The following is a 69,718-nucleotide window of genomic DNA, read 5'->3' as shown; positions in this document are numbered from 1 at the left end:
GACTATTTATATGCATAGAATGTTCTAGAGTAAGTGATAGCTCATGGATATTCCTTACCTCTTTTGTAACTACCCGAATAGGCGTAGAACTAGCCGGAGTACAAAGGAAACTACATGATTGTGTTGTATTAGGACTTCAACTGTACTCGGCTAGGACTTTCCATGTAACTCTGTCCCCCGGATATATAAGGGCGGGCAGGGACCCCCTCAAAACACATCAACACCTAAGGCAATACAAATAATCACACAGGACGTAGGGTATTACGCAACTCGCAGCCCGAACCTGTCTAAATCTTTGTGTTCCTTGCACCATCGAGTTCAAGAGCAGTCGATCCCTACCTACAAACTTTACTTCTAAGGGTATCTCTGAGCAGTCTTGGCTGTAAACACCGACAGCTGGCGCGCCAGGTAGGGGACTCGGAGAGTTCATCGGCGAGTTCGATGGCCACTTTCGCTCTCAGCACCATGGCGCTTCCTCAAGGCGCCACCTTCGTCTTTGGCTCATGGGTCTACGTCGCCAACAGTTCGGGCGGCTTTGACAGCCACCTAACCAACCCTGCTACGCTAAAGGCAACCTCGTCGGAAAGCCCCAATAAACTCGCCGGATCGGATGATCATGGCGTCATGCTGCTTCCCGACCTCGCCAAGAAGATCGAGATGAAACTCGAAGACACCTCGGGTTCTACTCGGACTCAGATTGATAAACCGAATTCTATTCGGATTGAGACTCCTCTTGCCCAACCCATCTACGGGTTGCACAATGCATCATCTATTTACCGACAGATGATCAAATCCATCTATGAAAATAGCTTGGACGAACTACTTTGCGTCGAGAACTCCTCAGTCACCGCTAGTCGGGAGGCACCCGTTTTCGATGTATACCCAGATCCAGATGAATCGTTTCATGATAGCCTGGATTTTATCACTAATGCGTTGGCAAAGATTCAGCTCAAGTCCTGCCGGGATCACACACTCGCAGAACTACTCGATAATCTCCGAGAAATTGCCAGCATTGATGATCTCCCGTTCCAACACGGTACTCCCCTCACACCTGAGCGGGAAACTGGGTCTGGGTGAACCGAACTAGCTGATTATGAATCAGACTTGGAGAGTTACTCTCCAGAACGTCTGGTCTCCGTGATCAACCAGCAAGGAGGAGGTGCTCCCAGCCATCATGACCTTAATGAAACCACAGATCAGATTTCAGAGGGCAATCTGACCAAGACACTCCGCAAGATGAGGATGAAGCTACTCGCACAGCTCGCAGGGCAAGAAACCAACGCAAAGGAGAATGCAGGGCCCAAGCTGCCGAGCGCGCTCGCCTTCCCCCACGCAATCTCTACCATGAATTCAACAATGTCGCGGACCCAATCTTCAATACTCCCATCGCCACGATGATAGAAGCAACTCTGTGCCTCATGCAAATGCCACAAAACCCACAGATGGAGCGCATCATACACCTCACACGACATGCTGTCGAGCAACTCGAGAGGCAAAATCCCCTGTCCTCAATTCATGGCACTCGATCTAAGGCGACTGCAATAGTAATACCTCAAGCAAGCCGTACCCCGGGAGGCCATCATCGTTAATTGCAACAGCAAAACCAAAGAAACCAAGAGATTCAGGAAGTCGCAAGCAATCATCGCCCCAGGGGTGGCCAACCACCAGCAAACTAAGCTCCTGGGCCTCAACCAATCTGCAACTACAATCGTGGTCAAAACCCCAAAGAAGTAGCCGATTCCATAATGGACGCACGGGGCATCATCAACGCAAGACACAGAGCACATCTTACAAATAATTCCGATCAATTCCCAGCCCTCAGCAGCGTTTTCGACAACATCGAGTACCCGAAGGACTTCAAACCCACAAATGTCCAGAAGTACGACGGTAAGCAAGACCCTGCTCAATGGTTACGTTTATACTCGACCGCTGTTAGTGTTGCAGGAGGAGACACCAACACCAAGGTCCTCTACTCCCCGATGGCCCTGGAGCCCGCACCTCTCACGTGGCTTGAGAGCTTGACGCACGAGTCCATACACTCGTGGGAGGATCTCAAGGTCTTCATCGACAACTTCCAAGGGTCTCTACACCGAGTAGCTACTCGACATGCTCTGTCTATGTGCAAACAAGAGCAAGGCGAAACCATCAGATCCTACGCCAAGCGCTTCTTCGACACGAGAGCCACCATCCCCAACATCGCGGACGACGACGTCATCGACTACTTCCAGAGTGGCATTACTGTCCAATCTCTCTACCGTGACTTTGGGCGTGACCGCCCAAAAATAGTAGTAGAGCTATGCAACATGATGCAGCGTTGGGCAGACGAAGAGGAGCAAGAGCGCAGCCGTTTCCCACGCCGTAACAATGACAACAATGGGAAGCACCACAACGATCGTGGAGGGCCCAGCATCCAGCGGGATTCAGCGTGCAAGCGCAAGCCAGACGATACCGTCAGCACCATGGATCGCACTCCGCGTGGTAAGAAGAATGAAAAGCCGCAGGATCAGTTCGATAAGATCCTCCACAACAAGAGGTGCCCAATCCACCCTAAGAGCAACCACTCGATGTGGGAATGCACAATCATACGAAAGTCTTTCCAGACTACGCCGCCAGACGCTCCTAAGAAGAAGCAGAACAAGGATGACGAGGACGACAAAAAAAGACCCTGACGGTTTTCAACAGCAACAAAACGTGACCAACGTCATATTCGGAGGAGATCCCAGCTTTTCCAAGCGAGCTCAGATGCTATTACTTAGGGAGATTCTCTCAGTCGAGCCTGCAATCCAGAGGCCATTAAAATACAGCGATGTCCCTATCACCTTCTCCAGGGAGGATCAATGGACCAGCTTCTCTGAACCAGGAAAGTTCCTGCTGGTACTCGATCCAGTCGTCCAAGGATCCAAACTCACACGAGTACTTATCGACGGTGGAAGTGGGCTCAACCTGATCTTTGCAAGCACACTAGCAAAAATGGGCCTCAACTACATGAGTTTGCTAACACCAAGCAAAGCTCCCTTCTACGGCATCGTTCCTGGAAACTCTTCTACACCAGTCAGCTCGGTCACTCTCCTAGTCACATTTGGTACAGAACAAAACTTCCGGACGGAGTACATCAAGTTCGAAGTAGCCGACTTCGAATCTTCCTACCATGCCATACTGGGAAGACCGGTGTTAGCCAAGTTCATGGCAATGCCACACTACGTATATCTAGTCCTCAAGATGCCGGGCAACAGAGGAGTCCTTTCCCTGCGAGGGGACCTCCTCAAGTCCTTCGAGTGCGACAAGGAAGCACTAGATCACGCTTCTACTATTCGAGTTCCTAGCTCCGTCAGCGAAATACTTGCTGCTGCCAAGGAACTCTCACTCAACAAGGATTCGATGCCTTCAAAGAAGCCAAGCCAGTCATCATTAAAACCTACTGGTGATGTTGGCACCAAGACTATCCGACTACAAGAAGAAGATGACTCCTAAACCGCCATCATCGGAGCTGGCTTGGGCGACAAATAGGAACTCGAGCTCGTCAACTTCCTTAGGGCCAACCGAGACGTATTCGCATGGATACCAGTGGATATACTAGGGGTGCCCAAAGAGTTGATCGAGCATGCACTAAAAGTCGATCCCAAAGCCACACCAAAGAAGTAACGGCTACACCATTTTTCCCCGGGCAAGCGAGAAGCCATCAAGAAGGAGCTGGCAAAACTACTCGCAGCAGGGTTCATCAAAAAAGTCTATCATCCTGAATGGTTGGCCAACCCTGTACTCGTCCAGAAGAAGAACAACAACGAGTGGAGGATGTGTGTCGACTACACTGATCTGAACAAGCATTGCCCAAAGGATCCTTTCGGGATACCTCGCATTGATCAAGTAATCGACTCCACCGCTGGATGTGTCCTACTATCCTTCCTCGACTGTTATTCAGCCTATCACCAGATCGCTCTAAAAGAAGAAGACCAAATCAAGACGGCATTCATCACCCCTTACGGGGCATATGCTTACAAGACCATGTCTTTTGGGTTGAAAAACGATGGTGCCACTTACTAGCGCACGATATAGTTGTGCTTCGCTGATCAGCTACATCACAATGTTGAAGCCTATGTTGACGATGTCATTGTCAAAACCAAGTCCCAGGATCAATTCATAGCTGTCTTGGAAGAAACCTTCTACAACCTCCAAAAGTTTCGCTGGAAACTCAACCCAACCTAGTGTGTCTTTGGCGTACCCTCTGGAAAACTACTCGGATTCATCGTCAGCCACCGAGGAATCGAGGCTAACCTAGAGAAGATCAATGCCATCATACCCATGGATGCTCCAGCTACTATAAAGGACGTCCAGAAGCTTACAGGCTGCATGGCAGCCTTGAATCGCTTCTTATTTTCAGGCTTGTTGAACGGGGTCTACCCTTCTTCAAGCTCCTCAAGCGACAAGACAAATTTGAGTGGACTACAGAAGACGCGGAAGCACTCGAGAACCTCAAGTATCACCTCCAGTCGCCGCCAATTCTTACAGCTCCACTACCAGGTGAAGAGCTACTCCTCTATATCATTGTGACTACTCATGTAGTAAGCACAGCGATAGTAGTCGAACGCCCGGAGGAAGACCATGCTTACGGCATCCAGAGACTAGTCTACTTCATCAATGAAGTACTCTCTGAATCAAAGGTTAGATATCCATCAATTCAGAAAGTTCTGTATGGAATTCTAATCACCTACAGGAAGCTTCGACACTACTTCGACGAGTACAAGATCTAAGTCATCACTGACTTCCCGTTGGCGGACATACTCCACAACCAGGATGCCACTGGAAGAATTTCATAGTGGGTAGTTGAACTGGGAGCCTTGGAAATCAACTTCAAACCAAGAACAGCAATTAAGTCGCAAGCACTAGTTGACTTCTTAGCTGAATGGCGGGAAATCAAATCCCAGCACCTCACAACATCCCAGAGCATTGGGTAATGTACTTTGATGGCTCACTCAAGCTCGACGGAGGCGGCATGGGAGTTCTATTTATCTCTCCCAAAGGAGAGCAATTGAAGTATGTGTTCCAGATCCTGTTTAAGGTTTCCAACAATGAAGCAGAATACGAGTCACTGTTACACGGGCTTCGCCTAGCAGTCTCTCTTGGGATCAAGCGACTACTTGTCTATGGCAACTCTCCACTCATCGTTCAGTAAGTCAATAAAGAGTGGGACATCAATAAGGACACAATGGACGCATACGTTAAAGAAATCAGAAAACTCGAGAACAAGTTCTCATGATTGGAAATCCACCACGTAGATCGTGACAATAATGTGGGAGCCGATGTCCTGTCCAAACTTGGATCTACTCGAGCAGCTGTTCCACCCGGAGTCTTTGTTCATGAACTATATCATCCATCAGTCAAGCTACATAGTCAGCAAACTACTGACGTGGAGGCCCCGACCACAGTTAGAGAAGTGCTGATGATCGTAGAAGACTGGCAGATTCAGTTCATCGACTTCATCAAGGAGTTCAAGCTTCCATCACACGTCGATGCCAAGAGTGCTGAAGCAGCGCGCATCATTAGGCGAAGCAAAGGTTTTGTTCTCGTTGGCGATAACCTGTACAAGCGCTCCGCCTCTGGCATCCTCATGAAATGTGCCACCCTTGAAGAAGGCAAGGACATCCTAAGGGAAATACATGAAGGAGTTTGTGGCAATCATGCTGCATCAAGGACACTAGTCGGCAAGGCCTACAGGTCAGGTTTCTTCTAGCCAACTGCCATCTCAGATGCAGAAGACCTCATCAAAAGATGTCCTGGCTGCTAACTCTTCGGCAAGAAGACTCATGTGCCAGCACACAACTTGATCACAATCTCTCTGTCATGGCCGTTCGCCTGTTGGAGTCTGGACATGATCGGACCTTTAACCATAGCTCCAGGAGGACTCAATCATGTGCTGGTAGCAGTCGACAAGTTTACCAAGTGGATCGAGTACAAGCCCATTGTCAAGATCTTGTCAGATAGAGCAGTGAATTTCATCTCCGACATCATACATCGGTTCGGATTTTCTCACACTATTATCACTGATCTGGGTTCTAACTTCACATCGCAGTCTTTTTGGGATTTCTGTGACAATTCCTTCATAGAGGTCAAATATGCTTCAGTGGCTCATCCCCGAGCAAATGTTCAACTTGAACGCATCAATGGCTTAGTACTCGATGGCTTGAAAAAGAGACTGTACGATGCCAATACCAAAAAGGGCGGCAAGTGGATTCAAGAACTACCCCATGTGGTATGGGGGCTGCGAACACAGCCCAGCAAGGCAACTAGACAATCTCCTTTCTTCCAAACCTATAGATCGGAGACTATACTATCCACAGATATCATGTGGAAATCTCCAAAAGTAGAAGCCTATCAAGAAGGAGAAGCAAATGAACCTCGACAACTTGAGTTGGATTCAGTCGAAGAAGCCAGGATCAATGCTCTGACCCAATCGGCTAGATATCTTCAAGGAGTCAGACGATATCATGATCGCAATGTTCAGCAAATATCTTTCAATATAGGAGATCTAGTCATATGAAGGATCCATGATGAAACAGGACTGCACAAGTTAAATTCTAGATGGGTGGGACCTTTTATTGTGTCTAAAGTTATAAGACCTGGATTATACAGAATTACCGATGCCGACGGTAATGAGGTACCCAATTCCTAGAATATCGAGCACTTGCACAGATTTTATCCTTGATCCAAGTTGTATGGTGATGTCAGTTGGTCTCTTTAATAAATCAAGGGTTTCTATCAACTTTTTGACTACATTAAAGGCAGTTGTCAACCTAGCAGCATCACATTGGACTATTCTCTAATAGGTTTTTCCAACCAGGGTAATCTCTACAGATTCATACCGACCTGGATAACCTAATATGGATAGCTTACATAGTTTTTCCATTGGGGTAACCTATCAAGGTTCATCCGAACAGGATAACTATACAAGCCACATCCTTGTCCTCAGCATAAGGACACAACCTACTGGCTTGCTCGAGAAGGTCTTTGGATACCTTTACTAGTTTGTCCAACTTGGGTAACTCGACGGGGTTCGTCCTAACAGGTCAACTATAAAGAACTCCAGCCTTGCGTTAAAGGCACAACTACTCGCTTGCTCGAGTATGTTTTGGATACTATCAAAATTTGTCCAACTTGGGTAATCCGACGGAGTTCATCCTAACTGGTCAATCTTAATAGTTACTCCAGTCTACATGTTAGACACTCTACTCGCTCGCCCGAATAGATTATGGATATCTCTATACAGTTTTTTTCTATCTAGATAATCCGACGAGATTCATCCTAACTGATCAACTACGGATATTACTCCATGTAAGCACTTACTTGCCCACTCGAGTAGTTTGTGTTTCGACGACTTATCCTACTGTATTAGATCATGCTTCTGAAGACATGCCAACAGGATAAAAACAATACATACAAAGACAAGTTCTTACAAAAGATCACAAGAGCTGTTACAAGCAGATTACTCTGCCAAGTTCTTCAAGATCTCCTCGACAATTACTTCTGATTCTTTACACTAGCCCTGGAAATCCTCATCAGAGCAATCAACGGCTATTCCCTTTGCTATGTGGGCTAAGTTATGCTGAGGCCAGTAAGACTTAACAATCCCAATCATATGGGTCAGATAGTTCTTGGAGGTGACCGTCATGATGTCGAAGAACTTTTTGGGAGCCTCTTCTAAACACTCCACTAAAGACTTACTACTCGACGACCCTCCTTCAGAATCCACCATGTCTACAATGACTTGTGCTGCAGCTGCTAGTCAAGCTTGATCACTTGAAGAACCTGATAAAGGAACCTTTCAGTGAATATGCAACTATTGACAAGATACTGTCAAGAGAAGATTTAGGTACTTACAAGCTTGGGCAGTCTGCAATTGTTCTTGGAGCTTGGATTTTTCTTCCTCAAGGCTCTTGATCTGCTGTTTCATCTTATAAAGCTCTCGCGTATGTTCACGGTTAGCTTCATAAAGCTTGTTCCGTGCAGCAAGAGCTTCATCAAGACGCTTGGCAATCTCAGCATTCTTCTGAGTCAAGGTGTTCCAATTATCTATGGTCTGATACAAAGCCTGGGATTTCAGAAAAGACCGATTGGTAACATCCTACAAGTACAATAGATGATGCGTCAGATTTCATGAATTACTCAATATCAACAAACATAGCAGCATAAGTCTTACCTCGGTATATTTGAAGCTCCATTGCATATAATCTGCAAGCTTCTTCACATTTTCTATAGACAGCAGCAGATCATGAAAGAGCTCCTTTCCCAACTCCTCCTGGGCAGATTGAGGAAGAGACTGAAAGGGTACTACTCGAACGGCATGATTCCTTGATCCTTCAGCATCACCACCACCAATTCCAGCAGCAGTGGCAGCTTCCCCAGTAGCTGCAGATGGGGTAGGCTTGGTTGTTTCGGGAGTCGACTCCTTTGATGTTCCAGATATGCCTGCATCTTGATAAACAGTTATGAATGTCTTGGACTTGATCAACCCAATTATTGGTGACTCGGGGGGGCTGATCGAGTAGTTGCCTCTGGATCGCTTTGCATCCAGTTATGAATGTCTTGGACTTGATCTTCCTCGTGTGCACGAAGATATTGGATCCTAGACAAGCGAGATTCAGAACAAGGAAGCTGAGGCCAATTGGATCTAATAAGAAAGAGTCAGATTCTTACTGGCCACTGTCGAGGCGGTGTGTTTTCCTCTGCAACAAAGATCCAAGAGCTGCTTTACGCTTCTTACTGCCACCAAAATGGGGGGCATGTTCTGAAGACGGAGGCATGCAGTACCATGTCTTATAATTCTTTTGCAAAAAGAGGATTCATCAGAATATCAAAAGGCTTACCTACAAGTACTCAAAAATGCTTTCTAACTCTTACCCAGGTCTTTTCGGGTGGATTGACTACCGAAAAGAGTGATGGCAACACCAAAGCGTTGTCGAAGTGGTCAAGTACTTTGTAGCATCGTTTGACTACCTCAGCATGAGACATTGCCTCTGGAGTAAGCCTGGTGGGATCTTCTACACCTTCATATCTGAAGGCAGGGTGCTTCCGACGCTGCAGGGGTTGGATTCGACGACTCACAAAGGAAAATACCACATGGTCGCCAGTGATTCCATTGTTCTTCAACGTTGCAATGGCATCAAGAAGGCATTTTACTTGGCCGCCACCAGGTCCAGTGCTCGACCAGCATGGACGGACTTGTGGGGTGCCAAGAATTCTCTCTGGAAGTGGTGATTCAAAGTTTCCGACATGAAACTAGAAACTTTTTCATTCGACTCCTTTACCCGCTGGCTTGTAAGATAAGTACTCGTCTCGGGTCTCAGGACGGAGTATCAACTCACATCCCCCGACGACGGCAGGCTTGGTAGCATTTGAAATGGGTACAAGGATAAAGAAATGTTAAAAAAAGGTGGAAATGGGAAAGGATGCCAAGGAATGCTTCGCGAAAATGGGTGAATATAGCAAGATGTAAGATAGATTGTGGGGTCAAATGATGCAATTGGATCCCCCAGAAGTGAAGAAGATCATGAAAAAATTCAGAAACAGGCACTGCAAGGCCACGTTCCACGAAATCACGGAACACAATGGTTTCAAGTGTACCTTCGAAAGGATAATGATCCCCTTCACCTGCACACCATTGGATCACAAGTTGACTCTGGAGAAGACCCATAGTCTCCAGTTCTTGTATAGCAGCTTCGGACATTTTGCTTTTGTGCTAGCCTGTGGAGAGATTAGCATCCTCTTCATCATCGACCTTGGATTTGTTCTTCTTGGGAGCCATCTCAGTGTCACGAGCTATGATCTTAAAGCTCGGGGGCTATGAGAGGGGCTGGTGGATGGAGAACTGAGAAGGCAAGCGATTGGGAAATTTGGATCTAACAATGATGGCGGCCAGGAGTCAAAAGGGGTAAAACTCTAAAAGTCACCGAATTGGTTTATAAGGTTTTGAATGGCAATTCTATGAATACCTGGAAGATCGACGGTTGTTCATTTTTCTGAGCATTTTGTGGCATATATTTTTCATCACGAGTTTTAGATTCTTAAATTTAAATGGAGAAATTTAAATTCAAGACTCGAGGGCTGCAGAATACATGAATCAGAGATTTATTTTTCAAATTTTTTTGTAAAATAATGAAGTAAAAAGACTGAAGTGACCCTCAGCCTGATTCTACGATTCAACCTAAGGCTTGGGGGCTACTCCATATGGAGCGCGAGTACTTCACCATATATGATCAAGATTTCGAGGCTTGAGCACCTCAAAGCCTCGAAGCAACCGGAAGTACTTGGTGGACTACTCGATGTATCTGAAGGAAGGCCCAGTAGCAACCTGAAGGATGTTCTGACTACTTGAAGTACTTGAAGACGCACATCCAAGTACTCGATGCCTGCAGGACTCGACTATGAAGAGCTCGGGGGCTTGTCAGACCCGGGGCAGCGGGACTAGTTATAGGCATAGAATGTTCTAGAGTAAGGGATAGCTCATGGATGTACCTTACCTCTCTTGTAACTAACCGAATAGTCGTAGAACTAGCCGCAGTACAAAGGAAACTACCCGATTGTGTTGTAGTAGGACTTCAACTGTACTCGGCTAGGACTTTCCATGTAACCATGTCCCCCCGGATATATAAGGGCGGGCAGGGACCCCCTCAAAACACATCAACACCGAAGGCAATACAAACAACAATAGAGGACATAGGGTATTACACAACTCGCAGCCCGATCCTGTCTAAATCTTTGTGTTCCTTGCACCATCGAGTTCCAGAGCAGTCGATCCCTACCTACAAACCTTACTGCTAAAGGTATCCCTGAGCAGTCTTGGCGGTAAGCACCGACAATGGCCGAGCGGACTAAAGTGGCAGATTGCTAATTAGTTGTACATATTTTTTGATACTGAGGGTTCGAATAATCCCTCTCTTTCCGCCGCGGCAAGCGGTGGCGCGGGGAACACGGGTGCAGCAAGCTGGTCAGAGCAGCTTCGGTGATTTTTTTAATTATTTTATTCAATTAGTAGGGGACGGGGCGCGGCGTGACCCGCCCCTGAAAATTCATTTCTAAGGGCGGGTCACTGTAACATCCCGGATTTTTTCGGAACGTATAAAGTCAAAAAATGTGAATTTTGAAAAAATTTCGTGATAGTGCTATAATAAATCCATTTAAGTAGGATTTCTGCCTTCTAAAAACTCTTAATAATTAAAAATTATAAATTAAATTGAGGATTATTATTTGTTAGTGTGAATGAATTTGGAGTTAATTGGATTTAATTCGCTCTACCCTGTTTATTCGAAATTCCAATCGGGTTTAGTTTCGTTGCTCGAAATTGTGTGGAAAGCAAATTCGAAGTGTGCCCTTCGAAATTGTTTTCAAATGCTAACTACCCAGTGTGGGATTTAATTTCAATTGAACCATTCAAATTAAATCCTAACTCTAACTCTTACTCTAACCCTAACCCGAATCCGACCTAGACCAAACCCTAGTCCAGCCTGCAACCCGTGACCTGTAATCGGACCTAGACTCTAACTAGAACCTGCAGTTCAAACCCGGTTAAGCCCAAAACCAACAGACCTAAAACCCGGCCTGGCAGCAAACGAGCCCGACCCACTAAGGCTGACTTGGCCTGCTACCTGCACCAACCCTGCTTCTGGCCTGTTCCAGCGCTGTTTTTTCTTTTTTTATATTTAAAAAAATAAAATTTCAAAAATATATGTCCGTTTCGAAAAATTTCGAAAATATACCCCGGTCGCCCGCCCCAGGGGCGACAGGACCTTAATGTAATTTTTTTCTTCTAATTTGCAAAGAGGTCCCTGGCCGGGGGCGCGTGGGGGCCTGTCGCCCCCCCCCCAACGGGCGACTGGGGGCCCCACCCACGGGCGACACGGGGGGCCTGTCGCCCCCCCTCGGGCGACCGGCTCTGCCCCCCTATATAAGCCATTGACCCCCATTCCCTCCTCATTTGAGCCCAAAAATTCCACCAAAAATCCAGAAAAAAGAGAGGGGTGAGGAGAAGGGAAGCGGCGAAGCCCTGCCGGATTGCGCACTTGTGATCTGCAGGTAAGTACATTTAACTTATGTATTTTTCCATTGGTATTGTAGAGTAATTTAATTTAATTAGTGCTATAGTAGAACCATTTAAGTAGGAGTTTAATGATACTTTAGTTACGTAGTAGTAAATTAGTTTAGAAAAATAGTACTACGCGTTTATTATTACAATTGCTGTACTATTAGAGACGTGTTTATAAATTAATTACGATTTAGAATAGAATTTCGCATATGCAGTATAGAATTTGAGTGTCATCACGTAGTTATGAATACTTATATGTTATATGTTGTAGTTGAAATCCATACTTAGTTTTTACGGATTATTGAATAAGGTAATGAAGTAAAGAGTATAACTCGATAAGTATTCTGTGATATACAGATATGTCGAGAAGATGCAGTTTCAAGTATTTTTTGGTGACTACAATGTTTTGTATGGGCCAAATGGAGTACACCTTTCTGCCTTTAAGTGCACATCTAGCGCCATAGATAAACCTCTGGAGAGGAGTTTTGGTTCCATATATAAGTAGCTGCAGCGTGGGTTCCGTGTTGATCCAGAGACACATGTGATGACTATCCAGTCTCTTGTTAATTGGGAGGTAGAAAGTGATTTATGGGAATTGATGATGATACACAGCACTGATGACTGGCAGAAGTACATGCAAGAAGCTCTAGAGCGTGGGTGGCCTCTGGCCATTCTTGTTCAAACCCGGGAGAAGACACAAAATAAAATCCAACATGGTGCAGATCAAGCAACTCTGAGTATTCAAAGATAGACCAACTATGTTGAGCAAGGTGAGTCAGAAGAGATAGAGAACCAAAACATCAGACCACAGGGCCTTGCTGATGAGGGAGAGAGGATACATAGCATTATGGACGAAATGGAGGCAGAAGACCAAACCACAATGGAGATGGAAGAATATGAGGGCTGAGTGGAAGGAGCATGGTTTTAGCAACCATGTCGTATAAGACGTACGAAATCAGGAGTGGGACTACAGAGGGAATGAGGTAGTGCAAGGTGCAACATATCAAAACATTGAAGCCGTAAAAGATGCTATGAGACTATGGGCAATATCATTGAAACGAGAATTTAGAGTCGTAAAGTCTGGCAGTAAAGAATATGAGGTGAATTGTGTGAATGATGGATGTCCATGGCGAGTACATGCATTCAAGGGAAAATGGAAGTCGAACTGGAAATGTTCCATTGTGACAGAGCACACTTGTTTCCTGTCAGAAGTTCAGCCCTTACATCGCAATATATCATGCGACTTTGTTGCAAAGCAAATATATGGGTTGATTATGGACAACCTAAATTATGAGCCAAAAATGATTGTTCGACACATTGAGCAGACTTACCAGTACACCATTAGTTATTTGAAGGTATGGCAGGCTAAACAAAGGGTGTTCGAGATGCGGTTCAGCACATACGAGGCATCATATGATAACCTACCTCGTATGTTATCCCAGGTTGCTGTTAGAAATCCTGGAAGCTTTTATGACACATACCTCGTACCAGCCGTGACTAGGGGGCAAAGCATTCTGCAACGAGCCTTCTTTTGCCTAGGTGCCTATGTTAGGGTATTTCAGTGTTGTCTTCCGGTGATCTGCATTGATGGCACATTTCTGACTGGAAGGTATAAAGGTCAGATACTCACCGCAATTGGGGTAGATTGCAACAACCAAATAGTTCCGCTCGCATTTGCATTTGTTGAGAATGAGAACTTAGACAGTTGGTATTGGTTCCTTGAACGAGTGAAGGTTCATGTTGTTGCTGCACGTCCAGATGTGTGCCTTATTAGTGATAGGCATGCAGGTCTGCTACAATCAATACTGAAATTGCAACGTGGAACTGCGACAACGCCTCAATTGTGGCCCGATGTCCAAAACAGGTGGTGCATTAGGCATATGGGTGCAAACTTCTATGACCACTTCAAGAACAAGGATCTTAAGAACATGTTTAAGAGGTTGTGCACCCAAAATCAATAGAGAAAATTCAATGCATTATGGCAGATGCTTGATCAGTTGACTGCAGAGCAAGTGAAGGTAAGGGCATCAGGAACAAGCACGAGTCAGGCTGCAGAGGCTAGGGATTCAATTGAGAAGCCATTTTCACACTGGATTCGAGGTGCACCTAAGGAGAAATGGTCATTCCTTTATGATACCAACGGAATACGGTATGGTATTCAGACAACGAACCATGCAGAGTGTTTCAATATGGTTATGCGTTCTTGTCGTGCCTTTCCTCTTGTGTGAATTGTTGAGTTCATCATGTATGAGTGCATGAAGTATTTCAGAGAGCGTTACATGGCTGCAAGCATAAACATCAGCAACCCCCAAATTCAGTTTTGCACAAGAGTGACACAATATATGCAACAGAGGATTGAAAAGGCCAAACTGCACCGCGTCATATCGACAGGTACAATGGAGCATAGATTTGAGGTTCTACGCAAGGATAGAACTAGTTGTGGTATCCGTAGAGATAGGGTGGTACAGGAGAGTTTGATTACAGTAGAGGGCAAAGCCTTCTGCTCCTACATGAAGCCTACGTTATTGCATTTGCCATGCTCGCATCTCATTGTGGCATGTGCAGAGTCTGGGTTGCAGCCAGGAGTATTTGTTTCACCTTACTTCAGTAAGGAAGCAGCTGTATCCACCTGGGGACATGAGGTATACGGGATTGGAATAGTGGGACCTGGTACAAAACACTCTCTCTCAATACACTCACTAATTTATCACGCAACATATGTTGGTTTATGTTTATATGTTACGCAGGGTTTATTTCGAGTACGTTCATTCCAGATAACGAGGGCGTCACCTTAGACGAACTTGACAGCTTGACTCCAGACTCTCCTGGCACGCACGGCGACCCCGATGTCTTGGGGTATTCATAGCTAGGAGGAACACCACTTGGGATCTCACCGTAGCCCTCTTTGCGTCCTGAGCGACAGGTCGGGTCTCCGGATCGTCACACCTACTCCGAGGGCCATGTCCGTGCCCAGCAGAGGGCTAAGAGGGTTCGACGCCCTAGGGGTGGTTAGATATATCCGATGTTTGTATCTCTGATGTTTATTTGTAATGAGATAGCTGTGGACTGCTTATTTGTACACTTCAACGTTCGCCTCTGATCACTCTCGTATTTTCCATTACATACGATAGATGATATGTTTATGCTTCGATGCTCCATTACGACTAAGTACGATTCAAACTCGACATTATGTACATGTCCAGTGAATGCAAGTTAGGTACGAGACATACATACAAGCATAATACAACATTAATAATACTAAATGTGAATACATCTTAAACCGATGAACATCATATGTTATAGATCATGGCATGAAATCATCTAGGTCGTCATCCCAGTTGACAGATGGTGGTGCTGCAGGTGGTGTAGTATGGCTCGACGAACCTCTTGCATTTCCCTTTCTCTTTTCTGGATCTACGTTCATGTACAGGGGGAGGAACATCATGTGCTGGAGGCTATGGTTTGGGGGGCATGAAGTCATCCATGTCGTCATCCCAGTTAACACAAGTTTAAGCTACAGGTGGTGCAACATGACTTGACGAACCTCTTGCCTTTCCCTTTGTCTCTTTGCTGGTTCTAGGTTCATGTAAAGGGGGAGGAACATCATGTGTTGGAGGCCATGGTTTGGGGGGCATGAAGTCATCCATGTCGTCATCCCAGTTAACACAAGTTGGTGCTTGAGGTGCTGCAACATGACTCGACGAACCTCCGGTCATCTGTTCTTGCGCAGGCTAAAAAACTATCACCCGAAGATCTTATCCACCTCTTTCGTCTAGTTTGCGGCATAAGTCCACCGAAGATACATACCAATTTACAGAAATTTGGTATCGATTTGTTAATCAACTCCGTGTCCTCGGTGTAATCCTAGCATATAATTAAACAACAATGTTACTATTTCATGAATATGGATTCCAAATGACGGACGGGATTAGAACTGAATAAGAGTTACCTTAATGTGCATCTCATACACCTCTGGCCGCATCCATATCTTACAAGAACTTTGTAAGAATCCAATGATATTAGGATGATTTGCTAGTTCACATACTCTCATGTATATCTTCCGACGTTCTAGCAGGTGTCCCTTTACATCTTGCGTTGCAATACCTCGAAATAATGTGAAATCTTTAAACTCTACTACTTTGGACAACACCATCTCTATCGTACCATCCGCTAATGGATTCAATTTCTTACTGATAACAAGATGGGTCATGATATCAAGTATTATACTAGATTTTTCTTCGGTCCACGAAAATCCTCCACAATTGGAGGCAGCCATTGCCTTATGCTGCAATATCAATAAGGTACTGTCATAATTCTATTCTAATTCATAATTAATTTAAAAACAAGTCTGTAATAGTACTGAAATTGTAATACTAAACGAGTGTTCTAAAGCACCAAATCTAATTCAGCTAATCCGCTAATTAAATTAAATTATTATACAATATCAATGGATTCATACGGAAATTACCGGTAGATCACAAGTGCGCAATTCAGCAGAGCTTCACCGCTTTTCTTCTCCTCACCCCTCTCTTTTTTTCTGAATTTTTGGTGCAATTTTTGGGCTCAAATGAGAAGGGAATGGAGGCATGGAGGCTAGGGCTTATATAGGGTGGGAGACCCCCTTGTCGCCCGTGGGGGGGGGGCGCGACAGGACCCCCTCCCTCCACACACCCCCGGCCAAGGACCTCTTTGCAAATTCAAAAAAAATTACATTAAGGTCCTGTCGCCCATTGCTTGGGCGACAGGACCCCTGTCACCTCTGGGGAGGGCGACCGGGGGCCATTTTCGAAATTTTTAAAAACGGACACATATTTTTGAAATTTTTATTTTTTTTAATATAAAAAAGAAAAATACGCCAGTTCCAGCCTCAGTGGCCCAATCCGCGACGAGCCAGCCCGCCAAAAACCCCGTCCGGCCGCAAGGCCCATTTTCCGCGCGGACGGCCCGCTTCCCACCTTGCCGGTCCGGCAACACGCAGCCCGCCAGCGTGCGCCGGCCTGACAACGCGCGCAGGCCACCAACCCCTTCTTATGCCGCTGCCAGCCTGGGCCGGCCTTGACAGGCGCCCATGTTCACCTTTCTTTCGCGCTCCGCCTTGCTGCTCTGCCCGCAGGCGCTGCTTTTGCCCAGGGCCGCCCGCTTCGCGCGCCTCCCCCGCTCCACGCCAAACCGTGGAAGGCTCCGCCTGCGATCTGATCTTTTGCCCCGCTCTCCTTTTCCGCTTTACTCCGGGCAAGCCCGCTCCTTTTTGCCCGCTCCCGCGCCCGCGCCTCTCCTCCGCCTGCCGCCGCGCCGGCCCTGCTCTGCCTCCGCTCGAGTGACGCATGCGGCCGCACCAGCCTTGTCAGCCACCGCGAGACGCTCCCGCCTTGAGCGCTCCACGACAGAGCCGCGATGCCGCCCTGTTTGATGCGCGCCGCGTGTCCATGCCCTGCGCTCGCCCCATCGCCGCCCTCGGCGTTCGCGCCCAACTGCGCCACCAAACCCTAGCGAATGCCGCCTATAAGACCCTGCGCGGCCGCCTCAAACCCTAGAGCCACCCGGGGCTTCATTCCCCTTTCCGCCGCCGCCACCAGTGAGCTAGAAGAAGAGGGGGACAAGGAGCGCCGTGAGGAGGAGGGTTAGATGCCGTCGCGGGGAGCACCGTCGTCGAGCCGGCGCCCACGATCGGCTACACCGGCGTACCTGCGCAACCTGCACGGCATCGCCTCGTCCCAGCGCCGCCTCGCCATGGCCGCGCCTCTGTCTTCCACAAGCTCGCAGGTAAGACACCGCCTTTGCCACCCTCTAGCTTAGACCTTGTCGTCGTCGTGTACGCCGCCGCAGCCCCAGGATGCTGGGTGCCCGCGTGCCGAACCCCCTCGCACGCGCGCACAGCCATGCCCCGGGACCAAGGTCGATCCTTTGCCATGCCTCGACTCCCCGCGGCGACCATGTTCGCCGCTGCAACGTCGCGGCCCGACGTAACCAAACGCCACAGCCCTAGCCAGGGCGACGCCCCTCATCCTCGCTGAGACCCTGGCCTCGCCCGTCGCCGTTCCACTGTCCCCGATGCACTGCCCTGCTCGCCGTCCCCCTTGCTGGCCCTTGTAAAAGATTATGGGAACGTGGTTGCCTATCTTGGCTCACCACGACTTCGTGTTATATATAGGCAAAGCCAATCATGAATACATCAGTTGTTACAGGTTGTTGTGTACCGGATGGATATCCTCAAGCTATCTCTAACAAACCTAGTTGGATACTCAAGATATCTCCGTGTACAACAACCAACGGATATTACATGATCACAGTCGTGTTACACAAGGAAAGGTTACAAGACTTATATCTCTAATACCTTCCCTCAATCTAAACCTTGGTGATACTCTAGGTTTAGGTTGCGCCTGAAATCTTCAAACTGTCGAGCAGGTAAAGCCTTGGTAAAACCATCAGCCAGCTGATCTTTGGAGGACACAAACCAAATCTGCAACTGCTTGTTTGCAACTCGTTCACGAACAAAATGAAAGTCAATCTCAACGTGTTTTGCTCTAGCATGAAACACAGGGTTAGCAGCAAGATATGTGGCACCAATATTATCACACCATAGACAAGGAACTTGAATGTTTGATACTCCAAGTTCTGCTAGTAATGACTGAACCCAAATCAGTTCAGCTGTAGCATTTGCCATGGACTTATATTCTGCCTCAGTGCTTGATCTGGACACAGTTGGTTGCTTGCGAGCACTCCAAGAAATGAGATTCGATCCAAAGAATATCGCAAATCCCCTAGTAGACCTTCTATCATCAACATCTCCAGCCCACTCCAATGTACCAGTTGTTGTCGACTCCATAGCTTGTAGTTGCAGGACCCGCAACCTTGGCTGAAGGCTGATAGTCCTCATCAAAACGATACCAGCATTCAGGAGCTTCATGGTTATACTTCTTACAGATCTGACATTGGACCTTGGAGGTACGGTTGCCCTGCTGTTTAGGCGCACCTCCGTTGCCCCGGCCACCGCCAGAGCGACCTCCTTGACCGTGACCACATGAACTGCATCCATGTCCTCCACTGCCTCACGATGCAGCATTGACAGAGGACTGGTATTGTCCGCCATCATGACCAGTTTCTCTAAGCATCGCCAGACGAGTTTCATAGGACAACAATTGAGCATAAAGATCACTCATAGAGACAGGATCAGCATGACCAAGAATGGAAGACACGACAGGATTATAATCAAAATCTAAACCATTCAAGATGTAACCAACCATCTCATCTTCATCAACAACTTTACCAGCCACGGCGATCTCATCTCCAATGGTCTTCATCTTGTCGAGGTAGTTTGCCATTGATGTAGATCCTTTCTTGAGGTTGGAGAGTTGGAGTCGCAGGTTCGTGACGCGTGAGCGTGAACGCGCCGAGAACATGCCCTCAAGTGCCGCCCAAACCTCGGCCGCAGTGGAGAGGGTGGCATCCTACCCCAGCACTTCTTTGCTAAGGGAGTTCAGCAGGTGCCCCAGGTGTTGCTGGTCTTTTGCCAGCCAGGCGTTGTAAGCCATATTGGCTACGATCTGTTTCTTGCTGTCCTTCTCGATCTTGACGACCTTCGAAGGAGCCGCCGTGGTACCATCCAGGATACCCATGAGTTGGGTGCCATGGATGGAAGGAAGGAACTGTGCTTTCCAAAGCACAAAGTTCTCCCGTGTAAGCTTTTCAGCAACGGGAGGACCAAGAGGGAGAGGCGCCGCAGATGATGTCGATGCCATGGCAGGGAAGGTGATATTAGATGTGTTTTAGGAAGAGGAGGCTCTGATTACCATGTAAAAGATTATGGGAACATGGTTGCCCATCTTGGCTCACTACGACTTCGTGTTATATATAGGCAAAGCCAATCATGAATACATCGGTTGTTACAGGTTGTTGTGTACCGGATGGATATCCTCAAGCTATCTCTAACAAACCTAGTTGGATACTCAAGATATCTCCGTGTACAACAACCAACGGATCCTACACGATCACAGTCGTGTTACACAAGGAAAGGTTACAAGACTTATATCTCTAATAGCCCTGACCACTGCGCCACGACTTCACCATGCGCGGTCACCGCCCGGCGGGAACGCGACGTCGCGTTCCTGTAGCACCCCCACCCTCGCGGCCTTTTTTCGACCACCGCGCGTGCTGGCTGCCTATGCCCTGGCGGCCACAAGGACGAGGCTTTAAGCCTTGCTCGTTGTGCTAGCTCCGTGTCCCGCCTCACCTCCGACCTCGCCGTTGCCCGAGACATGCCATGATGGCCTCACAATGCACGCACACGCCGCCCCACCGTGGTCATGCCTAAGAAAGCCGTCGCACGTCCGAGCCTCGAGGCTGAGCTTTCGCTCATGCCCCGCCTCTGCTCTGCCGCCGGGCCTTGGCCTGTCTACCGCCGGACCTCCGCCGCGCCATGGAATAGAGGGAAGGGGGGAGAAAGAAGAAGAGAAGAAGGAGAGGGGAGAGGAAATCGAAGACGCCACCAGGAGAGGAGAAGCCTCACCGCTGCCACCGCGTCGCCGGATGGTCGCCATCGCCTCGCTGGGCCACCGCCGTGACGTCCGCCGTCACGCCACCCTCTGCTTCTGCTCATCTGCATTGTCGCCAAGCTGCCACGCTGGAGGACCCTCATCGCCGTGGTCGAAGACCAAACCCTAGGCCTCACCGTACCAACCCACCTTTGCCCTGGCCTGGTCTCGCCGTCGCTCACCGCCGGGAACCCTCGGCGACCCGCCGCCCGGTTGCCGCACGCACACACGGCCACACAACCACCAACCGCGCAAGATCGCCACAGCTACAGCGGAACTTGTCGAGCTGCTGACCCACAGGCCCCGCCTGCCAGTGGCAGAGGGAGCTCCGATGCCCGGGGTCCAGTGGGTACTGAGAATGGAGGAGAGGGAAGCGAGGATTGGGCCAATATCGGCCCAGGGAACCCGAGCCGGCCTTTTTAGCCCAAACCAAGCCAAGCCGGGGACCCGAGTCGAGTACTCGAGCTGGCCTGCTGATGCGAGTTAGGTTGCCGAGCCAGCCTATGAGCCACACCCGAGTGGAGTCGAGCCATGTTGGGCCAACCGAGCCGGCCCGACCCCTCCGAGCCCAATAAACCAGCCGAGCCATCTTCCTCTTCTTTTTAACACCCGGCTGACGCATGGGCCCCAGCTATCAGTGACGCCGAGTTACTGACTAGTGGGCCCCACCTAACCTAAGGACTACCCCTGTTGACCGGGTCAACGGTCAATGTGTTGACTTGGTCAACGCTAACGTCAGCAGGGCCCACTGCTGACGTCAGTAGACCGGACCCCGCTGATGATGTCACGCTACGTCATGCTGACATCAGCATGACACGTGGCACGCCTAGAGGCTGCCACATGGCATGCCCAGAGGCTGCCACGTGGCACGCTGTGTGATTTCCTTTTTCCAAAATTTATTTAATATTTTTAGAAATAGATTTAGGCTTCAAAAATTCATAATAGATTAACCGAACCGTCGAAAAATATGAAACCGGATTCATAATTTTTCTAAAATCATGATCTATGCATAATTTTTTGCACTTTTGTGCACTTTAGGTTTATACGTATCTACGATTAGGTCCCGACGGGGAAAAGTTGATCTACGCCTCGGACAACCAGAAGACTCTGGAGGACCTTGTAGGTATGCCGTCCCCCTTGCTGGCCCTTGTAAAAGATTATGGGAACATGGTTGCCTATCTTGGCTCACCACGACTTCGTGTTATATATAGGCAAAGCCAATCATGAATACATCGGTTGTTACAGGTTGTTGTGTACCGGATGGATATCCTCAAGCTATCTCTAACAAACCTAGTTGGATACTCAAGATATCTCCGTGTACAACAACCAATGGATCCTACACGATCACAGCCGTGTTACACAAGGAAAGGTTACAAGACTTATATCTCTAATAGCCCTGACCACTGCGCCACGGCTTCGCCATGCGCGGTCACCGCCCGGCGGGAACGCGACATCGCGTTCCCGTACCACCCCCGCCCTCGCGGCCTTTTTCCGACCACCCCCGTGGCACGCTGTGTGATTTCCTTTTTCCAAAATTTATTTAATATTTTTAGAAATAGATTTAGACTTCAAAAATTCATAATAGATTAACCGAACCGTCGAAAAATTTGAAACCAGATTCATAGTTTTTCTAAAATCATGATCTACGCATTAGAGTAGGTTTTAGTGTGATTTGGATCTTATTTGATTACTTTTGTGCACTTTTGCACTTTAGTCTCTATGTTTATATGTATCTACGATTAGGTCCCGACGGGGAAAAGTTGATCTACGCCTCGGACAACCAGAAGACTCTGGAGGACCTTGTCGACACCCTGAAGATCTAGGGAGACTACCTAGACGACCAGAAGCCCAGGAGGACCCGAGAAGACTATGAAGAATCGACAGGTTCACGCCCTTCTACGATCTAACCACCTAGTAGGCATTGCTTGCTAGATTTGCTAGGGCTTTACTTTATGTCTAAGATGAACCTGCATAGCCTATTTATTTATCGTATTCCTTGTGCTCCTAGTAACCACCGTGCTGAATAGTGGAGATACCTTGCTATGCTAGCTAAGAGAGTGCTGCGTGAGTTTTCGAACCGATAGTCCTGGCGAGAGCGGAGATCCACCATGTGAGGGGTTTGGTGACTAGGATCTTAGCGGGAGCGAGTGAATTAACCTGATTCTCGGATCAGGGGCTGGGGACTGTGTGTTGGGCACAATCCTACGGACCACCAGTGGCGGGTGCAGGATCCCTTCGGGGAGGTGTTCCTTTGGGAACCACAACGGAGTTTGGCGGGCAATACCTGTAATGGGTGTCGATCATGGACTGTGTTGACGGATACGCACTTGGACAGAGATACTCGCCTTAGAAACTTAAGGACTGAGTTAGTGGACCTGGAGACGGAACTATGTTAAACGTACACACCACTTATCCATTATGAGGATGGACCCGGTCCGAGCTAGCTACGCGCAGCACCATAACTACAGGAGAATAGGGTATCAGTGTTAGGGGGAGAGGGGCGACCCTATGGCTCCCGATTAGCAGGATTCGACAGAATCCGACTGTAGAAGGCTTCACAGTCCCGGGCGAACTCTCGTGGGAGGACGCAACCCAGACCGGGAAAGCAGGATGGTGGCCATAGCCGTTAGTTATGTTATAGTAGGTCGGTGCCCCCAGAGTTGGTCGGGTCGCTCCTGGCTAACCTCGAGGCGAGTGGGTACGGGTGTACAAGCTCTGCTGAGTTAATAAAACTATACGTATAGCCGCGTACATGGTCAAGTACACTTCTTTATCCGGCTTCACTTTCATAGAGTAGTTTTTCCTAGAGAGATTTCTACCTCCCTCTAGTCTCTTTTAACTGCTTGGATGGCAGTTGAGGTGCGAGGAGTGGGAGTTCTCACACCGCCTGAGCGGGATAGGCTTAGTCGGAAGAAGTAGACCGAGAGTCCGGGATGCCAGAATGGCCCGCGTCGAGGAGTTGGTTGCATAATATATTTATATACTTGCCTGCTGCTTGCATAGGAAACCTCAGCCTAGTCCTTGGCTATAATCTTTTATCCTGATGCATCCACCAAAAAGCTACATTGGAGAAAGTCTGTTAGATGTAGGATCCGGACAGAGGATACCACCGAAACAACGAGGGAAGAAGTAAAGGAAGGCCCGTTCTACACTCCGAGCTGCCTGTGGAGAGGAGTCGAGAAGATGGGGATGCCCAGAAGATTAGCTATCATTTTTGCTGTTCTGATTGTTTCCTTTTAGCCCAAGGAGCTTTACTCAGACATTCGTATTACAATCCTCGAGATTATATAATAAATAAACCCACGTAATGAATTTACTGATGAGTATGCCTGTGATATGTAATTGAAATGAGTTTTGTATGTGATAGCTACTGATCCAGGGACTATCACGACGATACATAGAGTTGGGTTCTCCTTCCGGAAACCAATTCGTTTCAGTCATGCCCTCACCCGTCCATAGAGATGGATTTTTAGGAGCGGCCGCATTACCCACGCCTACAAATTAATACTATTTTTAGTAGTGAAAACTAGGATCGGGTGTGACGTGTGTCCCTAAAAATATGTTTTTACTCACTCTTACAATTGCTGTGTGTAGTAGTGTCAACATGCATTGTGTATGCAAATCCAAGTCGACGATCCATCACTAGCAGCGATACGAACAATCATCTGTCCACTAGCTCTCCCCATGTGAGGACCCCACATGATCTTATTTTCCCTTGCACAACGACAAACTCTCTCTTCCTTTTTCCCCTTCAATTCGAATCGTCTACCCTGTTGGAGAGTGAATGAAAGAGTAGAGAATGATTGTGAATAGATGTGTCTGTTTCCATTAATTAATTGTTGTTTATATACAAGACCAAGAGACAAGGGCCTAAGGAATATGATATCATTAATCTAATTAATTACTTAATTACAGAATTGATCACTAATTTCTAATTCCTTCTTAACATACCCGACGATGTGTGCGTCGATGGTGGCACCGCAGGGCGCGCGTCGTGTAACTGCCCGACGAGGTTCCCTTCCTTTCCAGATTTTCTCTTTTTTTTCCTACATTCTATTATAGGTTGTAGTTCTCTTGATAACCTTTCGTTATAAAATTGTACTAAAAAAAGTATACCGAGGAATGTACTCAAAAGTTATGTCATGAATTTGCGCGTAAAATGATTGTATCAGAATTTTTTTTTGAAAGATTTGCGCGAGCACCGCTATGTCATTTAAGAGAGATGAAGCAAACCAGTTCTTGATATTACATAAATAACTAGGAACTCAAACTCAACAACTAAGGAGAAGCGTTTAAACATTAGTAAAAGATAATTCAGGCCTTCCACAGGCCAAAGGCTATGCATTAAAGTTGTATCTATAGTAAAAGTTGTGCTAAAAATTATTATTTAAAAAAGTTGTAAGTAAAATTATACGTAAGTTATATGTATCGTAAAAGTTATGATGCAAATTTATTTCTCAGAGGGGCGTGTGTAAAATGTTATGCGTAAAAGTTATATTTAGAAGTTATAAGTTTCAAAAAAAAAGAATAAACTGCAGAGGAATAGCCTTTTCCAAGAAAGAAAATGCCCTTGTTGTCGGATATCGATCCATCGCTGGGAGCCCTCTTGGCCCACGCTGATTAGCTGGCCCCCGTTGTGTATAAGACCGGGGTTCGTTTTTACAGGTGGGTCCTATAATTTTAACAGAAAAAAAAGAAGAATATCCAAAATCGTTGGTTGTTTTACCCCGTGCCCTGCGCATATCTTTCTTCCTATACCTGCACCATCTAGTACCATACTTTGCCGCTGATTTTTTAAGTTAATAATTTAACAACGGCCGGCCGCGCGGAAGCGCTCAAGATAATTACGAAGTCAGATCATTACAGTGCACACCTTTAAGCAAATATCTTCAACCCAAGATAATTACCAAGTCAGATCATATCACATTAGTTGGCAGAGTAATATAATACCATCAATTACAGCAACAAAACTGAGTTCCAATAATGCATTATATACATCCAGCATGAGCACTACAAATTGAACGAACAAATTAACAGGGAATCCACTGCCTCAAAGATACATGTGAACATTGCAACTCCGATCCTGCTGGCTGCTATACCTAGCCAGCGTCTACTGAAACCGTTCTGCCACTTAGCAGCAGATGCAGCAGGCCAGCAGCACATGCTTGTACAGGTCACCGCAACGCCATCAGCATGGACGGCGGAGGCAAGGAGTATCTGAGCCGAGTGGTGACCTCCCAGTCCCTCATCATCTCCTCGCATCCTGGCCACGCCTGCAGGTTGTCGTGCAGATCGTAGATCGCCTCCATGCACTCGATCAGGTCCTTGGTCGCGTACCCGGCCACCGGCGCCATCGTCGAGTTGTAGCCCAAGACTACCAGCCTCGCCAGCACGATTGCCGACGCCGCGACGACGGACGGCAGGAACGCCACGCACCGGTAGTCCAGCAGCGCCATGCCGGCCAGGTGGTGCGCCAAGGCCCTGACCACCGCCGCCGCCGAGCCCTCCTCCTCCTGGCCCTGCGTGTGCCGCATGAAGTGCTCGACGAACGTGTAGGCCGTAGGCCCGCTCAGGCGGTAGCCGAGCGCCGCCACCAGCTCGCGCTCCGCGTCGTGGGCCTCGCGCCTGATGCACCCGGCGTACGCGGCGACGGCGTCGGCGTTCATCCTCCACGTGGTCTTCCTATTCTCGTACTTGGCCGCGGTGAAGACGGCCGCGGCACCCAGAAGGCGGAGCTGGCGCTCGCCGCCGTTGATCTTCCTGGCCGAGAGGAAGCGATCGACGTAGGACACGGCGCGGTGCAGCGCGCCCGGGGCGACGCCGTAGTACCTGGAGAAGTGGTGCATGTTCTTGACGAGGGTGGCGCGATCCATCATCATCATGTCCCCGGCCTGGGTATCAGTGAGGTAGTCCGGCGAGGGCCTCTCCGCGGGGTCTGTCTCCATGACCCGGAACGTGGCGTCGATGCTGGCATCGTACTCACTTCGGCACTGCTCCTGCTGTGGCTGCTTCTCGGGCGGCGGCTTCTTGATGGTGACCGCGTCGCGCTCTTCGGCGTCGTCGCCGTAGCTGCGCGGCGCTCGAAGCACCGCCACGGGCGTTGTCGGGGCAGCGTCGTGAGCGTCCATGGGGAAGGAAGTCATCAGGCCGGCGGCCGGAACTCTGACGCTCGGGAAGCCGCCGAGCATGGCCCTGAAGCTGGCGCCGTGGTGGCGAGACTGCGTAAGAAACTCCATGGAGGGCATCGGGAGGTCAGCGGGCATGGGCGGGGGCACGGCGGCGGCGCGGAGCAACACGTCGATGTCGGCGTCGTAGCCAGCCCCGCACCTCGCGGCAGCAGGAACGCCCCCCGCGTACGTCGTCGGCCGTACGCCGAGGACGGGCGCCGCGCCGCAGGCGAGGCCGGGAAGGTGGAAGGGAGCGACGGAGCACATGGTCGCCCGCCGCGCAAGAAGCAAGATTGGAACTCCGGCGCAGAACTGATCAAGTGGCCGCCGCAGGAAGCGAGAGATGAAAGAACTTTTGGACTGGTGGAGATCGAGTATGGAGGTCAGAAACTAAGACGACGAAGGGTAGTAATGGCGCGGTCCCTATATATCGTCCGCGCCCACGCGCGCCAAGTCCGAGTTTGTAACCGAGGTTAGTTTGTTGCATAGGATGTACGACGCCGCTCCGATGGACAAAGTCGGACTTGATCAAATTAGTTGCATTGCATTGCATCAGATGCACGCGATCGAGTAGGGCGCTCAACAAAAACGTTGAGTTCGCTCCCTTTCTCGCTGCTTCCACCATGCTACAGTAGAGAGAGGTGACAGGGGAGGCGAATCGTGTCTGGGGTCGTTTCCGCCGCCTCCCCTTCGTCTCCGGCGACCTTTCCGGCGTCGGAGAAGAAGGGGAGGGGTCGGTTCGACCGCCGGTGTAGTTTCTAGTCTAGATAGGTAGATCTAGTCGTAGATAGGTTTGCTCGTCGTTGGTTACGACAGAGCTAGGGTTCTAGGGATGGCCGTGCTGCCGTTCTGCGGAAGTTTTTCGTCGCCTGCTGATGGGGCGACGGACTTGCTACTCCAGGAGGGCGTTGCTGATTCGTCCATCAGTGATGTCGGCGCCGGATCTGCTTCTTCACCGGCCTGCAGGTTAGCGTTTTGCTGCGGTTGGGGATCGACCTCTCATCTCCCCTGCGTTGCCGTTTGTTCCGGGTTGTTGGTGCTGCCTGCGATCGTGGATCTCGTCTTTCGACCGATGGTGTGGCGCCCGTCGGGGCGGATTGTTTTCCTTTTCTTCCTTCTTGCTGTTTGGGTGGTTGGTGGCCTTCTTTATGTTGTTGAATTCATGGATTGGAGCTCTGCAGTAAGAGGAGGTGTAGGGCTGAGCCATAACGGAGATGCTGATGGCCATGTTCACTTCCCGAGGATTTCTTGCGGTCTTTCAATGTTTGAAGTCATATCTTCGTTGCGGAGGAAAGAGTAAACGGGTTGGGGTCTTCGATTCGTGCTTCTGCGACTGGATGGCCGTCGCCACTTGGAACGGAGAAGGAAGACGAACAGTTTCGCCAGCAGAGGCCTGGTTGTAATTTTCTTTTCTTTTAGGGTCTTTCCTGCAAGAAAGGGTTGTACTGTGCTATCACTTTTCTTAATATAGTTACTTCCTTTTCTCGCAAAAAAAAAGAGTAGGGCGCTCAATAATAATTATTTAATTTAATTTTTTTTTGATGAAATAGAAGGGAGAGTTCCCTACTGATTATATTAATAAAAGAATAAAAGGTGTACAAGTCTCAAAAAGATCAAGAAACAAAGAAAGGAAGGAAAAAATTAAAAGGACTACTATAAAGCTTCTAGCCATTCAGACATGGGTTGTTTGTTTTTTGACTTTGTTCTTAGGATAACTAAGGTAAATTCTTTCTTAAAGTGAGCAAGATAGTTTAATTGGATGAGTTGGCATCCCTTTGAAATCAGATCATTGCGCTGCTTGCCTGACTCAAACATTTATTTGGCTGGAAGCGGGAAGACCGGCGGGAAATTCCCGGTAGAATACGGGATCTGACTAAACGGTCGGGAGAAGGCTCACCCTATTTCCGATCTTGCTCCCGACTGTATTTCTGTATTTTTTTTCCTCTATTTTTGTATTTTTCTGATAATACAATATACCGTTGGTATTTGTGGAACATGGTGTCGGTCAGTACGAGATCTTTCTATTCCTACTTTCGTCCCTATTTATATTGTACAACTCATGGTATGCTGAGGCGTACTAGTTTTAGCGACCCTTTGCTAGGTGGGGATTTCTCACCCCCCCCCTCAATTTTTTTCCAAAAAAAAAGTTTACAACCAGCTTCCACACAAGAACCAAACAAATTTATAAGAGCGACAAATATATCATATATTAATAGTGAAGAGCTAATTACTATACTATTGGGCTGAGATATAGGATGCAAAAATCCTTACAATCAGCAGCTGGCAGTATTATTCATTGCTCTTAGATGACCTTGGAATCCAATAGAGGGATCTGTGTAGGAAAAACATGACTTAGTTCATTGAACTTAACAGGATTTGCACCTAATAGGCTAATACAACGTAAGCACAAACCAAATAGACAAAAAAGAGTAGATCTAGACCAGCAATCATTGCAGCAGCAGATGAAGTTCCGGCCATCTTGGTTAGGACGAGATCGACGTAGGTCCAGTGCCGCCAGGGATCGGGCAGCTGTAAGTGAGAACTAGCGTTTATTTTTGATTTTGTGTTAGCCCAAGAGGTATTAGATTCTCTCTATTTATTATGGCACTAGTCGACCTGGGTCACAACCATAAGCTAGTTACGACTCCTATACAAGCTCAAAACAGATCTTTATCCTTTTTCCATTTCTCTTCTTTTTTTTCTCTCGGCGTTTTACCAACAAAAAATTCCAACAATCTGGGTTCCAACTTGCGAAGCTCCCTTTATTACTCGGGACTGGTTTTGTGTTTCCAGGGTTATAAAGGCAAATTTGGGGAGATAGTTTGACCGACCGACATGGCGAAGCACCATACCCCCAAGATACCGGATAAATTTTATCGAACCACCATCCACCGAGGCAATGCCCTATTACTGTTGGGGGCAAATTCTTGCTTATTATAGTTACAGTCTTATAGAAAGATGAAAGTTAGGAGCATCCAAAAAACACCACAGTATGAAAAAAAATGAATTTGTATCCCAGTTATCCAAAAAAAATTATCTCCACAACACAAGCAAGAAGGTGAAGAACTCCTAAAAAATGACTATCTCGATTTGAAGGGGGGAAAAAGAAATGGCACGCCTTCTTAGTTGTCTGATCCCGTGTCCCGTTATATGGCACGAATGGTAAAAAAAAAGTTCATTCGAATGCAATATTTTTTCAAAATAAGTCTGGTTTGGCACTTTGGAAAAAAAAAAGATGGTTGCCTTTCAAGCACAGATGAAGCATCACATCACAGTTTAGAATGGGTAGAAGATTTAAAGCAGTAAACACAAAATGAAGGTGGCCAGTAGTTCTGCCAAAGACAACTGTCGCATGTCTCGTGCTCAAACAAGAATTCTGAAAAATGCGTGCTTGAAGCAGAGCCGGAAAAGGATTGTAAAATTGAAAATCAAAACAACAATGGAGACGCGGGGAATCGAACCCCGTGCCTCTCGCATGCGAAGCGAGCGCTCTACCACATGAGCTACGTCCCCATCTCGTTTTATTGATTATGGTAAAACCTCATTAATTGTTAATCATTCGTCAAAGCATACCATAGTGCGCCCCAGTGATGACAAGTGAAAACCAGAACCCTAGCCGTTGTTGCAAGGCCATCACAGAGTCTAATGGATCCTTTAGCTACACCCCTAATTCAAGTCTACTTCTCTGCCGCATGCGCTATGTTGGAAAAATAGACAACTATAAGTTTAAACTCCGAACTAGATTAAACATTGCGAAAATAAAATCTAGTATGCAATACTCTAACATACTAGACAAAACGAACATCATAAACATGATCTCAGAAAATATAATTATGAACTGGATCTGATCACAAAATACGAGCGAGAGCCGCCAAGAAGACGAACGATGCAGACGGGATGAAGATGGTCCTTCTAACAGACTGCAGCAACTGGCGTTGTAGATGACGGTTCGCTGCACAGCCGACTTGGACAGAGGACGAGCCCTGGCGAAGATCTTGAGCAGTCGCGCTTGGCACTTCCCAAAAACTTGATTCGCCCCCTCCTGGTGCACAAGAGCGAACAGTGCAAGCTACGAAGGCGGCGCAGGAGTGAGGAGAGAGGTAAAACCCTAACTCAATTAGATCGTGTTTTGGTGGAGGCCGATAGGTCAAATATATAGAAGAGCCCACGACCTCGCGTCATAATCGGATTCTGAAAAATTAGGAAACTGATTAGACTTCCGTATCTCGTAGACTTAAAGGCCAAGTAATAAAAAACAAAAACAGCAAAAGGAAGCAACGCCCTCGTGGCATCGTAAGAGGGGGCACGCCCGGCGAGGCGAGCTAGTGCGCGTGTGTAAAGCTCTCCTTCTCTCTCGACACACAAGATTGAAGAAGAAAACAACCTCCATATTTATGTTAGTTATACTCCACTTCAACTAGTAAGGTGGGACGAAAGGGTTACATCACTAGCTCACTTTCTCATCCACATACATAGACCTTTAAGATTTATTTGAAATTTCTGAAATCTTTTATGCACCAAGCCCGAAATTCCGTCACGCTGATCGTCGGTACCTGACCAAGCTGTCTTGGTTTCAGTAGAAAGATAGCCCTGCAAAATGACTCTGCAAACGAGTTGTCAGGTCGTAGATCGTAACAATATGCATTGCAGTTGCAGATCAGGGCATGAGAATCAAACCTCAAGGATCGTGACCAGTTCGTCGCCACTACTTTAATTTCAAATAAACTGTATATGTTTCATAAGATCAGGGCCACAGAATTTCAAAATCTGAAATTACGATTTGTATTTAGCAGCAGCAGAGTCTCATGCATGTTACTCAGACTGAATTATTGTTCATCATCCCAGGCTCACACAAACAAAACCAGATCATCACAACTATTATTCGACTATCTCTCGCCATCTCACTGTCCCTGCACGATTATTCCGTCAGGCTTCAGCTGTGCCCTAGGCAGTTGCCCGGTTTCCGCGGCCGTTACTCTCGCCGCTACCGTTCCTGCTGTTGCGGCGGCGGCCCTTGTCGTCGCGCTCCCCGGTAGCGACAGCCGCGGCGCCGGCAGCATCGCCTCCTGTCGCCCGCCACGCCGTCGCCGCGTACAGCGGCCGGTCGTGCCAGGCGAGCGCGAGGCTGCCGGCTAGCTCCAGGACGCCGTACCCGGTGGCGGAGAAGAGCGTCGCGCGGATCAGCTGCGCCGTCGCCCGGCGGGCCTCGTCCGCGCGGAACGGCAGCTGGGTCAGCCCCGCGCGCGCGAGCCGCTCGCGCCAGCGGCCCACCGGCTCGTGGCGCTCCGCGCGGGCGCTGCCCTCGCCGCAGACGACGTCGAGGATCTCGGCCCGGAGGCACGCCTCCGCGAGCGCGCTGGTGGCGCCGCCGCCGCCGGTGCGGTGGCTCGCGGCCTCCATGGAGTCGAACATGGCCGCGTAGTGGAAGAGCGCGTTGGTGAGCCGCTCTACCAGCGCCGGCCTGTTGTGGTCTGCCTCGTGCTCCACGACCGTGAAGACCCTGGGCTGTAGGGAGGTGACCAGATGGAGGAGGGTGTCGATCGGCGCCGGCACCGCCGGATCCGCGTCGGGGTCGACGAGGAGGCGGTGGAGCTGCAGGACGGAGTTGAAGGCCAGCGCCTCGCCGGGGACTACCCCGAGCATCCAGTGGCGCAAGCCGTCAAGCTGCTCGACGCGGACTTCCCGGAACGTGAAGGGGACGTCCAGGGAGCGCGCGAGCTGCTCTAGGCGGATGCCCACCTCACCGAGCTCATCGCCGGCGCCTCCAATTCCGGTGATGCGGAGATACGGCGGCCCGCCGTGGCGTTGGGACAGGGCCTCGATGAGTGCCGGCCACTGGCGGCCCTGCATGAGGGCCAAGTCGACGACGTGCACGTGGTCGCAGCCCTCGAACGCGTCGAGGATCGCCTGGTTCGCCGTGGAGTAGGCGAACTTGAGGTATGGCCCCGCATCGTAGAAATGGCTGTGCAGCTCGGCCGCCGTGGCGGGAGGCGGCGCCGCCTGCGGGTGCGCCGGGACGAGGCGCTGCGCGAGCGCGTCCACGAAGTGCCTGGCGACGCGGCCGATCCCGGTCGAACTCGTGATCGCTGCGAGGAAGGAGCGCGCCTGGGTCAGGTTGTCGTCGGCGCCCGAGTAGTCGCCCGCCTGAATGGCGCCGGCGCAGGTGACGAGGAGGTGAACCAGGCGGATGCCCGCGTCCTCCTCCTCATGGCGCCGCCTCGCCACCTCTGCGGCGGTCGGGACCGCGGGCAGCCTGGCGGGCGGCACGGCAGACGCGCACAGGGCCGGGTCGAGGTAGTAGTACACGTGTTCCTTGGCAGCTGCAGCAGAGAACGAGGGCGGAAGGTTGCCGGTGGCCGCGGGCGCGGCGGCGGCAGAGTCCATGGGTGGCAGCCGAAGGGGGCGTGACCCACCTCGCCGTGCGTCCGTCGGAGGCCAACGGGAAAGGAGATTGACGGGTGCGAGGGGTGTGAGCGTCCACGCTTGGCACCCTGGTGGTGTTCTTTTTTTTTTCATCCCCCTGGTGGTGTTTGTAGGGAGCGTCCGGGTCCGAGAAGTGACTCGGCCTGGGCATTCGGTTAGTACCGAACCGATCGGTTCAGTTCCTCGGTTTTCACAGAAGTTCGGTTCCCAAAAAACAAACAGGAACCGATCGGTACTTTATATAGTTAAGAACCGAGCAAATTCGGTTCTCGGTTCTTCGGTTCGGTTCTCGGTTCTAACCGAGGAACCGAAATCTTAGAAGACGGTTGGGGACGAGCGCCGGCCGGAGCTGGGAAAGGCACTCCGCCACGCCGGACAGGGTAGCCGGGCAAGGGCTGGCCTGCGGCAGAGGTGGCCGGGGCCGAGGCAGGGGTGGCCGGACACCAGCCGGCAGCCGTGACGCGCTCGCAGAGTCGCAGGAGGGCGGGCGTCGGACGCGGGCGGGGCGCTGCCGCGCAGAGGGCAGCTTGGCGGCTGGCGGCCGGACGCGTAAGCCGAGCCTGGGCGCGGGCGGTGGCGGCTTGGGCAGGGACCGACGGCCTGGCGACGGCCTTGCCGGCGGGGGTTGGGGGCGGGGGCGGCGATGCAGCTTGCCGGCAGCCCGCGGCCGGCGCGGTCTCGACCCTGGACCTGAAGCCTGGAGGCCTCGAGCAGGGGCGCTCGTCGCTCGGTGGGCGCCGGGGTGGGGTGGCTGTCGCGTCCGCCGTCGGGGATGGGAGTGTCGGTCGGGTGGGAAAGAATCAGGGGGTGGCCGGGAGGGCGGAGGGGATCTGAGGATGGGGTTCTAGGGTTTGTATTGGGCCGACTTGGGCCTTTTCCTAGCTGGGCTAATTTGGGATTTGGCATAGGGGTTCGGTTCTTCGGGTAACCGAAATCAAGAACCGAAGTTACCGAGGAATTTCGGTTCCTCAGAACGTGGAACCGAAGTAGAACCGAAATTTCTCGGTTCCGGTTTTTTCGGTTCCGGTACTCGGTTCTTTCGGTTCGGTACTCGGTTCTTGATTATATTTGCCCAGCCCGAGAAGTGACGTGGACGCACAGGTGGAGGGGGTGCAGGGGTGGTCCCGAGGTGGAGCGCCGAATACCATCGCTACATTTCACACGTTGGTTGGGTGGCCGAATGGCGTGACTAGTGACATATGGACTGCACATTTCTTGGTCGTTAATTAGTTTTTTATTTATTTTGGTGGGCGGTGTGGATGTCCTGGTTTTATTTGTAAAAAAAATGAGAATATCTATTATTCGAGCGTAAGGATAGCAACCTAAATCGTCAATGACATATTGAGTCTCTGGTTTCTATATATGTTGGGCTTACCTGTGTGGTGTATCTTTGTGTAGTACTATAGTTGCCGTGATTTAGTGTGATTACTGCGGCAGAGCTGTTTGCACCTTTTGCCAAGGCAAAACCCCACCTCGTTCAAGGGAAATGGTCATGCCATCTAATAACATTGCATTTTCTAGTGTGGCTACCATCACATGTATATTTTGCCCCATACATGCATGTTTTTTTGTAGAGAAATCAACAAGCACATTCCAGTTGAATAGCCATGCTATCCGAAGATAGCCTTCTCTCTGGTGTTCAACCATACATGCAGTTCTTTTAAAACAATATCAACTTTTACCACCAAATTATCCTGATAATTGGCTTATGGCATCTAGGCTAGCTGGTGACCCTAGCCTACGCGTGTGTGACACTGTATATATGGTTTGTAGGAATTGAGTTGGCATGCACATGAATTAATTCCAAGATATTCGATATGCATAGTTAACCAACCATCTTCTCTGAGAGCAAAGCGCAGACCATGGGTATTACTATTCGATTTCGTATTCTGAGCAAAAAAAAGTTCATTTTTTTTGCACTGGCAATATTCTATATATAGATATATACTATAAATATGACACCCACTAAGAAGGATTTATTTCTATTTCTCTCTTCTCTCAATCAGCCACGTCACCTTGATTATCCTAACTGTCTGATTAACTTGGTGCACATTTTCTATCCATTAGATGGGTGTCTTTAGTTTATTCAATCAATTAATTAAAGAGTTACTAAAAATTTTATTATTTTCATCCAAGAGATCACTCACATAGCTTTCCACGTAATCTCTACAAGCGCATCGTTTATACGAGCAACTAAACAATCACATTGGTTTTTTATTTGATTTAATTATTAAATGGTTTATTCCATAATATGAATGTTGATGCATTTGTGTCAGCTACCATTATTATTACATCTCTAAGCCAAAACTACCACCATGTGTTTTAAGCAATATTTATCTTTTTTATGTAAATATCTTTATCTATATTAGCCCCATGGTCTGTTTTCTTTATTCGAAAAATGTACCATTTTATGTTTTTTTAATAAACTTGAATCTAAGTGCTTTTTGTAGTACTACATGGTCTCCATAGTGTTTTATTCAAAAAAAATTACATCTTTTGTTCATAGTTTATTCGAAAGTCCCCTCAAATCCTGCAACAACGCGAGGAATCACCTAGTTATATATGTTTTCACTGCTCGGCAAGAGAATTGTAGCGTTTAGAAACATGAAACAGTTTTTTTTTCTGAGGGGGAGAAACATGAAACAGATGGAGAGGCCTTAACTTGCAACTGGGCCATCCAAAAGGCCACGAGTGTGTGGACGATGGTGGATGAGCTCGCGGGCTCGGATGGTTAGTTGCTGCGCGTGCTCCACTGCAACTGTTCACTACTAGCTAGGCCGTGAAATGCCTCTTTTTTTTTTTTACTTACAACAACAAACCAGCACTGCGAGTGTGAATTCCAAGCGCACCAATTAGCTAGCACAGAACATGCTAGGGGGGAGAGACTAGAGAAGGATAGGCTTTCGGCTCCACTTCTTGGGCCTGCTCCGCAGTCCGCACCAGGGTTCACCTTACCGGCGGTAAATCGCCGGTTACCGGTGATTTTTACCGTTACCGTTACTTGACGGCAACACTTACCGGTAGTGGTAACCGGTGTTTTCCGATTCAAAATTTAAAAATACAAAAGTCAAAAAAACAGTTACCGCTACAGTAAAAACGGTAAAATCTACCGTGTAAACAATAAGGTGAACCCTGGTCCGCACCGCAGGTGTCGTCGTCTCGATCGCGCTCTGCTGATGCAGTGATCTGAGAACAACGATCCCTTTGGCGAGTCGGGGCCGCGTGCGCGTGCCGTGGCAAGGCGCACGCATGACCGGCCCGACGACGTGTCCCGCCTCGGCACGCATCGTCCGTCGGACGTCCTGTAAAGCGGCTTTACGAGCGAGTGGCTGGCCAGTGAGGTCCGCGTGTGCCCGCACCGCCCGCCACGGCGGGAGAGCTGATGATGAGGTGGCGCGGTCCCTGCCGCCGGATCGAGCTCATGCCCCGTCCGCCCTGCGGCGGCTCTCCCGGCTGATGCGTGCGAGCGATGGGCAGTTGCTGGGGCCGGCGGAGCTCGCGGCGATCACGCAACTCCTCGCGCGTAGAGCGATCCAACCAAAGCCGGCCGGGGTACCAGATGGGCACGTCACGCCTCTCTCTAGTCTCTTTACATGGCCAAAGCCTATCTGCACTCGCAACTTACCCCCCGCGTTGACCGGGCCAACCAGACGCATGCATCAACGGTTACTGACCAGGGGCAGTTGGGTCATTTCCCCCCACCGCGTGCCGCGGACGACGACTGGTCCGTTGGCGCGCCATCGCGCCTCGCTTTTCTTTTGCAGCGTGCGAGAGAGAGAGAGGCTGCCAAGGGCCGGCGATGCAGGTCACGCAAAGGAGCCGACCGCCGCGCCGGCGACAACGACCCCGCCGGGAGCTAAAAAAAAAATGGCGCCGAGCCGTTGCAGACTTGCGGTGGATCCGCTCCCCCATCTCTTCCTCATCTATCCCGAGGGAGGCTACCACTGCTCCGCCCAGAATAATATCATTTTCGGGATCAGGGCGACGCCTGCAGCTCGAGCCTGCTTCCTGCAAAGCACCTTTTTTTTACTGCTGCAGTGCTGCTGATGCTGGTGATAGTAACTTTTATTCCCTGGTGAATGGTGATTAGTTTGTCTTGCACTTATTAAACCGTCCCGAATCTACTGGGTAGGCGAAAGTCGAAAGAAGCTTTCGGCTGATCCCGTTGCCCCTGGACCGGAACTCCAACTCAACTCACCGTACCTGATAGTGCGGTAACGACACTAGCCGTAGGGCTACCGGCCGTGGCAGTAGTACTGGTGATTGGTGTCACTGCATGAGATTCACTGGCTCCGTGCCATGCCCCCCTGCCTGTGAATACCGGTCTTGCTTTTTTTCATGTCTTTGTAGTATGATTCTGTACTTCCTGTACCCAGAAGATGTGAAAGAATCGCCGGCTTATCAAATCGTCCGTGTGGAATCTATATCTTCTTTTAGCGACAGCGGTGCTGCAGAAAAAAAATCTCACAAAAGACTCTCGGAAAAGGGACGTGGGGTTTAGCTATTCGATGAAAGGGTACATTTCCACCAGGAAAAAAATCAAGAGAGAAGTATCTTTTGTTTACCTGTTTTGTAGACAAAGTACCTGTATTTTTGTACTCAAAGATCCATTTTAAAAGTGATTGTATATTAGCATTTGAAGCCTACACAGATTTTTTTTTTTGTTGAAAGGATAAGCCAAGGTATTGTCTGCTAGATATCTACAGGATATCATCTGTATGCATAAGTAGTTACCTATTAATTTATCCTGAGAAAAGCTTTAGGACCTATTGGTATGGCCGCATGGTAGACGCCATTTATCTTTTTTTATTAAGAAAATGGGACTAGCGCCCCTGGTATTTCTTATATATTAAAATGAATAAAATGAAGGACGAAAAATAAGAAGAAGAAAATAAAGCACAAAAAGACAGAAGAAAGAAAAGTAAAAAAAAAGAGACTCCAGCCAGTAGCTAATCCTAGGAAAGTAGCATCATTTCCTCGATGCATAAGCACTGCAATTCATGCTTAAACCTCTTCTTTACATTCCTCCACCACTACAAGGATTTGCTTGAATATCCAATCTTGTTCTATATGGAGAGAGTGTACCTTTAAAAAAAAATGGAGAGAGAGTGCATGCATGGGTCCCGTTTGGTTTGTGCTGTGCTAGTGAATAGTGACATTTTGACCGCCAATTACGGTGTCAAACAAAGTCAGTTTACAAAACCAACTTCAGAACCCCCGCGCTAGTGACCCTGAAGAATCTAATGAGGCATTTGACCGCGCGATTAGAGAATGGTTACTGTAGCAAATTATTAATTAATTACCGTCATTAGATTCGTCGCGGAAAGTTACACCCATCTCTGAAAAAGTTTTGCAAATAGACTTCATTTAGTACACCATGCATGTGAGATTCTTTTGTAGAATGGAATATATTTGGGGAAAAAACAAGGCCATGGACACATTCTAATAATATGTTGATACATTGATGTCGCACAATACCGTAACAAAGGTTGTAGGATCAGGCCATAAAGTCTCACGATCATATAGAGCTGAAATGATCCTAACCTTGCTTCTGTAATCCCGATCCTAGGATCACATGATCTTAGTTAAGAGTTCTTTACAGTCCAACAGAACATATATGATTTTATTAATATAAAAAATAATATTGTATTTTAAAATATTTTGAAACCTACTATAAAGGTTTCCATTCCGTTCTTAAATATGTGGCGTTTAGGATAAGGAAATTAGTTTGTTTTCCATTCATTGGTTTGTTCAAAACCTAATGGTTTTATTACTATCAAGCACATAATGAAGGGTCACCTAGTAATTAGTTTTATATTAATCCCAAGCACATAATGAGTCACCACTTAATTAGATCGCGACATAAGTTGTTGTAAATAGGTTAAACAAAAACCATCATGGAGCAGCAATAAGCCTGTACTATTGGTGCATAACTCGTCTCATCATCATGACAAATGATTGTCTGACTCCGTATATATCACTCTGCAAATACAGTACGTACGTACTGATCGGAGTGAATACAAAAAAAAAAGAATTGCAGGCGTGCGCGGCCGCGACCCGCGAGTATATAACCCACACCCACCCGCCCGCCCGCCTGCGCTGCCCACACTTGTCACGCCCAGCGAAGCGCACCCCCACTGACGCAGGCCCAGACACAAACGGCACGCGCAGGCGAACGAACAAGGCACCCGCACAAGAAACAAACGGCGCCTCCTCCTCTTCTCCAGTCCAGGGGCGAGGGCAGAGGCGAAAGCGGAGGACCGGGAGCTGAAGCGGTTACCCCTCCCCCCTCCCTCCGGCTCCGTCAACTGGCCTGGTGAGCTCACCTCCTCCCCCCCTCCGATCTCGCCCTCTCTCCGGCCACCGGTTCCCGGCTGGACTGAGGCCGTCGTCCTCCCCGCGCCGCAGGCTGCCGCTGCCGCTGGAGGGTTTCTTGCCGAATTGCGCCAGACTTTTCGTTTCGGCGTCTGGGTTTCTGTTCCGCGATGCGCTCTGGGTGTGTCGTCTTGCTCCTGCGTGTTTTCTTTTCGGGGTGGGGAGATGCGGAGACGTTCGGATTGAGTGCACGCGGCTGTTGGTGTTGGACTGTTGGGTGCCGCTGCGTTCTCAGCTCTGCTCCTCCTTGCGCTGCGATGCCTCTCTCTTGCTAGGATCTGTACTATGATCCCCCTCTCCCTCCAGTGAAGATGTTATCTCTTTGCGTGGTAGGCTTTGTTACTGCTGTCGGCCGTAGTACTAGTGGCGGCTCTTAATTGCGGTGTCTTCTAATCCAGTTAAAATAAGAACACGGCTTTGATGAACTCGGACGTGCTCCCCGAGTGACGGCTTCTATATTCCTAGTTATCCCACTTTTGCTGTTCTGAATATATTTAAAAAAATCTGGGCCAAACGGAAAGGAAAGAGCTAGTGGCATTAGGTCTGGCCTCTTATCATGGGACTCTCTCTGAATTCATCGGTTTCTTTATGCGGCAATTTGTTTAGATGCAAACGGTTTGAGTTAGTAAGATTAGTAACGGGAATCATGGAGATTCTTCTCAGGGAGGGGAGACGATGCAGTTGTCAAGTTTTCTTTAACCCTGATGGCCCGGTTGACCATATTTAGGCCACACATAATAGCTGCACTTTGTAAAAACAATTTCTGTTTTTATATGTGTGTGTATATATATATATACATATATATATATATACACCATCGTGCTGTGGATCTCAAGTTTTAAATATAGTCAACCCTGCTTCATCCGTTTGGAGATGTTCAACTGCCTGCCCCCTGCATAATTCCTCTAGTCAGTGGCAGAAGGACCTCTGTTATCTCACTGACACTGCATGCATCTGAATTTCTGAACCTTCCATCTCTGTTTCACGGTCATGTTTCAGGAATCAAACAAGTAAACTGATCAATGGGTGGTTTTGTCGATCCTTTCATCCCGGCTCCGGCTTGGCCTCAGGACCTCGTGTTCACCGGCTCATCTTGGTCAGACAGCGCTTCTGCCCCACTTGCAGATTCTGCAGGGACGTACATGGGAGCGGCACCAGATCAAGACACAAAGTTCCACCTCCAGAATGGTTCCTCGCCGGTGCTCTTCAACGGCAGCGCAAAAGAGATGGTGCCGCCTGTGGAGCTGCACGAGCAGTTCTTGCAAGCTCAGCTGCAGGACGACGTGACGCAGGGTCTGAACTTCGAAATGGACGGCGCTCTGATGGCCAGCACGCTGGGCTCGGTCCTGAGCACGCCCTGTGCCATATCGCTTGCCGACAGTGCCCCGGTGGTGTGCAGCTCCAACGACAGCAGCGGGAGCGAGCAGTCTGGCCTGCCACAGTTCATCCTGGGAGAACAGCCTGTGCCAGTGTCAGCTGCATGGCCGTCAACGTTCACGCAGATTTCTTCGTTGGTTGGGGAAGAAACATCACAGGGTTTCGGCTTCGGTGCGCTTAGCAATGGTGATCTTCTGCCCGAGGCCTGCGCTGCAGATGCGAAGAAGTATCCGCAGCTAGGGAATGTGCCATCTGTACCTGTGCAGCTACATGTGGGTGACCAGAAGCATAAACCTTGAAATTTCGGCTTAATATATCATGTTCTTATATGATATGGTGATTTTTCGTTTTGTATGCTTGCAGAGTGATGCTGAGTTCAACACTGGAAAGATGCTCTCTTTTGCTCCTGGTCCTAGGCAGCAAAATACAAACTTTGAGGACCTGCAGATTAGTCAAAAGGTCAGAGTGCGATGCCTGCTTTCTTGTTTGTCTTTTTTCTCGGACATGTTTCGTTTGTAATAGAAGCATAATGCGTTAGACTATTAGTTAATAGTACCATCTAGAGGCATCAAAATAAAGATGCACAGAAAGCTGACGGCGTTGGCACAGGCTGAAAGTGTACCATGACGCGTTTGTTTACCTAACCTGATTGCGACATTGCAGGAATTCAGCGGTCTGCATCACCTGAACCTCTCCTCGCTGGTTTCTGGGCAGCTTTCATCGTTTAATGCTACAGGAGTAGCGCATAATCCCAAACAGGTTTCTGTTCCCCTAGTCTCAGTATATTGCTACTTGTACTTTTGGTAGCCAAAGTTTTTTTTGAACTGATCAGATGAATAACGTTTCTCCATGTACAGTCCAATGAAGCCAGCGGCGGCAAGAATGGGCTGAACGCGGCGCCCCTCATGGCTCGATCAGAAGTGCCGAATGGCAGTGGGATTGCTGGGAATAATGGAGCTCCAAAGCCACGCGTCAGAGCTCGCCGAGGCCAAGCCACTGATCCACATAGCATTGCAGAGAGGGTGGGCTTGTTAATAATTTATTTTTTCTTCGGTCTGAATTTCATCAGTTCATCAAGAACATGAGGTTTGAATGTACTGTGGTTATGTTCGTTGCAGCTGCGAAGGGAGAAGATCTCTGACAGGATGAAGAATTTACAGGAGCTCGTTCCAAACTCCAACAGGGTACTCGATTGCCAAACTAGGGCCATGTTTGGATGACAGTCACATCACAATTTCACTAAAAGACAAATGCCCGCATGCAGTATTAAATGAAGCCTATTTGCAAAACCTTTTTAGGAATGGATGTAAATTTTCGAAACGAATCTAATGAGCCAAGTTTCATCATGATTGGCTACAGTGATGCTACAGTAACCGCGCCCAATCATCCTCTAATCGTGCGGTAAAAAACCTCATTAGTTAGAGCAACTGCTACAGTACCATAGTTGTGGAGGTAATTTTATAATTAGACTTTATTTAATACTCCTAATTAATAGTCAAAGCGTCATTTCTCTCTCATCAAAATAATTTCACGCCACAACCAAACATGGCCTAGCTATTTGTCCAAACGACACTTCTCTGTGCTGCTGTTTCTGAACCTGTGTTGCTGCCCTGCAGACTGATAAGGCATCCATGCTCGATGAAATTATCGACTACGTCAAATTTCTCCAGTTGCAAGTCAAGGTCTGCTCATCACCGCCACCTCTCTACTCCATGCTGTCTGGGTTGCCGTAACTTGTTTACTGATCTCATCGCTGTGGTTGAAGGTTCTTAGCATGAGCAGGCTGGGCGCGACGGAAGCCGTCGTCCCGCTCCTGACAGAGTCTCAGACTGAGGTAAATCATGCAAGTCTGAAACTCTGAATCCATAGTCCATTGTACTTTTTAGACCATTGCTTATTCTGACGTGCACTGGCAACGCAGAGCTCCTCCGGGGGTCTCCTGCTGTCCCCGAGATCAGGCAGGCAGCAGGCGGGCGGGGGCAGCCTGCTCGGGCAGTCCGAGCTCCGGGACGGCGCGGCGTTCGAGCAGGAGGTGGCGCAGCTGATGGAGAACAACATGACGACGGCGATGCAGTACCTGCAGAGCAAGGGCCTGTGCCTCATGCCCATCGCGCTGGCGTCGGCGATCTCGGACCAGAAGGGGGCGTCCTCGGCGGCGGTCCGGCCGGCGAGCAGTGCCGCCGCGGACGAGGGTGGCGCAGGCGGAGAGGAACGCGACGCGACGGAGATGCTGCGCGGGCTGAACGCGTTCGGCAGCGCGAGGGAGATGAGGTCCAGAGCCTAGGGAGGCTGCAGCCATCCGGAGCTTCAGATGCCTGATAGTCTGTGCCCGTGTTCTACTGGTTCTTTTTGCGACTTGTAGCCTGGAGCGTGAACCTTGCTTACATGTGCTCTCTTTTTTCCCCCCTGATCACAAGAACGTATGATTAATTATCCTCCCTAATTCAAATTATCACAAAGCAACTTAACATTGTTGAGCATGTCCTTTTCATGAAGGATAACAACACAAATCTTAGTAGAGAAATAAAAGAAATTAGGATTCCAGATATAACAGGAGCATTTTAGGAGCATCTCTACTGCCTGACATTTCACTGTTTCGATTGTTTCAATTGGTTCGGAGCTGGAGCAACAGAATTGTAGCAAATGGAGGCTATTCTATTACTCGGCTTCATCAAGTTTGAATCGTCAATGGGTGTAATGGATATTATCAACCGAAAGGACGAGGTCCTCCCTAGTCCTTCCTGGCGAGCAGGCGCGCGCGGAGCTCGGCCGCGTCGATGTCGGCGAAGCGGTCCTCGGGGGCCCAGCACCCCGTCTGCGGGTCCCTCATCCAGAAGACGTCCCTGGACGCCGCCGCCGCCGCCGCGTTACTGCCAACCCCCGTGCCCGAGACCCTCGCCGCCATCGCCCCCGCCGGCGCCGCGCGCTGGTGCACCTCCGCTCCGGCCGCCGCCGCGGCGTAGCCCCTCCGGCTGCGAACGCACAAGGAAGCAACCAAGAAACGAACAAGAAGCATTAGCTAAAACAGAGACGCGGGAACGAACAGGGGACTCCGGCGGGGTCGGAGGCCGGCGGGGCACCTGAGCGAGAGCAGCGTGGCGATGGGAGCGCGCGGCATTGCTTTGTTTTCCCTCGGAACCACCGGGGCAGGGGATCGGCGTGCTCTGCTTCTTGGATGCGGCTCTGCTCGGCGTCCGACGCGGCGCGGCGCGGTGTCAAGCGTGGTTATATAGGCGGCGGCGCGGGAAAGACGGGTTTCGGGCGGGGCGGCGCTAGGGTTTTTGCTCGGGCCTGCAGCCGCCGCCAGCCGCGGCGCCGCCAGTGCCAGGCGCGCCGCGCAGCTGACAGCTGGGCCTGGGTCGCATTCGGTTCGAAGCCCAGCTGGGGGGCTCTGGCTCTCGCGCCGCGGCGGGTGGGGGCAAAGATGTTGTTCGGCTGATAGAATGAATAGTGCTCGGCTGGTAAAATAAATAGTATTATGTGAGAGGAAATAAATCGAGATAAGTCGAGACAAGCCGTACCAAAATCAACCGAACAGCTCCAAAGCCCGTCTCTAGGGAGGGAGACCACTACCAGTTCAGACTTGAGACGTGCGTGCGGTTGTTCAGCAAAACGCGGTTTCTCTGCTGGCCGTTTGAACGCGGTCAAACTAGCGCCAAAACTCCGAGTGGCAACCCGACAGGTGACCAAAAAGGGTGAAACTTGAAAGGGACGAGAATGCTCCAAAATCCAAATAGAACAGTTCTAATGTACCTATATGTACAACGGAGAAATAGGCAGAGGTACATATCGGGCCAAACCGTTATGAAATAGTATCTCCGAAAGAAATATATGCAGAATAATGGTAGTAATATGTGTAATGCATGGAAGTTTTCATGCACTACAAGTACTATGATCACTTACATCATCTTTTAATATATACAATATCGCTCCCAACATTTCAAAATGTGGATTGTTTTGCCAAATCTAGATGTATATATTTTGCTACGTCTCTAAATATACATTGCGTCTAGATACATAGCAATATATATATATATATATATCCATATTTACTAAAACAACCTCCAACATAGAACAAAGGGAGTAGTTCTTTTTAGATAACTACCGCTTGCATTCATAATAAAATAGGATAGCATCGTCTGAGCATGATCTATGGTGATAATTAACTCTATCATTCTAAGTTAGTCATAGCGTTTATGAGTTATAGGCGCTAGGCTGCCCTATTATCAGCCATTTGTAGTTAAAGCCAAGCAATAATCATATCCATATACTATAATAAACTCTCAAACGAATCGTGACTCATTGTAAACATGTTATAGAAACACATCAATAGAAGGTCTGAATGGCTGGTTGCATGCATGTGTAACTTTCTTATTCCAAATGAAGTCTAAGCTGATCCTCTCTGTAGAAGGTAAAACGTTAATTTTGGGGTCAAACGACGGAAAAGGAGTTGAACATCAAAACATAACAAAATGTTCACGCATCGTCATCGACCCAACATAAGCTGAAATTGTCATACCTGCTAAATATTTTTGAAGGCAAAACATGCTCTTGTAGGCATACAATTAATCCATGAATAGGCGTGATGTGCGAGTACCATGAAAGATCTATCTAAATTGAATTGCAACTCGAATATGATAGTGAGGAACAGTATTTTTTTGTTTTTTGAGAAAGTGAGGAATAGTATTTAACATATCGACAAAACGATCTTGATCCTAAAGAAAAAAAGAAAGAGAAAAAGAAAAAGATAGTCCATTAATCAGGCCGTGTTGTAGCTCTACCGCCCACCACCCCCTTAGAGCAACTCCAACCCATGTCCTACTCGACCTCCTATCCTGTATTTAGGAGAGAGAAACGAAAAAAGTCGCTCCAACCCGCCTCTCATCCGCTTCCTAAGGATAGGAGAGCCCTCATCCTCGACCTCCAGACTCCTACATCTAGGAGGCCCTCTCCGGGCTCTCATCCGAGTGGAGGCGCAACGGCCACTCCTTCCCGCGCTCGCACGGACGCCATTGCCGCCAGGTATGCCTCCTCCCCGTCGTCCCCTTCCATTTTTTTTGTATCTGCGAACTAGATCTAGAGTGAGTTAGGAGCGAGAGCGGTTCGGCCGCCGGCACCGGAGCCATGCCGGCCCCACTCTCCGCGCACGCCAAGACGGAGCCGCCATGGAGCGGGATTCGTGGCCGCTCCCCCGCTGAGGAGGCGGGGCACAAGGACGGGCGACTCCCAGGGCCCGCAGGACCCGGGGGCAGGGGGCAGCGCGCGGAGCTCCTGCTCCCTCAGGCTGCCGGCGGTGCTCGCGGGGCACAGGGAGGGGCGGATGCTGGGGCTCGCTGGACCCGGGGCCAGGGGGCAGCAGCTCAAGGGAGGGACCGTGCGGGGCTGTTCCGGCCGCCGGCCGGCAGTGCTCCATGTCGCAGGGAAAGGATGGAAGGGCAGGGAGGTCGTAGAGAAGAACAGGAGTTCCAGGCCGCCTGCTAGTGTGGCTGCTCTTAGACAGAGTCACATTTTCTTGCTTAGCTTGAATAGAGTAGTTGATTTCTGTAATGCTTTAATTTTTATTTTTGATATCGTTGGATCTGACAATGCAGGGACGAAGATGGAACCCTGGATGATCGATATGCTTGGAAGCAATGCTGGTGGCAGCCATGATCTGAATATGATTGGAAGAAATGCTGGTGGGAGCCATGGTTTAGAATTTGCTGAAACTCAATATGCTAGCCCACAAGAGGAACAAGTTTGCAGAGAGGCTGTACCTGTGGAAGCTAGCACTGCAGTGAAAGGTAACAAGAAGAGATCCAAGAATTTTAGTGTCCAGGAGGACAATTTGTTGGTGGCAACATGGTTAGAAATTAGCATGGATACAGTACAAGGCATTGATCAACCTCGTGCTACTTACTGGGAAAGAATCCATGAGCACTACCACTTGCACAAGGATTTTGAGACTGACCGCAATAGTGGTTCTCTTGCTCATCGTTGGGGTATCATTCTAGATATATATATGTGAGAAATCTGGTCGTTTGAATACTAACCGTTGAAAATACTAGCCGTTGGAAATAATATCCGTTGCAAAATAGGGCGTTCAAAGTAGGAATGCGAAATATAGCCGTTATGAATAGTACTATCCAAATTAGGGTCGTTGAGAAAAACAAGACATTCAAAATATTGCGGTTCCAAATATGCCCGTTGGAAATAATCATGCAAAAACAAAATGGCGATTCAAAATAATGTTCATGGTAGTTACTTCATATGAATAAAAAATAAGAGAGTTGGAGATATAATAGTCAGTATGAGAGGTCTGTTGGAGTTCATTGTAAAATAGGAGAGAGAAACAGAATGAAAGACTCTCATATGGGTGAAATAGGGGCCAACAATAGGAGTTGGGTTAGAGTTGCTCTTAGAGCCTTGCAAAGCCCATCATGTATAACAAAGGTCGGCCCATAATAATTAGGGTTTTTTTGATCCATGCTATTACAATTTTCTAACTTCTGAGATACGCCATTACAATTCACCTATTTTGAAACTTGCCATTACAATTCTTCGTTTCTTTGAACCGTGCCATTTTATACGTCTTTGATGCCTTTAGACCCACTCGCAGACCTGCGTATTTTCGTATGGCCTAAAATACCCCTACTGCTTCTCTCCCTTCAACTCACTGACGTGTGGGCCCCACACGTCAGTTTCTTCTTCAACCTCTGGCCTCCGCCCCACACGGCTCACTTCAGCCCTCCCCCGCCGCTGCCGGCGGCCTGCTCCCCTCTGCCCTCACCCCCTCCTCAGCGAGCTCCTCCCGCCGCTGGCGGCCTGCTCCCCCTAGGGCGAGCTCCTCCCCCGCCTGGCTTCGCGCGGGCAGGCCGCCGCCACGCCCTCGGGCGGGCTTGCCGACGCCGCGCGAGGAGGCCAGTTGCGCGGGCTTGCCGCCACCGGCGGCCTGCTCCCCCCCGTCCTCCCCCTCCGGCATGAGGAAGGCCGCGCACGCGAGGAGGGCGCCAGGGAGCTGCAGGTGCGCCTGGATTGGGGTCGGGCGGTTCACGAGGACGAGATCCTGGGCGCCCTGGGCGGCAAGGAGCTGGAGACAGCGCGGGAGCTCGTCCCGGTGCGCGGCCATGGGGGTGGCCGTGAGGTGGACGCGGCGGAAGGGGTCCGGGTGCCTGGCGAGGGCGTGGGACACGACGGCGGGGATGCGGGCGGCGGCGGCGTGGGCGGGGAGCAGGTGGGCATCGCCGAGGACGAGCGGCGCCGAGCGCAAGATGCCGGCCCAGCGCTTGGAGAGCGAGGTGGTTCGTGCGGCGTCCCTGGTAGGGAGGCGGCCACGGCGACGGGCCCACGCGAGGGCGGCGGCGTCCCTGGTGGGATGCAGCCACGACGGCGGGCCGTGGAGGGACTCTCCCGGCGGGGAGCAGTCCTGCGGCGGCAGGGGGGCAGAAGAGAGTAGCGCATGGTGGAAAAGAGGAAGAAGGTTGAAGAAGGAGCTGACGTGTGGGCCCCACACATCAGTGAGTGCAGGCAGAGAAGCAGCAGGGGTATTTTGGGCCATACAAAAATACGAGAGTCTGTAGGTGGGTCTAAGGGCATCAAAGACGTATAAAATGGCACGATTCAAAGAAACAAAGAATTGTAATGACAAATTTCAAAATAGGTGAATTGTAATAGCGTATCTCAGAAGTTAGAAAATTGTAATGGCATGGATAAAAAAACCCTAATAATTACCGGTATCAAATCAACCCAATATTGCTACAACCAATTGCTTGGCCCGAGGGAGTTGCTCCTACTGCGAGTCTGCGACTGCGAGAAGGGATTTTTTTTTTCTTTTTGGCTCGGAAATCCGCTCAACTCTCGACTCGGCGAGGTGTCGATCCTCCGACTGCTCCTCCGCCGGCGACGCGCGAGCTCCTCCCTTCGCCCGCAGCAGGGGAGGGGGGCCGCGAAGAGGTAGCGGAGCGGAGCAGAGCCGGCGGTCATGGACACGATGCGCGGCGCGCTGGAGCGGGCCAAGATGCTGGTGGGCATGGAGGTCGACGAGGAGTCCGGGCTGCCGCCCCCCGAGGAGCAGTCCTTCTTCGACGACATCAACCGCAACTGCACCCTCAACACCACCCAGGCAAGCACGCACGCACGCACGCGTGGATCCCCTCAGCTTATCGACCTCTCTGTATCTCTCGCCTCTTGGATCCGGGGGGCCGGCGAGCCGTGTCTCCGCGCAGATCCGGCCGTGGATCTCGCTAGGGGGCTGCTTGTCTCCGCGGGGACCGGCGAGGAGTCGCGGTAAAATCGCTCGAGCAATGTTGCCCCGCTGTCTAACCATGTCCTGCTGACCTCTTGTGCGCAGAGGCTCTACGGTTTCGCGATTTGCTTGGCTGCCGGCCTGACGTGCACCTTCCTGGTGAGTTCGCCTTCCTTGCTGCATTTTGGTCCCAGCTCGGGACAACGATATTGTTTCTGATTAGTTCTAGCTGAAATTGGTATTGTTCCAGAAGTGATTGGAAGCACTCAATTATCACTATGGTGTTAAACTTTCGAGGCAGCATATAACAGCTAGCATAGCTGAAATAATAAAGGGAAAGCACAATGCAATTTTTGTTTCTCTCTCATGATTGCACTTGTATTCATACATTTATACCTACCTACCCTGAAACTCTTATGGATTATTTGACATTTTTTCATGTATATTTTTCCAGTCAATGATTGTTTTCTTCAATCCGGTGAAATTTGGGGTAACATTCACCCTTGGCAACTTGATGGCGCTGGGAAGGTCTGTTTCACTAGCTGTCAAAGTTCTGCTCAACATATATTTGTTTCTGCTTCAAATCTTGGTTTTGCAGTAAATTGAGTCAATGCACAAACTGTTTAGAACTAAAAACAAGTATGAGTAGCATAATCTATCTCAAGAATGCATGACCTAATTATGTGGAATTTAGGGATCAGAGCCTATATTAGGCTATGCCATTCCCTTCTAGTCAGTGTAGATACTTGATTAGCTGGGAGAACCCTCCTGGCATGTGGGTCGGCCTTCAAGTCAGCAGAGCTTTTCATATTGGTCTGGAGGTGGTTTTAGGGTGTAGCAGGTGATAATGATCACTAATGACACGATCTGATCCCTAGAGGGGCTGCATCCCTCTTAATATAGCACTAACTGAGCTGCAACCTAACCCTTTTACCTCGGACACCAGAAATACCAGCATAAGTTTAGTTTGAAACCTAACATTGAACTGTTCATATTACACCTGGGATCAAAATTAGTGTATCCCTTCACTCTTCATATCTGTATAAAAAGCTGCCCTGCAGCCCTGCTAGACACTATTGAACTTTGGCACAGTGTATGTTATCTGAAAGTCTGTTTGCACAAGCTGTGTAATGTGCAGGCTAACTCTCTATTATTTATTTATTATATCTCAATTTTTTTGACATTTTTTTTGTCAAATCAACTAATGGAGGGATCATTTGTTTGGCAGTACAGCATTTCTTATAGGCCCCAAAAGGCAGTTTGATATGATGCTTGATTCAGTGCGAATATATGCCACTGCTATATACATTGCAAGCATCATAATTGCTCTATTCTGTGCTCTCTATGTAAGTAACATGATCTAAGGCTTGACATAAAAGGCATCGTTTATAAATTTTATGCCTATGCAAATTCTACAATCAAGTAGAATAAATTGCGCTTTTTTGTTCACTAAACAGGTTCACAGCAAGCTGTTGACTCTACTGGCCATCATTTTGGAATTTGGTGCCCTTGTTTGGTAAGTTTAGTTACCTTCAACGAGTGAATTTATACATTTTTTTGTACCTTGCATCATGTCTGCAATAAATTTCCTCTACTTAATCTTAAACTTGTTGCCACCTTAACCACTATTTGTAAGTAACATTCCCAGCCAGACGCCACTATTTCTAAGCAACTTCGCAGCCAGGCATCCATGATATGAGCAAACAAAACTTGTGTTCTGCTTTAATTTGTTTTTTTCTTCATATGTCATGTATAAAATAGTCCATCTCAATAAGTTAGTACTCCCTCCGTCTTAGAATATAAGCATTTCTAGGTTTAGTCAAAGTCAACTTTATTCAACTTTGACTATAAATAGTAAATAATTTATAAAGATTTATAGGATAAAAATAATATTACTAGATTTGTTATGAAAATAATTATCATAATATGTAAATGTTTATATTTAAAATAACTCATTCATAAGAATATTGATGGTCAAAGTTGAACAAATTTGACTTTGACCAAACCTAGAAATACTTATATTTTGGGACGGAGGTAGTATTACATGGTCATGGGGGCTGATCGACAAAACTGAAGTTTCAAGTTTCAACTGATGGGCCTGCAGGTACAGCCTTAGCTACATACCTTTCGCGAGGTCAATCGTGTCGAAAGTGATGACATCCTGCTTCGACACTGATTTCTAGAGTAACGATCCTTGCCTGCTTGAGTCTCGGCAGACATCGGCCGGCAATCTAGTGTGTACTTCTGACAGATGTGGAGGGAGTCACCTCACCCTCATGTAATCACTGTGACTCGAGTTTGTGTGCGTTTGGTCACGCTAGACCAGAAGATTGTGCTAATACCGACTGTTCTCCCCCTTTGATGCACTTGCTGACTTGCACGTGGAATCCAAGCTTCAGTCTGTTTGGGCATTCCATCTGCTGTGCAGTGCTCGGCGCATCCACTGTGGATTTATAGAACAAAATATTGTTGTATTGTTTGCTGAGCGATTGCTGTGAAAAGTTTCATCACAGAACACCGGTAGTATGATGATACGCTTGATGTCCATAATTGCGTTGATTCTAGAGAGCCCTTTGTTACATACTTGCATCGAGATATATTCCCCGTCCTAAGGTGGAGGACGACGAGGAGGAACATGAGTGAGAACTGGAACTACCTCCCCTGGTCATGGTGAGAACCGTAATGAAATTGCCGTTGTTGTCATGGTGAAAACCTAGACTGGCAAGTTGATGTCCATCCAGCCAAACCAGTGTGGAGGACATTTTTGTTGCAATTTGGTAGGCCACGGAGGGAATGTGATTCCTTGCGTTCTGCGCTGCTGAAGGAATGGCGATCTGGTGTTCCACTCCCACTTTGCAATCCATTAGGATGACTCCTGATTTTGGGCTGTGTACATCGTTGGTGCGATCTTCCATTGTATTACTGGCATTGGAGCGACAGGCATTGTGCTCTTCCATTGATGAGATGGAATTTCCAATGCTGAAGAGCTTCAGGTATTGTACATTACTGCAGAATGTACAACACTCGCTTGTGAAAACTGGAACATAGCAGCTCCTCAGGATAGGAGGGATTCTCTGAACAGCACCCACCATACGGCCATACAAGTGTAAAACTACCTTGTATTGGCACGCATCTTTTTCTGACAGTCTCTGAACGGCAAACATGGGCTCGATCTATCAAGATTCATTAGAACTAAAAGCAGCATTTGGGATGGCATCGCACGCGCCACGCGGACACAGGAAATGGTGATCTGGCGTCTCCTGTCCGAACTGACACTTCAATTCCAACAGATTTCAATCCATCTCATACAAAATTCCTGTTCGGTTGGCAAGTATCCATTCCTTGACAACAAGCCATATACAGTACATGAAATAAACAGTACAAGTACTATCAGACCAAGCGATGCTACAGATCAAGTTATTCAAAGCAAAGTGACCAAACACCTTGACATAGAGTACAGATGACCAGAGATATCCATGAGGTTTAGTTCTACTACAGCTATGGATCCACAACATCCAACATAAATATGACAAAGGTCACTAGGGATATAAAGATTTGCATGTAAGTGGTGCATATAAAAAGGAGAAGAAAACATTGCTGGAAAAACTGGACGAGCTAGATAAAAAAGCTGTAACAATGTTGCTAACATCTCTGGAGGTAAACTTGAAACATGTATTGAATGAGAGACTAGCAGAACTTCTAAGGGAAGAAGAACTAAAATGGTACCAGCGGGCAAAAACTCGGGATCTTATAGAAGGTGATGCAAATACTAAATATTTTCAATTAGTGGCTAGCGGTAAACATAGAAAAACAAGGATTTTCCAGCTTGACCAGGAGGAAGGTGTGATATGCGGTGATACTGAGTTAAAGAAGTATATCACTAAATATTACAAGAACCTTTTTGGACCTTCCAGGGGGACTTATGTGTCGATGGATGAGTCACGTCGTGATGACATCCCACAAGTCTCAAGCGAGGAAAATGGATTATTAATACAAAAGTTCTCTGAAGTAGAGGTGAAGGAAGCAATCTTTCAGATGGAGCATAATAAGGCTCCGGGTCCAGATGGTTTCCCCTCTGAGTTCTATCAAGCTTTTTGGCATGTTATGAAAGATGACTTGATGGCATTATTCGAGGATTTCCATAATGGTACTCTGCCTCTCCACAGCCTAAACTTCGGGACAATAATATTGCTGCCTAAATGCAATGATGCGAAACAAATTCAACAATACAGACCTATATGTTTGTTGAATGTTAGTTTCAAAATATTTACAAAAGTAGCCACGAATAGAATTGTAAAAGTAGCACAAAAGGTTATCAGACCATCACAAAACAGCTTTCTTACCAGGAAGAAATATAATGGAAGGGGCTATTATCCTACAAGAGACCTTACATTAATTACATACGAAAAAACAAGATGGGGTTATTTTTAAGATTGATTTTGAAAAAGCTTATAATAAAGTGAAATGGGATTTCTTACAACAAACTCTAAGAATAAAAGGATTCTCTGATGTTTGGTGCAAATGGATAGAAGCGTTTACAAAAGGAGGGAATGTGGGAATAAAGGTGAATGATCAAATAGGCTCATATTTCCAAACTAAAAAGGGGCTTCGACAAGGTGATCCACTATCACCTATACTATTTTATATAGTGGTTGATATGTTGGCTATCATCATTGCCAGAGCTAAGGAAGATGGGCAAGTGAAAGGGGTTGTACCACACTTAGTAGAAGAGGGATTATCTATCTTGCAATACGCAGATGATACAGTTATTTTTTGGACCATGATATTGACAAAGAAAAGAACATCAAACTTCTGTTATGTGTCTTTGAACAATTATCTGGCCTTAAAATAAACTTCCACAAAAGTGAGATATTTTGCTTTGGTCAAGCAAAACAACACGAATTAGTGTACTCAAGTCTATTCGGTTGCAAGCTTGGCTCATATCCATTTCGCTACCTAAGAATTCCGATGCATTTCAGAAAGCTTAGCAACAATGATTGGAAAATAATTGAGGATAGGATTGAGAAAAGAATGAGTGGTTGGAAAGGCAAGCTATTATCTGTAGGTGGTAGGTTGGTTCTGATTAACTCCGTTTTGTCCAGTTTACCTATGTTTATGCTCTCTTTTTTTGAGGTCCCAAGAGGAGTCCTTAGAAAAATTGAGTATTATAGATCAAGGTTTTTCTGGCAAAACGACCAACATAAGAAAAAGTACAGACTAGTTAAGTGGCCCTTGATGTGCCAACCAAAAGAACAAGGTGGTTTGAGAATACAAAATTTAGATATTCAAAATAAATGTCTTCTTAGTAAATGGTTGTTTAAACTATGCAATGAAGAAGGTATTTGGCAAGAGTTGTTGCGGAATAAATATCTAAAGGATAAAACTCTAGGGCAAGTCAATAAGAAGCCTGGAGATTCATATTTTTGGACTCTATGTATAAAAATCTTGTTAATAATGGTATAAAGGTTACACAAGAAATTTGGCATGCAAAAATACCTTTAAAGATTAAAATTTTTATGTGGTACTTGAAAATGGGTGTGTTACTTACAAAGGATAATTTAGCTAGGCGAAATTGAATTGGAAGTAAAGTGTGCAGCTTCTGTAACCGGGAGGAAACTATCCAACACCTTTTTCTCGATTGCGCTTACGCTAGATTTTTTTGGCGTGCTATTCACTTAGTTTTTGGTTTAGCACCACCAAAGGATGTTGATGATTTATTTAATCATTAGTTAAAACAAGGGGGTCGTAAACCAAATTTATATTTATTGACAGGCATATCGGCTATGTGTTGGGTGATTTGGCTCTCTAGGAATGATATTGTTTTTAACAAATGTCAACCGAAAACTTTTTACAGGTTTTATTCAGGGGAACGTATTGGTTACGCCATTGGACGCAATTTGCAGCGCAGTGAAGATCAAAAAGAGAGGTTGATTCGGGCATGTCGTTTGCTGGAGATGTCGGCTCTTTGTTTCTTCACATCCCATGGATGGCCTTTTAGTTTACGGATTGGCTTTCCAATAAACATGCTTCATACTTTAATTATGTTGTAATGTGGTTGCTATTGCTTGTAATAAGGTTGGTCTGATCCCTCCTTGACGAGGAGGGTGAAGCCGGATAATCTTTCCATTATCTAAAAAATAAAGATTTGCATGTTCTTCTTCTTGACACCAGACTTGGTCTTTTCTACAATATAGAAGCTCTTCGGTCTCAAATCTCCTGCCTCAAGCTTGCTCTACCAAAGAAACCCTGCTTCCTGCAGAAGAGAAAGTAGAGACAAATAAATATAATCAACTGTTTGGCCAGTCACTCGATTCCATATGGGAGAGGCGGCAGCATGAAGCAACAATCCAACAAAATCTGGTTACACTGATACAAATAATATTCCAAATGAAGGGGCTTCACTGAGTTTCGCAGAATACGATTTCAATAATACGATTTCGCAGAATACGACACAAATAACAAAACAGACACATGACACAATAATATACAAAGAATTGCTAGAAGCCGATATATTGACTTCAGTCAAAGCAATAGGTTCCTTTTCCAGAGCAAGAAACAGACACATGACACAATAATAATCAGAAATGTTAAATTCACTAGTTTCCGCAAATCCAAGATTGAAAACCATGTGACTGAAGTATCACCAGAGAGGACTAGGAGATTCAGACAAAAACACTACACCATAATCTGACAGAAGACATTAAGGTACATACCACCAGATAAACACGCAGCAGTAGCGCATCGGCAAGGAAACAAGAAAGAATATATCAATTGGGGTCGTTGCTGGCACTTTAGTTTTCGAAATAACAAAAGATTATATGACACAACCTTAGGTACCTCTGATGACATGTTAGCAACTAGAGGGCCGACCCCTGCAGCTCCACCTAATCGGCTGATGCTAAGAACCTGCAACAATGGGAAACATTTGAGGAGGAATCATGAACTATAAGTTTTGTCCAGTGCCCAAATTATGAGCAGAATTTAGAAAGCCATCCCACAGTAATCTAGCTAGGTAGCAGAAATACCTTGACTTGAAGCTGGAGGAACTTCAGTAATCAGCGGTGATAAAACAGTATATTCAATCAACTGCACAACACAGTTATCTTGCTATTGGGTTTATAAGGGGAAATCTGACAGAAAAAGTATATCTTCAAGCCACGATTCCACCTGTGAAAGTGAGACAACAGAGTATCAGACAAATATGTGAAAGGACTGATAGCTGGCTGTTTGACATTCACTGGATTAAGAAATGTATATCTTCGAAATTAACAACTAGATATAAGAGCAACTACAATTGATGATTCCAATTGGTCGTCTAGCCAAAGAACAGAGACAAGTGGTGCAGGATCAGCCAAACCTGTTGTCTCAAGTAATATATGATCCATTCTGGACTACCAAATTACTCTAACATATTAGGACATTTTAGATCATCTAAAAGGGCAGTATCAATCCAACTTATAACATAGGAGCAATACAGGAGTATCAAGTATGACCTATTCACAAACAAATTAAATTAAATTTCGCAGTTTCATGCAGGTTAGATAAGGCAAGCAACCATCGTTAGCAAAAGATAGTCAGGATGTTGTGAACCAAAAAACAGGATGTCAGAAACTTTGAGCTACAGGCAGGATGTCAATATCAAATTAATGATTTGGCCACATCAACATATCAAAAGTTTAAGAAAAAGAAGAACCAGAAGGAAACAGATAGGAGGGCCCATACTTCTGGGATCCTAGGTTCTACATGAATCAAAAGTATCCTTGTGTAGATAGGAGTAACTGTATTTTACCTATCCTTTCTCTGCACAAGCTGCTCAAGTGCTTGAACCAGGCTGTGTTTTACAGAGCAACAGACACATCCATTTGAAGACGACGACGGCCTAACTGAAACCTAGCTCAAAGTCTCTATCAGTAGTAAGCATTAATCCGAACGTGATTTGCGTCCCTCTCTGCGGACAAATCCAGAACCCTATTCCCTTAAGCCGGGATGGTTTGTTAGCCGTGAGTCGGTTTCTTGTACCAGCTCAGAACAACCAACTCGGTCGGTCGGATTCAACCTCGTACGAGTTCGGACTCAGATGAGCGCCGGTCGCGTACATCGTATGCAACTAACCCGGCCAGTGATGAACCCGATCGGACTCACAACCAGTTGCCACCCCGGCCCCATGGGCGATATAAATATAGCGCCGCCCCTCGTCTGGCTTCCACTCTAACATCCATCCACCAATCTCCCCCTCCCTGCTGCACTGCACCGATCAGATCGCTTCTGCGCCACCACCAGGGGCTCCTTGCTTGTTGCTCTTCTTGCGCCGCCGGCCGGCGAGTAACCATGTGCTCCGTCGCTCCCTTCGCCTTTCCTGGCCTCGCCTGTGGCGCCGGCGCCGCGCCCGTTCTCGGCGTACGACCGACGACGTATGCGGGGGGCGTTCCTGCCGCCGCGTGGTGCGGATATGGCTACGACGCCGACATCGGCGCCAGCTTCAGGGCCATGCTCGGCGGCATCCAGAGCGCCGCGTTGGCCTGTTGGCTTCCTTCCCCCACGGACGCTCACGACGACGCCCCGACGACGCCCGTGGCGGTGCTTCCAGCGCCGCACAGCTACGGCGACGACGCGGTCTCCATCAACATCAAGACGCCGCCGCCCGAGAAGCAGCCGCAGCAGGAGCAGTGCGGAAGCGAGTACGATGCCGGCATCGACGCCACGTTCCGGGTCATGGAGACAGACCCCGCGGAGCGGCCCTCGCCGGACTACCTCAGCGAGACGCAGGCGGGGGAGATGATGATGATCGACCGCGCCACCCTCGTCAAGAGCATGCACCACTTCTCCAGGTACTACGGCCTCGCCCCGGGCGCGCTGCACCGCGCCGTCTCCTACGTCGACCGCTTCCTCTCGGCCAGGAAGATCAACGGCGGCGAGCGCCAGCTCCTCCTCCTGGGCGCCGCGGCTGTCTTCGCCGCGGCCAAGTACGAGGACAGGAAGACCACGTGGAGGATCAACGCCGACGCCGTCGCCGCGTACGCCGGGTGCACCCGCCGCGAGGCCCTCGACGCGGAGCGCGAGCTGGTGGCGGCGCTCGGCTACCGCCTGAGCGGGCCCACGGCCTACACGTTCGTCGACCACTTCTTGAGGCACACGCAGGACAGGGAGGAGGAGGGCTCGGCGGCGGCGGTGGTGAAGGCCCTGGCGCACCACCTGGCCAGCATGGCGCTGCTGGACTACCGGTGCGTGGCGTTCCTACCATCCGCCGTGGCGGCGTCGGCGATCGTGCTGGCGAGGCTGGTAGTCCTGGGCTACAACTCGACGACGGCCGGGTACGCCACCGAGGACCTGATCGAGTGCATGGAGGCGATCTACGACCTGCACGACAACCTGCAGGCGTGGCCAGGATGCGAGGAGATGATGGGGGACTGGGAGGTCACTACTCAGCTCACATACTCCTTACCTCTGCCGTCCATCATGCTGATGGGCATGCGGTGATGACCTGTACAAGCAGGCATGTGTGCTGCTGCTAAATGGCAGAAAGGTTTCAGCAGACCCTGGCTAGGTATATAGCAGCTAAGATTATCCAATGTTCACATGTACATCTGCAAGGTCTAAATGGTGCCCAATGGGCCAATTTTCTGTTACACAAAGCGATTCTGGGAGAAGCATTTAACGAAACAATTCTGGAAGTTTGGAACTATGCATTTTTTTTTCCGTATGTGCAACTTGTAAGGCACGTATATATATGATGTATGTAGTCATGATCGAATACTGATGCTAATGTTTGGCGTATCACTATATCTTTACCTTTTACCTGTTTCTAAAGCAAGCTATGTTTCGATTCGTAATGTTAATGTACATCTGGATGGATTACTGGAACTCAGTCTGTTGCTGCAAATGATGACATCTGATTTGGTAATTCTTGAGTTGAAGATGTCGCTAAATGGTGTGTGCACCATTGTGATACTGTACACTAGTCAGCGAAGGCCTAAAAACAGGCACTTGCTTGTACCACGCTACTCCAGTAACTCTTCGGAATATGACTTCAGATGAGGTGGGAACCTTGCCCCCGTTGGTTCATCAAAAAAAATGAATGTGTACTGCTACAAAGAAACAAACAAGCGACACCACACATGTGTCTTTAGGCTAGATCCGATCCGGTAAACTCTCTAAACGCAAAAAAATGTCACATCGAATATTTCGACACATGCATGGAGTACTAAATGAAGTCTATTTACAAAACTGCATAGATGGGCTGTAAATCGCGAGACGAATCTAATGAGCCTATCTAATCCATGATATGCAACATGGATGCTACAGTAACCATCCACTAATTATTGATTAATCATGGATTAATTAGCCATCATTAGATTCGTCTCGCGATTTACAATCCATCTGTGCAAAAAGTTTTGTAAATAGACTTCATTTAGTACTTCAAATTAGTAAGATTCATTTGGAAAAAAATTGCAACGGAACTAAACACGGCCTCTATATTCCTCCTTTAAAAACAATATTCCTGCCTGGTCATCGAGATTTTCTCCTCCATATCCAGTTTCTCTACATCCCGTATCCTCTATATCTTCTCCTCTATATCAACTCCCACCACGTAGAGCCCACCTGTCATACACTGTTTATTTTTACCCCCATCCACCCCGTCGCCCTCCCCTGTCTCTCTCCTCCCTTCTCTTGCCGCCGCCGGCTTGCCTCGCCACGACCTCCTCCCTCCTCCTGCCGCCACCAGCTCTCCTCGCCTCGCCGTGCCGTGCCGCGCCCTCCTCCCTCCTCCTGCCGCCGCCGGCTCGCCTCGCCTCGCCGCTCCTCCCTTCCCCGACAGCGGCCCGCGCACAAGAGCAGAGTGGCCTCCCCTGGTGCTCGACGCCGCCCACTCGCGGCCTCCACGGCCGCCTCCCCTGGAGCTCCTCGCCGCCGCCGCGGATCTGGGCAGCTCGAGCTCCTCGGCGGCGTTCGCCGCCCCCACCGGCTCTCTCTCTCTCTCTCCACGCCTCCCTCCTCCTCCCTCCCTCCCTCCCTCCCATGCTCCTCCGCCGCGCTCTGGTCCTCCTCCCTCCCTCGCCGCGCCGGTCGAGCCCGCGCGACGCGGCGGCAGTCGCCCGCGCGAACGCGAGCGCGGCGCGGCCATGGCGCAGGGTGGCGTGCGGGATGGCTCGGCTCGGCTCCGGCGGCGCGCGTGGCCTTCTTCCTCTCCCTCCCGGGCACAGCGGCGTGCGGCCTTCCTCCCACCCCCTCCCCTGCATCCCCCGCCGGAGGCAGGCGCGCGGCCCTCGAGCTCCGGCCATGCCGGCGGGCGTCGAGCTCGGAGCTCCAAAGGCCGGCGGACAGCGGTACGCGACGGGGCGGCGCGAGGCCGGCCGCGGCAAGAACGCGCACGCGAGGCCTGCCCTCCTCCTCCCCGCGCCATCCCTCCTCCTGCAGGCGAGTGGCCGAGGACGGTGGCGGGCGCGGACGGAGGACGCCGCGCGGCGGCCGGCGGGACGGTGCGAGGCCGTCTCCGGCGCGGCCCCTTCTCCCTCCGCTCGCGCCGGCCGCAGCGGCGTGGCGAGCATGGCCGGGCGCGCGCGGCGTCGCGGCGAGCAGGACGCGGCGGCCGCGGACGGTGGCGGGCGCTGACGGCGGCGCTGCTGGCGAGCGCAGACGGCGGGCGGCGCACGACGCGGCCGGCACGGCGGGGCGGGATGGCAGCGCGCGGTGGCAGAGCCCCTCCCTCCTCCTCCCTGCGCGGGCACCCACGAGCGGCGCGCGGCGGCCCCCCTGCTCCCTCCCTCCCCTGCGCGCGACGGCCGGGGCTCGGCACGGCGAGCCGCACCGCCCCCTCCCTGCTCCTCCCCGTCCCCGACCTCCTCATCCCCGTGCGGCGGCCGGATTCGGTGTGAGGAGCGGCGGGCGGCGGAACGAGCTGCGGCGGTGCGCTCGAGCTCAGCTGCTGGCTCTCTGGCGCCGGCGGACTATGGTGGCCACGCCGTGCGCTCCCGACCGCCGGCTCGCCTCCCTGCCGGCCGCCGGTGATCCGCCGCCGCCCCTGCTCTCCTCCTCCTTTCCCTCTTCACGCGCGCAACGAGGTGGTTCGAGCGGGCCCCACGCCACGCTGGCCGATTGCGGACGTCCTGGAAGCCCGCTTTTCCTAGCGGAAGCGAGCTCATCCGCTTGGGTTGCGGACGCTTCCCAGGACGCCGCTGTAGGCGATTTTCCGGCATGCATCTCCTTCAGGACGGTTTACAGGCTGCCGCTGCGGACAGCCTCAGACTCCAAGCCTCATATAGAGAAACTCCAAACAAGACGAAAGAAAGCTAATGACTAAGCAAGAAAACAAAGACTAAGCTTCGATGTCCTTCCACGTGCTTGCTTCAAACTTGAAAAGTCCGGTCCAGGCAACAATCCTTCACCTCTCTTGTTTACTAGAAACAGTTGATGACAGAATCATTCTGCAAGAGCAGATAGACCATACCTTGATGCTGCTGTCACATAGTAACCGCACTGATTCAATCCTGACTGCAATCTCAAGCTTGAACAACGTCACATTGGCACAATAAAATCGATCTCAACCCCGACACCGTAGGTCTCAACAACTCCATGGCTGGCGACACCCCCAAGGGGGAAGCGATCATCTGGAGGAGAAGTCGGCGAGATCCTTCGAACGACGCCTTTCAAGGAGGGTGATGCATATAACCACCACCACCATCGTCGTTGACAGATACAGAGATCGAGTAGAGCATTCGCCCATAAGACTTGCCAAGAGCCCAATTAGCGGGCCTTGCCGGATGTCAGAACCGACCGAGCGGAGCCTCATCCACCGCATTACCATCTCATGGCTGACCGCCCGCCGTCACCACCATGGAACGAAGAAGAAGGGAGATTCATGAAGTCAAAAGGCCCTGCCGGGCACACTTCTTGCAACGGCAGCCGGCCGCCACCTCCATCTCTGCCATGAGCCTAGCGTGGCCCATATGAGCCGGCAAGGCCTGCACCCGGGAAGATCCGCTCGCAGGATGCAGATCCACTCCCAGGATGCCTGCTAGGAGCGGCCGCCCACCATCGCCACCGTGGGGCATTGGAGAGGGAGATCCGAGTGAAGCCGAAAGGCCCCGCTAGTCCTACATCCTGCAGCGGCGGGAGAGCGAACTGTTGGCGTCTACTAAGATCACCGCTTAGGTTGGACGCCCCTGGGTGGCAACGCCCGCATACGTCTGGTGTCGGCAGGTATTTCATGAACCATGGATATTCTGAGGTGTTGTTTATATATCCGCAGGGAAGACGACGGTTAATGTGTGTAGGAAGTTGATAGACTAATCTTAATTGGATATTCAATTACATAAACAGGGGTAAGATAAATAAAGAATAGAGGTACTGTGACACGCAAGTTCATACTCGGCTCAAAATAAGATAAAGGTAGGGAGAAAGGAAAAAGTTAGCGGCTCAGCTTTCATGTACTTAGGTTAATTATATAGTTTATATTGTACTTTACATCATACACATGATTATTCTAAATTTAGTCAACCTAGTACTACCGAGGACCGCTTACGACTGACAGATGAAGCTGCACAACCGTTACGGTACTTTATGGATCTTCTACCCCCCAAACCGAATGTGGGGGATTACGATGGCAGAAAACAAGGCTGTCACCACCTGCAAGCTATCTCTACAAACCGTGATAAAGGGTGGCATTTGGCAACATTTGATTAATCCAGACACCATGTCTATATTAATAAGTGATACTATAGTATCCCGCGCGGAGCCCCCACTCTTCGTATGGACAAACATCATACTAAAGCAAACTTTTCAATACTGGAACAAGTACCAGTGTACTAAAGCTAATTTTCTAATCATGTATAGCATATAGCAACAATGTAAATTAATCATGAAGTATATATCTGACACCACATAATATAAGTCATGCAAATATAAATAACTGATACAAATAACTGAGAATTACAAAGGAGAGCTAGAGACGAACCCATACCAAAACTCCTGAGCAACCTTGGGGACCCAAATACTACTACTTTCAGCCTAAACTTCCCTAGCCTAAGAGCTAAACAAGAGAGGAATGAAGAGCATGAGCACTCGTGGTGTGTCTCCATTTGAGATCCTCCTCTACTATTTATAGGAGGGAGCCATGGGTTTGCTCGGGTGTGAACAGCAGGTAAGCCTCCTTGAACAGACCTTCTTGACCAATGGGGGAGTGTCACGTCAAAGGGGAAAGGCGGTGGCGCCTAACCATGGTCGGCCGACCATGGGTCCATCCCAACCGACCTCCCCTTTGGCTAGTCGGTTGCCCTGATGTCCCACGTGTCAAATATAGGTGATAGGCCTTGTCTTAAGTCAGTTAACTGCTGCATGTGAGCCCTTTGATCCATGTGAGCCTGATTCTCATGTGCTCTGATTGGTCGATTATTTTTACCTTGTATCATAAGGTGCTTGTGGCCTGAATTTTAGCTTAATTTCCAATGTTGCATATTTTCTAGAGGCATAGTGGGGTTTGACATTATTTTAGATATAGATGCGTGTAAGAAATGCAAACTATTGACGCTAAAACGGTCTCCAGCAAGCGTCAACAAGATCCCCAAGTTGTCCTTTGCTCGTCCCGAGCAAAGTAGGACAAATCAGGTTATTGATTAGAAAATCACTCTGAGTCTTAAGTGCATGTCATGTCATAGTCTATAGCAAAGTTGTTCATCTAGAAATTTGAATAGGTTGGCCTACATACCTTTGCCTTGCTCTCGTACTCATCCATGTGGCTTTGAGCCTTCTCCTTGTCTTGAGCTGCTGACAGTTAGAACAGTTCATTGAACAACACTCACTTATTCCTAGATCAGTATTCCACCTGGAGGTTTTCTTGAAAAAATTCGAAATCAAGACTAAGTTCCTTGAACGATTCTCTTGAATCGCTCAATGTGTATGACTCCTCTCCAAGGTAATTTTTGCCTTTTTTTTCTTCCCTACAAAAAATAAAGTTTTTGTGGGGCACAAGGTATGGTAAAAGAACCATGCATACTTGCATTCTATATGTTGTAAAGCCAAAAAGTAGATCCATGAAGAAACAGATCATACAATCAAGATCAAGATGTGCATGTGTGTGTGGATGGAATGGATGATGGTATGAATTACTCCTAATTGCACTGACTCCCCCTCTCTTTTAATTTAATCCTTTTCTCTCTCTCTCTCTCTCTCTCTCTCTCTCTCTCTGGGTCATGCTCCTTTGCATACCTTATTTTCTCTTTTAGGGGCTAACCATGACATGCATATTTCAGGGATATTATTTCTGGAGGAAGATAGCCAATATATGGGGTATTCATTGGTGGATGGTAGATGATGCTAATTTCCAATGTCAGAATTTTGCAAGTGGAGGTGGGCGTGTACGTGATCTTGATCAAGAGAGCATGAAGAAGATTCTCACTAGAGTCACACAATTTGACAAAACTCAATGAAATAGCAAGAAGCGTACATTAGATTTTTTTTCCATGTTGCATGACATATGGCTCTGGTAGGAATTTATCATCATTGAGGAACTTGCCTTCCATAGTTTATTTTGAATAATCAAAATTCCAGATTTCAAGCATCACTTAGAACAAGATCGTAGATCTCTATTTATCATATCTATACTCCCAACAGCCTAGATTCGGATACAACATTTGCAACCCACGAGATTTCTAGGTTGATGGCAAAAGATTTATAAAGCCAACAAACTCAAACTTATAAGAGCACTAGGTCATAAATTAGACAAGAAAAACTAAGCAGAACATAGCAAATTTTCATCTTTTCAACTCTAGAGAATTTAAAACATTCTTACCGCGCATATGAAAAGGGAAATAAAGCAGGTACATATTTTTGTTGTTTCTATGGATTTTATTTATCTTATTGAAAGTAGTGAAAGGTACAGTTGACTTAGGAGAGGGGACCTCCCCCAAGCTAGCCCTTGGTTTAGGGTCCGATGAGCAGGACCTTCTCCATACCTGATCAGATCGAGGTCGAGCCGTCCATACCTGAAGAAGTTGTAGAGGACGCTGATATCTTCTTCTTATGCCACGCCTTCTTGGTTTTCCTCGATGCTGCAGGTGCTGTAGGTGATAGATCCTCGGGTGTTAGGATGTACGATTTCCCAATCCTCCCATGCTGACTTGGTTAGAGGCTCATGAATCTCCCAATCTTCTCGGCCGGGTTCAGCGTATAACCCCTGTCCCTCGTTATCCTCATGAATCAGGAACATTTCATCCTTCTTGTTTTGTAACCTGAATTTCATTTTATTTCCCATGATAATGAAACTGATTTTTCATGTTTCGACATCGATTCTGTCTTTGATGTCTCTTAAGAATGGCTGACAAAATATGAGCGATATTCCCAGATCGCCTGCCATGTCGAGGACCACAAAGTCCGCGAGTATGAATGTATTTTTGACTTGTACCAGAAGATTTTCAACTATTCCTTCAGGGTATCACAAGGTAGAGTCGGCCAGCTACACACACATCATCATATGACAAAGTGCAAGATAACTTATTTCTCAAATATTACCTTAGGCATAATGTTGACACTCGCCCTAAGGTCGCATAGAGCCTGCTCGAAGTGGTAGTCAAATATTGAGCAGCTGATCATCGGGGTTCCAGGATCCTCTCTTATTGATACTGGCAATTCACCCCACGGTCCTCTTCTTGACCGTGTGAGCTTTTCTATGTAGCTAGTGAAGGGTGATAGCATTGATGGCTTCCCCAATCTGGTGGTCACTGCATTGACACTTTCTAGGGTGGATTCGGGTTGCCCGGGATCCTTCTTGTGTCGATAGTAGGAGTAGCTGTGGCCATCTAAGCTAACTGAGTCTCAAGCATCTTGTTGAAGCTCAGCTGGTTTTTGGTGGCGATGGAGAAACCATCCATCTTGGCATGAATGGTCTCCAGGAATTTCTCATTGGCGGCCAGCTTCTTCTGAACTGATTTGCTGATCCTCACTTGGCTGTGGACAAGATCCCTTAAGGTAGGTTAGTTAGGATTAAATGAATTTGAATTATCGTTACCTCCTTGGTAGTATGGGCGTTGTTGGTTCTACCCATGACCTCCTTGTGGACGAAACCCGTGGTTGTTGTTGTTATTGCGATACATTGCCTCTTCCTGGGTTTCCGAGCAATCATTGCCCGAATGTCTGGTGTTCCCACAGACCTCGCACGTCATACGAGCATCCAAAGTTTGAAGTATTTGCATTTGAGCCTTGTCCTGGGATAGTCCTCAAATTTCTTAAGGAGGAGATCAATCTTTGCAGCGAGCTTATCTGTTTCCTTGACGGTGTGCATGACCCGCTGGCGTGATTGGAGTCGTTCATCGCTCCAACCTTGGTTGGTCACCATCTTGTCAATTAAAGATGTAGCTCTTTCAGCAGTCAATGAGAAGAAAGCTCCATCCGCAGTCGTGTCTATATGATCACGGGCTGTCAGAGTCAACCCGTTGTAGAAATTCTGAAGGATGAGCCAAGTGTCCATCCGGTGGTATGGACATGCTAGGATGTATAACTGAAGTCGCTCCTGGTTCAGGAATGGTCTCATTGGACGCTTCTGAAAGCTCGAAATTCTTCCACGAAGAGTATTTGTCTTGCCTGTCGGGAAGAACTTCGCGAGGAATGCCTTGGTGCAATTATTCCAAGTGTTTACTACACTCTTATTTGCATAGAACCACGAATTAGCTCTCCCCATAAGAGAGAACAAGAATAGTCGGAGTCAGATCGCGTCTTGCGATACTCCCTTGATAACAAAAGTACTGCAAAGCTACAGGAATTGCTGAAGATGAGTGCTGGCATCCTCATTGGCCTTGCCACAGAAAGGGCTAGCCTGCATCATCATGATAAGACTCGTTTTGATCTCGAAATTCTCTGCTCCAGTGCTGACCTCAGGCCCAACAATGACATTGATGGCAGAAGGAGAAGAGTAATCACGAAGCGTCTTCTAAGCCATGGAATTGGATGTGGATGGTGTAATGGTGATGGGTTCGCCTGCTTAGAGTGAGATCTGAGGAGGTACGATGTGGGGTCGAACTCTTCTCAAAAGAAACTCCGAATTTTGAGTGAATTTTGCAGCAGATCGAAATCGGTCATACACTACCTGTTGATGGTTGTTAAGTGCAAAATATATGTCGTCAACTCCTGCATGAACGCCAGCAGTAGTGGTAGGGGTTAATACTAATGAATTCCACAAGTGTTGGTGAATTATTGATTGCAGGTACACAAGTCTGAAACACAAAAGAAAACACAAGTGGATGCAGAAGAAATGCATAAAAGATTCTGTCCTACGTATTACTTACAAGAAGGGCCCACAAACCTACCAAAATGGGCACCCCAAGCAAGATGCACCCAAGGATCAACACCAGGGCCCACCTATCAGTTGTCTAGATGAACGCAGGCCTGGGGGGCACCATTTGGGCTCGACCAACCCCCTACTGGGCCCAAACAGGCCCATCTTTTGCCTGCAGACTCCCACCGCACTGCCTACGCCGGCCTTGGATGGTTCCACCTCGGAAGTTCACTCAAGGATCCACCCTTGGAAGGCTATATAAGGAGGAGGGGAGCCCCCATCCAAGACATACCACCAAGGAGAAGATGTAGTGCTTCAACACAAAGGCGTGGCCCTACCTAGGCTAGCGCTTAGAGTAGGAGGAGGGTGAGGAGTAATTCGGAGGGGCGCCGGCCTGTCGGCACTCTTCTCTAGCTTGTACCTCTACGAATGCTGGCTTTATCTGGTATGAGTAAGTTAGTATTTATGATTCCTATCTTGCTTAGTACTTTTGATTGAGTGAGATTAGTTCTCTTACTCGCGGGTTCGTCGCTCTGTATTTGTATAGAGTGTCGTAATTTGCTACAGGGATTCAGACATAGTTAGACTACAGTAATAGCATAGTCATGGTGTCTAGGCTATGGGTTATCTTCGTTTGCCTTATATCCCACGGTATGTTGAGGTAGGCAGCAGGTAGTGACAGCCCTGTCGGTCCTTCGTAATCCTCCATGTTCGGATATAGCGTAGAGCCGTTGGCTGTAGTCTCCTAAACATTTCAGGGGTAAGCCGGTGCTCAAAGCGAGTATTCTACCCAAGAGATCGACCTTTAACTCATCTTTAGTGTTACCGCAGGAATCCTTTCCATCCTTGCCACTCATATCCTGGTGTGCCCTTGGACCAATTAAGTTAGGAGTTAGTGCACACACGTTCCCTGTGGATATGATACCATGAATACTCGGGTGAAAGCTACGACGGTATCCGTGCGCTTGCGGATTTATTCGCATTGTGAAAATACCCAACACTACCCTATTTTCAAATTAAAGAGAAAACAAGCCAAGTTAGCCAATTGTAACATCTCATAAAATTGTATAATATTTATAAGTGCAAAAATGTGGATTTTTAAAAAAAATTGTGCGGAGTGTATAATAGATAGAACAATTTAAGGATAATTCTACTCATTCTTCTCTTAGCACAAATAAAATCAAATTAAACATAAGGATCTAAATGCTAGTGTGAAAATTATTTGGATCTCATTTGGATTTATGCCTCTACAATGTTTGCATTTATTTGGAAGGTTTTTATTTGAATTTGAGTGGTGTTTAATTTGAATTGGCTATTTGAATTAAACCCAAAAATCTAACTCTAACCCCCAACCGAATTGGGCCAAAACCACCTAACCTGCCCAACCTGAGAACCCTAGCGCCAGCCCAGCTTCACCGCACCTGGGGCCCACTCGCGCACGCGCGCACACCCATGTGCGGGCGCCAGCGCACGGCCCAGTGGCCCACACCACCACGCTCGCCTCAGCCCACCACCGCTAGCTCGCCTGTCGGCCGCACGCCGCCAGGGGACAATTCCCCTTTCTTCTTTCTTCCGCCGTGACGCGCACTTCCCGCTCCCGCTCCACCGCTTTTCCGCCCTCCGTGCTAACACCCCCTGGTGCGAAGTCTGCCTGTGCCTACGGTCGGCCACGACCCCCGCGCGAACCCGAGCCCAGCTCGGAGATGCCCTGGATGCGCGCCACATACCCCAGCGCTGCCCCCGCTCCATCCTCGCCGCTCCTCAGCGTCTGGGCCCACCGGAGCCCTGGCAGCCGCCTATAAGAGCCACACCATCGCAAACCCCAAGCCCTAGAGCCTAATTAGGGTTTCCCTCACCCCCGCCTCCAGAATTGGAGAAGGAATGGAGAAACGGAGGAGAGAAGGAGGAAGAAGGAGTCGCCGCCGCCGCCGGGAATCTCCACCGAGCCAGCACCCATAGGTCGACGTTGACATAGCTACGCAGCACGGCACTACTCCGATGACCTCCTACACCACCTCACCGATGCACCGAGCCCCATCGTCCATAGTCCCGACCGCGAGCTCCTCCGCCGCACTTTGCCCCCGCCTATTCCTCTGCTTCGGGGAGCCTTGGCCGCAATGGCTGAACCCTAGATGACCCTAGGACCTCCTAGCCCCTTTGTATGCCACCTGCAGGGAACCATTGTAGGATCAAGAACACCGACTAGAGTGGGGGTGAATAGACGGTTTAAAACTAAAAACACCAACACTAGAGAAATTTAATTAGTAACAAAAGAAAGTCCTATGT

General features: G+C 48.7%; 6 protein-coding genes, 1 long non-coding RNA gene and 2 other non-coding genes across 10 annotated transcripts; 3 read left to right on the top strand and 6 right to left on the bottom strand.

Annotated features, from left to right (window-relative positions):
* Positions 1–19,196: 19,196 nt before the first annotated feature.
* On the bottom strand, positions 19,197–19,335 carry LOC120657863. The gene has a single exon (XR_005668397.1). It is a non-coding gene; the product is annotated as a small nucleolar RNA Z247 (small nucleolar RNA).
* Positions 19,336–25,778: 6,443 nt separating this feature from the next.
* LOC120653579 (putative cyclin-F2-1) lies at positions 25,779–27,038 on the bottom strand. Its single transcript, XM_039931293.1, has one exon. It carries the CDS (start codon positions 27,036–27,038, stop codon positions 25,779–25,781), a length of 1,260 nt encoding a protein of 419 aa, XP_039787227.1.
* Positions 27,039–30,211: 3,173 nt separating this feature from the next.
* TRNAA-CGC lies at positions 30,212–30,284 on the bottom strand. Its single transcript has one exon. It is a non-coding gene; the product is annotated as a tRNA-Ala (tRNA).
* A 1,431-nt stretch (positions 30,285–31,715) lies between these two features.
* Positions 31,716–33,155, bottom strand: LOC120653578 (DELLA protein SLR1-like). The gene has a single exon (XM_039931292.1). It carries the CDS (start codon positions 33,153–33,155, stop codon positions 31,716–31,718), a length of 1,440 nt encoding a protein of 479 aa, XP_039787226.1.
* A 6,148-nt stretch (positions 33,156–39,303) lies between these two features.
* LOC120656120 lies at positions 39,304–43,447 on the top strand. 2 transcript variants are annotated; one of them, XM_039934140.1, is made up of 9 exons: positions 39,304–39,510; positions 40,569–41,218; positions 41,310–41,405; positions 41,610–41,705; positions 41,804–41,968; positions 42,065–42,130; positions 42,563–42,628; positions 42,712–42,780; positions 42,868–43,447. In XM_039934140.1, the coding sequence occupies exons 2-9, from the start codon at positions 40,592–40,594 to the stop codon at positions 43,228–43,230; spliced, it is 1,548 nt and encodes a 515-aa protein (XP_039790074.1). In that variant the 5' UTR covers positions 39,304–39,510; positions 40,569–40,591; the 3' UTR covers positions 43,231–43,447. The 2 variants fall into 2 exon arrangements, with proteins under 2 accessions (XP_039790074.1, XP_039790073.1); XM_039934139.1 differs by having other exon boundaries at positions 42,712–42,789.
* On the bottom strand, positions 43,370–44,201 carry LOC120656121 (protein SENESCENCE-ASSOCIATED GENE 21, mitochondrial-like). Its single transcript, XM_039934141.1, has 2 exons — positions 44,027–44,201; positions 43,370–43,918 (listed from the first exon to the last, which is right to left on the bottom strand). Exons 1-2 carry the CDS (start codon positions 44,062–44,064, stop codon positions 43,678–43,680), a joined length of 279 nt encoding a protein of 92 aa, XP_039790075.1. The 5' UTR covers positions 44,065–44,201; the 3' UTR covers positions 43,370–43,677.
* Positions 44,202–48,696: 4,495 nt separating this feature from the next.
* On the top strand, positions 48,697–51,702 carry LOC120656119 (vesicle transport protein SFT2B-like). Its single transcript, XM_039934137.1, has 6 exons — positions 48,697–49,047; positions 49,276–49,329; positions 49,625–49,698; positions 50,399–50,516; positions 50,628–50,686; positions 51,275–51,702. The coding sequence occupies exons 1-6, from the start codon at positions 48,907–48,909 to the stop codon at positions 51,351–51,353; spliced, it is 525 nt and encodes a 174-aa protein (XP_039790071.1). The 5' UTR covers positions 48,697–48,906; the 3' UTR covers positions 51,354–51,702.
* Positions 51,703–55,310: 3,608 nt separating this feature from the next.
* On the bottom strand, positions 55,311–56,313 carry LOC120656118. Its single transcript, XR_005667818.1, has 3 exons — positions 56,196–56,313; positions 56,008–56,076; positions 55,311–55,423 (listed from the first exon to the last, which is right to left on the bottom strand). It is a non-coding gene; the product is annotated as an uncharacterized LOC120656118 (long non-coding RNA).
* Positions 56,314–57,498: 1,185 nt separating this feature from the next.
* On the top strand, positions 57,499–58,647 carry LOC120653577 (putative cyclin-F1-2). Its single transcript, XM_039931291.1, has one exon. The coding sequence runs from the start codon at positions 57,499–57,501 to the stop codon at positions 58,645–58,647; it is 1,149 nt and encodes a 382-aa protein (XP_039787225.1).
* Positions 58,648–69,718: the final 11,071 nt, after the last annotated feature.

This window comes from Panicum virgatum, chromosome 1N (assembly GCF_016808335.1).
Source record: "Panicum virgatum strain AP13 chromosome 1N, P.virgatum_v5, whole genome shotgun sequence".
Classification (NCBI taxonomy): Eukaryota; Viridiplantae; Streptophyta; class Magnoliopsida; order Poales; family Poaceae; genus Panicum; species Panicum virgatum.
This window is presented reverse-complemented; position numbering and strand designations above follow the sequence as displayed.

What these genes read in the sequence shown, in the direction of transcription:
- LOC120653577 (XM_039931291.1), top strand. Translation starts at nt 57,499, where the DNA reads ATGTGCTCCGTCGCTCCCTTCGCCTTTCCTGGCCTCGCCTGTGGCGCC.
- LOC120656119 (XM_039934137.1), top strand. Translation starts at nt 48,907, where the DNA reads ATGGACACGATGCGCGGCGCGCTGGAGCGGGCCAAGATGCTGGTGGGC. An exon ending in GCACCCTCAACACCACCCAG is followed by an intron (nt 49,048 to 49,275) that starts GCAAGCACGCAC and finishes TCTTGTGCGCAG; the next exon opens with AGGCTCTACGGTTTCGCGAT. An exon ending in GCCTGACGTGCACCTTCCTG is followed by an intron (nt 49,330 to 49,624) that starts GTGAGTTCGCCT and finishes ATATTTTTCCAG; the next exon opens with TCAATGATTGTTTTCTTCAA.
- LOC120653578 (XM_039931292.1), bottom strand. Translation starts at nt 33,155, where the DNA reads ATGGACTCTGCCGCCGCCGCGCCCGCGGCCACCGGCAACCTTCCGCCC.
- LOC120653579 (XM_039931293.1), bottom strand. Translation starts at nt 27,038, where the DNA reads ATGTGCTCCGTCGCTCCCTTCCACCTTCCCGGCCTCGCCTGCGGCGCG.
- LOC120656120 (XM_039934139.1), top strand. Translation starts at nt 40,592, where the DNA reads ATGGGTGGTTTTGTCGATCCTTTCATCCCGGCTCCGGCTTGGCCTCAG. An exon ending in ACCTGCAGATTAGTCAAAAG is followed by an intron (nt 41,406 to 41,609) that starts GTCAGAGTGCGA and finishes GCGACATTGCAG; the next exon opens with GAATTCAGCGGTCTGCATCA. An exon ending in TAGCGCATAATCCCAAACAG is followed by an intron (nt 41,706 to 41,803) that starts GTTTCTGTTCCC and finishes CTCCATGTACAG; the next exon opens with TCCAATGAAGCCAGCGGCGG.
- LOC120656121 (XM_039934141.1), bottom strand. Translation starts at nt 44,064, where the DNA reads ATGCCGCGCGCTCCCATCGCCACGCTGCTCTCGCTCAG. An exon ending in GCCACGCTGCTCTCGCTCAG is followed by an intron (nt 43,919 to 44,026) that starts GTGCCCCGCCGG and finishes GTGCGTTCGCAG; the next exon opens with CCGGAGGGGCTACGCCGCGG.